The sequence below is a fragment of the Orcinus orca genome, chromosome 14 (assembly GCF_937001465.1).
Source record: "Orcinus orca chromosome 14, mOrcOrc1.1, whole genome shotgun sequence".
In the NCBI taxonomy this organism is placed as follows: domain Eukaryota; kingdom Metazoa; phylum Chordata; class Mammalia; order Artiodactyla; family Delphinidae; genus Orcinus; species Orcinus orca.
Window position 1 is genome coordinate 5,705,893 of NC_064572.1, and position 72,089 is coordinate 5,777,981.

The following is a 72,089-nucleotide window of genomic DNA, read 5'->3' on the forward strand; positions in this document are numbered from 1 at the left end:
CTCGTGTCTAGAGAAGCACTGAAATCCTTCATGGTGACGTCACTAGCCGGAGCCTGCATGAGACGAGCAGAAACCTTCTGCAAAAATTATATGTGCTCGATTGCGTGTACTCCCCCTTCACCAAAATTACATATATACTGGCCTTCCCCCTGCCTCTTTGGAACAGTTTCTTGGAGCCATCTGAGATTCTGTCTCCCAGGATATAGTCTTTATTTTGCCCCCAATAAAACTTAACTCACAACTTTCATGTTGTGCTATTTTCTTTACGTCACCAATATTTATTATTTATTTATTTTTACAAATAATTCTTTTTTAAATTTATTTAATTTATTTTATTTTTGACTGCATTGGGTCTTCGTTGTTGCATGGGCTTTCTCTAGTTGTGGCAAGCGGGGGCTACTCTGTTGTGGCGCACGGCTTCTCATTGCGGTGGCTTCTCTTGTTGCAGAGCACGGACTCTAGGTGCGTGGGCTTCAATAGTTGTGGCTTGCAGGCTCTAGAGCGCAGGCTCAGTAGTTGTGGCTCACAGGCATAGTTGTTCCCCTGTATGTGTGATCTACCCGGACCCGGGCTCAAACCCGTGTCCTCTGCATTGGGGGGTGGGTTCTTAACCACTGCACCACCAGGGAAGCCCCACAATGAGCAATATTTAAGATGTAGTTCTTAGCTTTTTTCTCATTTTCAAGTCAAAATATTGCTGTGTTTGAAATTTTCTCATAATACAGTGACAGTCTTAAATATTTATACACATAAGCTCATTGAAAAATCTTCTGCAATATTCCAATGTGACTAGTATTATTAAAAATCATAATATTCATGTCAATACCAAATTTTTATAAGAATGTAATTTAAAAAATCATGAATCACTTTTAGAAGTTCCAGGCACAGTGACGATTTTTAAAATACCAACCATTGCATACTTCATAAGACCATTTAAGATGAAATATATTAAAACTTAAAACTTCAACAGAATACTTAAAAGGTAAGACAGGGGCTGCTTTTTGTAAATTAAATACATTCATAGCAAATACATTTTCTGCTAATAGAGAATATGAAGGTTTTTAGCTTAATGTTGTATAGCTCCATTCAAAAGGTGAAATTAGGATATCTATAATCTCCTTATTATTTATTTTAAGCCTCTTTCCCATAAGAATTTATATTTCTATCTGTAGAATCTTCGTAGCTTATTCATTTACTTTTTATTTTGGTTTATTTTCTACAACAGAAAGAGTATTCCTATGTCTTGTTAAAGTTTTTATTCTCCTAACCTAGTTCAAGGTTACTTTCTGACATTGGTTGTAAACAAGGGGAGAGGCCTTATAATAAGCATGCGATTTTTCCTATAGTCAAGATGTTTTTCTTGGACGACTTTCTTTACAATTTCCACTTTGGTCACAATATTATCCCATTGTGAAAACTGCATAAAAATTTGTAATCTATTTATACCTAGATGCTTCTTATTTCACCACAGTGCATTTGTTAATATGATTTTACATTCAATATTAATATAACATAGTTGATTTTATTCATATATGCTAACATGTTTTATATAGGTACACACATATATGAATATTTGCTACATGCCATTCATTTGCATAGAATGATAGCTGATTGTATCTGATCTTTCTGACTGACAGTTGGATAGACTTATGTGTGTTTAAAGTACTACTTAGAACAGACATTAAAATATCACATCGTCTCGTTATACAGCATTTTAAAGGTCATATTTTAAATTGTGGGAGCAGAAATTTTGTCCATTAAGGTTAAGAAATGATCAGGTCACAATTTTGGCATCGTCACGCTCAGTGGAGGAACATGGCTTCTACGTCTTCGTACATGTGCCACAGTTACACCTGTATAATATCTGTGAGCATGAGCATTTTTATGTCAACATTATCTTTTCCCAATATACTCGTAATTAGCTGAGGTATATCATATCTAGTTTTTCCTTTTACTTCAGTACAATCAATAAAGCTTTCTTTTGCAGTGATGGCATTTTTTCTTTTTTAACATGAAGGTACATTGTCATCTGACATATTTGTACATGGTGGGCTACTGCTCTTGTACAAAGCAAAGTACTTTCATTTCATATTTTCATCTGTATTCCAGATCTAACCTGATTTCTTAGGAGCATTAGATACTTTTTTAAACTGTATTAAACACATAAGAACAGATCACTTTTTATCTTTACCTACCTCATGAGCTAAATGGATATAGACATTACAATAACATGTAAGTCTGACAAAATTGGGAAGCATTCCAGGGTTTGAGCTTCAAGTAATTTTATGTAATCTTCTAAGAGGTAATTTATTTCTGGCACATTATATGGCAACATCTATAATCACTTGCAAGTTTGTGTGCCATTTGGGCTTTCTGATATTGTCACTTTCAGCTATCCCCTAGGAACGGAGTTTGATTTTTTTTTTTTTCTTTTTGCGGTACGCGGGCCTCCCACTGCTGTGGCCTCTCCCGTTGCGGAGCACAGCCTCCGGAAGAGCATGCTCAGCGGCCATGGCTCTCGGGTCCAGCCGCATGTAGGATCCTCGCGGACCGGGGCACGAACACGTGTCCCCTGCACCGGCAGGCAGACTCCCAATCACTGCGCCACAAGGGAAGCCCTGAATATTTTAAAAAACACTTCTGATTAGAAAATATCAGGATGAAACATTGAATTTTTGTGGTCACAACTCAGTTCTCATTATTCTAATGTAATATTTGAGTTGGCACATAATTTGATTTTGTTCCATTAGTATGAAATGTAAGCATGGAAACAAAATTTTTTAAAAGCATTCTTGGAATAAATGAACCAGTCACAATGAATTATTAGTTATTTTATTTTTATTTTATAAATGGGCTGTTTGAATATGTTCAGCCATGAAGTGACATGTAGACTCACTTCTGAGTCCTGACAGACATCTCTGGTGAGTGACTTCTTGGAAAGTGACTCAGGATACAGCCATACCAGTAAAATGACTGCAGCCAAAAGAAAAAAAACAAAAACTCCCAAATAACATAATATATAATAAATGATTATACACATGTGCATTCTTAATTTAACATAAAATATGTAAAATTGGTGTTATTGGAAATTTTCTACTATCATGGGTAATTTACTTCTCTCTGTTATAAATTCTATTTAACAAGATGAAACAGTACAACTAGGTGACAGGGGAAATTAATAGTAATTACTGGTAGGACAGTTTAAAAATAATATGTGTTAGAAAAAAATAAAAATTTGTTTAATACATTTTCATTTTAAAATTGTTTCAGATTTATAGAAAATTTGCAAGAATAGTGCAGGATTTCACAACTAGCCCAGACTCAGTTTCCTCTCTTATTACAGTTTCATGTCATTAGGGTACATTTTTACAGTTAATGAACTAGTGTTGACACCTGATTATTAACTATAACCCACACTTTTTTCAAATTTTCGTAGACTTACCTTTTTCTCTTCTAGGATTGCATTCAGGATATCTCACCCTCATTCTATTTAGCTGCTATTTCTCTTTAGGACACTGTTAGTTGTTATAGTTTCTGAGACATTTCTTGTTTTTGATGACCTTGACAGTCTCGAATTGGGATTTACCTGTTGTTTCCCTCGTGATTAGCCTGGGGTTATGTGTTTCACTTCGTATCAAGGGCACATGCTCTGCAGATGACTTACTACTGTTGATGTTGCCCTTGATCACCTGGCTGAGGTGGAGTTTGTCAAGTTCCTCACTGTAACATCAAACTTTTCTCCCTTCCATTCAGTGTGTACCGTTTGGAAGGATGTCACTGCGTGCAGGACACATTTAGGGAGTTGGGAAGTTATGCTCCACCTTTCTGATAGTTAAACATCTATCTCTATTATTTGGGATTTTGCCTGAGCGATTCCTACACTCCCATATTTATGTATCTGTTTTTTCCAGAAATAATAGCCAGTAAGTTTATGAAATGATGCTCCATCTCAGAAGGATCAGAGAGATGCTGGGTCCAAACATCTGTGCCTTGAATACTGTCCAGCACATAGTCTTGCTCAGTAAATACCTGTGAATAAGACTTAAAAGATATGAGGGAGGGCATACATAGTGTGCATAGGTGGCAAAAGCAGATTCCAGGCAGAGGGGAGAGCAAGGTAAAATGCTGTAAAGAAGGAACATGGCTGGCTTGTTTGAAGAAAGTTGGGAATGCTGGGTGGTTGAAGTTAAGTGAGCAAGGGATAGAGCCCTTGGTGTTGTCAACAGATTGTCGGCCATTTAAAGGACATTGGCTTTTACTCTGTGTGAAATAAAGGACCAGTGAATGGTTGTAAGCAGAGGAGGGCTATCATCTGACTTCCTCTGGCTGCTGTCCTACCAACTGACTGAAGGGGCAAAAGCAGAATTGGGGCGCCAATTAGGAGACTGCTGTAGTAACCAAGGTGGGAGCTCAGGCACGTTGTTGGCCCTGGTGATGGAGACCAGTTGTCAGATATTCGTTGTGGTTTTGCAGGTAGACCTGGGGCCAGCCACATGGATATGACGCAAGGTTCTTCACTCAGAAACGCCCGTGCTTTGTTTCATGCTCTTGTGTCCATCTTGAAATTCTTATTTTTTTTTCTCCTCTAGACTTATTGAGACATAATTGATATACAGCACTGTGTAAGTTTAAGATGTACATTGTGGTGATTTGATACATATATATAATGTGAAATGATTACCGCAATAAGGATTCTTCCATAAACTCACATCATTAACTTTTTTGTGTGGTAAAATTTTTGAGATCTACTCCCTTAGCAACTTTCAAATATATAATACAGCGTTGTTAGCTATGGCCACCATAATGTATGTTAAAGTTCCCAGAACTTACTCACCTTAAAAGTGGAAGTTTATACTCTTTGATGCAACGTATGATTTGCAGATATTCTCTCCTAATCTGTATGTAGACTTTATATATATATATATATATATATATATATATATATATATATATATATATATAAAGCTTTTTAGTTTGATATAATCCCATCTGTTGGTTTTTACTTTTCTGGCTTATGCTTTTGGGATCATATGCCCAAACCAGTGTTAAGTAGATTCTTCTTTATGTTTTCTTTTGGAGTTTTATAGTATCTGGTCTTATGTTTCAGTCTTCAAATTAATATTTGTGAGTGGTATAAGATAGGTGTCCAGTTTCATTTTTCTGTATGTGGTTTTCCAGTTTTCCCAACAGAATTTGGTGAAGACACTATCCTTTCCCCATTCAAAATTGCATTAAAACGAATAAATATTTAGAAATAAACTTAACGAAGGAAATGAAAAATTTGTCCTTTGAAAACTACAAGACTTTGATCAAAAAAAATTGAAGAAGACAAAACAAGTGGGAAGATATACAGTACTGTGTTCTGTGATCAGAAGAATTATTGTTGTTAAAATGTCCATACTACCCAAAGACATCTATAGGTTCAATGCAATCTCTATCAGAATTCCAACAGCATCGTTTACAGATATAGAGAAATCAATTTTAAAATTTTGTACGTGACCACAGGAGACCGCAAATAACCAGAGCAATCCTGAGAAAGAAAAAATTGGGAGTCATCACACTTCCTGATTTAAAATTATATTACAGGGGCTTCCCTGGTGCTGCAGTGGTTAGGAATCCGCCTGCCAATACAGGGGACACAATTTCAAGCCCTGGTCTGGGAGGATCCCACATACCACGGAGCAACTAAGCCAGTGCACCACAATTACTGAGACTGTGCTCTAGACACTATGAACCACAACTACTTAACCCATGTGCCACAACTACTGAAGCCCGCGTGCCTAGACCCCATGCTCTGCAACAAGAGAAGTCACCACAATGAGAAGCCCATACACCACACTGAAGAGTAGTCCCCACTCGCTGAAACTAGAGAAAGCCCGCGCGCAACAGCAAAGACCCAGCACAACCAAAAATAAGTGAATAAATAAGTAAATTTATTTTAAACAAAAAGAAACAATATTAAAATCCTGTAGTTACACGACACTATGATATTGGCACTAAAATACACACATAGACTAAAGGAACAGAATAGAGAGCCCAGAAGTAAACCCCAGTGTATAAGTAACTAATATTTGAGATGGGAATAAAGCACACCCACTGGGCAGGATAGTCTCTACAACAAATGGTACTGGAACAACTGGATACTACTTATAATTTTGGGGGGAACCTCCATACTGTTTTTCATAGTGGCTGTATTAATTTACATCTCTACCAACAATGCACAAGGATTTTCTTTTCTCCATGTTCTTTCAAACACTTGTAATCTCTTGTGTTTTGGCTGTAGCCATTCTAAAAGGAGTGAGATGATCTCGTGATTTTGATTTTCATTTCCCTGATGATTAAAGACATTGAACACTTTTTCATATATCTGTTGGACATTTGTATGTCTTCTTTGGAAAATATATCTATTCAGATCCTTTCTCCATTTTTAACCAGTTGTTTTTTGTTTTGTTTTGCTTTTGTGTGTGGTTTTATTTTTTTCTGAACAGAAGGTTTTTTAGGTTTTCTTAGTCCCATTTTATTTTTGCTTTTGCTTTGTTGCCTGTCCTTTGGGGTCATAACCAGAAAATCACTATTCCCAAGACCAAGGTCAAGGAGATTTTCCCCCAGGAATTTTTTAGGTGTTTTATGGTTTCAAGTCATACATGTTTGTCTTTAATCTCTTTTGAGTTAATTTTTGTGAGTAGTGTGAGATAGGGGTCCAATTGAATTCTTTTACATTCATTAGACTGTACCAGTTTACATTTCCACCAAATATACACACAAGTTGCCTTTTCTTCACATTCTCACAAACATTTGTTTTTTCTTCTCATTTTTATAATAGTCATTCTAACAGGTGTGAGCTGATGTATCATTGTGGTTTTGATCATTATTGATGTTGAGCATATGTTCATGTACCTGTTGGCCATCTGTATGTCTTTTTTGGGGAAAAATATCTTTTCAAGTCCTTTAGCCCATTTTTTATTTAATTTTTGACTGCTATTATTTTATGTTACTTCTTATATATTTTGAATATTAGCCCCTTATCAAAAAAATGGTTTGCACATATGTTCTCCAGTTCTGTAGATGCTTTTTAGTTTGCTGATTGTTCATTTTGCTATGCAAAGTTTTTCGTTTGTTTGTTTGCTGTTTCACTTTTTTTTTTTTTTTTTTTTTTGCTTTTGTGGCTCCCACATTTGGTATTATATCCGAAAAATATTTGCCAAAACTATATTGAGGAACTTGTTCTTTATGCTTTCTTCAAGTAGTTTTACAGCTTTAGGTCTTATATTTAAGCCTTCAGTCCACTTTGAGTTAATTTTTGTGAGTGGTACAAGAAAGGGGTCCAATTGTATTCTTCTGTAGGTTGTTATCCAGTTTTTTTTCAGCACCATTTATCGAAGAGACTGTATTTCCCCTACTGCAGCTCCTTGGCTCCCTTGTCAAATATTTGTTAACAGTAAATGACTGGTTTTATTTCAGTGCTCTTGATTCTGTTTCATTGGATTAAGTCTCTATTTTTTGCCAGAATCTATTGTTTTGATTACTATAGCTTTGTAATAAAGTTTGAAGTTAGGAATTGTGATGCCATTAGATTTGTGCTTCTTTGACCATGTTGATTTGGCTATTAGTGGTGTTTTGTGGTTCCATACAAATTTTAGGGTTGTTTTCTCTTTCTGTGAAAAAATCATTGGAATATTGATAGAGATTGCACTGAATTTATAGACAGCTTTGGGTAGTATAGATATTTTTACAATATTCTTCTGTTTCATAACCATGGAAATGTTCTTCATTTATTTGTATCTTCAGTTTTTTCACCAGTGTTTTGTCATTTTCAGTGTATGGATATTTTACCTACTTGGTTTAATTTATTCCTAAATGTTTTATTTATTTCTGATGCCATTTTAAATATGATTGCTTTTTACATTTCTTTTTCAAATTGTTGTTAGTATATAGAAGTACAATTGCTCTTCACATGTTGATTTTGTATCTTGCAACTTGACTGAATTTGTCTATAATTAGTAATACATTTTTTTGGAATCTTTGGGATTTTCTCCATATAAGATTATATTAAATGCAAACAGAAATAGCTTTACTTCATCCTTTTCAATTTGTATTTCTTTTGTTTATTTTTCTTGCCTAACCGCTCTGGCTATGACTTCCAGTATTATGCTGAAAAGGAGTGGTGAGAGTGCACAAAACTTATTTTGTTTATATTTTTAGCAGAAAACCTTTCAAGCTTTCACCATTGATTTTAATGTCTGCTGTGAATTTGTTCAATATGACTTTTATTGTGTTGAGGTACATTCTACGTATAGCAATTTGTTAAGTATTTTTTATCATGGAAGGTTCTTTAATTATTTCACATTCTCTTTCTGTATCTATTGAGATAACCATATGATTTTCATATTTCATTCTCTTAATGTGGTGCATCACATGTTTGAATTACATAGGTTGAATTACCCTTGCATTCTAGGGATAAATTCCACTTGATCATGGTGTATGATCCTTTCAATATACTGTTGAATTTTGTTTGCTAGTATTTCACTGAGAATTTTTGCATCTATATTAGTAATACTTGACAGTTGTTTGTTTGTTTTTTTTTTCTTGTAATGTTCTTATCTAGCTTTGGTATCAGGATAATGCTGGACTCATCAAATGAGTTTGGGAATGTACCTCAAAGTTTTTTTAGAAAACTTTGACATGGAGTTGTTTTAATTCTATTTAAATATTTGGTTGAATTTCCCAATGGAAATTGGAAAATTTCCATCTGGTCCTAGCCTGTTGTTTTTTGTTTGTTTGTTTGTTTTTTGTAAATCTTTTATTACTGATACAATCTTTTCACTCATCATTGGTCTGTTTGGTTTGTCTATTTCCTCATGATTCAGTTTTGGTATTTTTTATGTTGCTAGGAATTCATTTCTTCTAGGGTATCAAACTTGATGGTATATATGTGTTGATGGTCACCTCTCATGAGCTGTTGTATTTTTGTTGCATCAGTTGTAATGTCTCCTTTTTCATTTCTGATTTTATTTGAGTATTCTCTTTTATTCTTCATTAGTATAGCTAAAAGGTTAATTTTGTTTTCATTTCAAAAACCACCTCTTGCATTGATGTTTTCTATTGTTTGCATGGTCTCTGTTTTATTTCTGTTCTCTTATCTCTTATTTCATTGCTCTGCTACTTGTGAGCTTAGTGGTTTTTCCTTTGTTTGCTAGTCCCGTGAGAAGTAAGATTGTTTACTTGTGATCTTTCTTTTTTCTTATTGTAGGCATTTGTTTCAATAAACTCTCTTATTACTGTTTTTCTTGCAGCCCATAAGTTTTAGCAAGTTGTGTTTCCATTTGCTTTTAATTCTTTTTTAAATTTAAAAGGCATTATTGTAAAGCTGTTGTAATTTTCCCCCCAGTTTTATTGAGATATAATTGAACACAGTACTATTTAAGTTGAAAATGCACATTATAATGATTTGACTTCCATATATTGTGAAATTGTTATTGCAGTAAGATTAGTTAACATACATCGTCTTATATAGATGCAAGAAAAGAAAAATAAGGAAAATATATTTTCCTGTGATGAGAACTCTTAAGATCTACTTGCTTAACAGCTTTCAAATATACCATATGGCAGTGTTAACTCTATTCATCATGTTGTATATAATATTCTCAATACTTATCTATCCTATAGCTGCAAGTTGGTACTTTTGGACTTCATCAAATTCTGCCTCTTCTCACCTCCCTCCTCTGGTAACCAAAAATCTGACCTTTTTCTATGAGTTGTGTTTGTGTGTGTGTGTGTGTGTTTTTCACATATAAGCTTGGTCTGACTTCTCTCACTTAGTATAACGCCCTCAAGGTCCATCCATATTGTCACCAATGGCAAGATTTCCTTCTTTCTTATGGCTGAATGTTACTCCATTTTCTAAATATACCACAAGGTTTATATCCACTCATCTGTTGATAGACACACGTTTTTTTCCATGTCTTGGCTATTGTAAACACTTTTGCTATGAACATGGAAGTGCAGATATCTCTTCAACATAGTGTTTTTAATTCTTTCAATATATTTCTATAGATGAAAATGCTGGACCATATGGTAGTCATATTAAATTTTGAGGGCCTTCTCTAGTGTTTTCCATAGAGGCTGAACCAATTCATAAGACAAGCAAAAGCACAAAAATCATCCCTTTTCTCCACATCTTTGCTAGCATTTGCTAGCAGATATCTTGTCTCTTTGATGAATTCCATTCTAACAATCCTGAGGTGATATCTCATTGTGGTTTAGATTTAATTTCCCTGATGTGTAATGACGTTGAACACATTTTCATGTATTTGTTGTACATTCACATATCTTCTTTGAAAAAATGTCCGTTGGAGTCTTTGCAACAGGTTTTAATTGACTTAATTTATTTTGTGTTACTGAGTTCTATGATGTATTTTGGATATCAACCCCTTATTTGGTGTAAGGTTTGCAAATATTATTTTTGATTACATAGGCTCTTTTCGTTATTTATTTATTTTATCTTGTTGTGTAGCAGATTTTTAGTTTGATATTGTTCCACGTGTTAGTTTTTTTAATTGTTGCTTGTGCTTAAGGTATCATCAAAAATAATATTAAAGACCTGTGTTAAAAAGATTTTTACTGTTTTCCTCCAGGAAGAAAAGCCTCCCGTCTTACAGTTGTCTTTACCTTATCTTATTTCTATTTAATTGTCATGAGTGGTGTTAGATAGGAGTCTAGTTTTATTCTTTTGCATATAACTATGCAGTTTTCCAAGCACTGTTTAATGAAGAGATTATCTCTCCACCGAGTGTTCCTGACTGTCTTATCAAATATTAGTTGACCTTATATGCATGGGTTTATATCTGGATTCTCAGTTCTATTCCATTGTTGTGTATGCCTTTCTACATGACAGTACCATACTACTTACATTACTATAGCTTTATAATACAGTTTGATATCATGGAATGTGATACCTCCAGGTTTGCTGTTCTTTCTCATAGTCACATTGCATATACAAGTTCTTTTGTGATTCCTCATACATTTCTCTGTTGTTTTTTTCTACTTTAAAAAATGCCATTGGATTTTGATAGGAATTGCATTATATCCATAGATGGCTTTGGGTGGTGTGGACATTTTAAAAATATTAATTCTTCCAATCATGAACAAGGGATAACTTTACGTTTATTTCTGTCTTTTCCAATTTTTTTCATCAGTGTATTGTAGCTTGTATTGTAGATATCTTTCATCTCCTTAGATAAATTTATTCCTTATTATTTTATTAGTTTGGATGCTCTTATAAATAGAATGGTTTTCTTTTTTCAGATCATTGTTAGTATATAGAAATATGACTGATTTTTGCATTTTAAGTTTTTATTCTGCAACTTTACTCATTATGTTGATTAGTTTTAACAGGTTTTTGGTGAAGTTTTTCAGAGTTTCTATATATAAAATCATGTTATCTTAAAATAGACACATTTTTACCTCTTAATTTCCAGTTCTGATGCCTTTTATTTCTCTTCTTTGACTGATTGCCCTGGCTAGGACTTCCATTTCTATGCTGAATGAGTGATGAGAGTGGACTCCCTTGTCTCGTTTCTGATATTAGAGGAAAAGTTTCACATTTTCACTCTTGAGTGTGCTTTGAACTGTGACCTTGTCATATTTGGCCTTTTAAAAAAATTATTTACTTTTGGCTGCATTGGGTCGTTGTTGCTGCATGCGGGCTTTCTCTAGTTGCAGTAGGTGGTGGCTACTCTTCGTTGTGGTGCGTGGGCTTCTCATTGCAGTGGCTTCTCTTGTTGCAGAGCATGCACTCTAGGCATGTGGGCTTCAGTAGTTGTGGCACACAGGCTCAGTAGTTGTGGCTCACGGGCTCTAGAGCGCAGGCTTAGTAGTTGTGGTGCACGGGCTTAGTTGCTCCTTGGCATGTGGAATCTCCCCGGACCAGGGCTTGAACCCATGTCCCCTGCATTTCCTGGCAGATTCCTAACCACTGCGCCACCAGGGAAGTCCCGATATTTAGCCTTTATTATGTTGAGTTACATTCATTTTATACCTAACTTATTAAATGCTTTTTCTGTGCCTATTGATATTATATTTTCCTTTTGTTCTATTAATATGATGCATCCCATTTATTTGATATGCTAGTATTTATTCAGAATTTTTAAACCTATATTCATCAGTGTTATTGGCCTGTAATTGGCAGTGTCCATTGCAGATTATTATATCAAAGTAATGCTGGCCTTGTAAAATGAGTTTGGGAGCTATTCCTCCTCATTCATTTTTTTCTCTTTCTCTTTTGAAGACTTTTAGGATTGGCATTAATGCATTAAATATTTGGTAAAATTTACCAATGAAGCCATTTGATCTTGAGTTTTTCTTCATTTGAAGAGTTTTGATTACTGAATTAGTTTCCATACTACTAATTGCTTCATTTAGATTTTCTCTTTCTTCCTAATTCACTTTTGGTAGGTTGTATGTTTCTAAGAATTTTTTCCATTTATCTAGGTTGCCCAGCTTGTTAGCATGTAGTTGTTCAAAGTAACATGTTATCCTTCTTATCGCTGCAGTAGAGCTGTAATGTTTTCTCTTTTATTTATAATTTTGTTGATTTGGGTCTTCTCTCCTTTTCCTTGGTTAGTCTAGCAAAAGGTTCGAAATTTTATCTTTTAATGAACCAACTCTTAGTATCACTAATCTTTTCTGTTGTTTTCCTCTATCTCTATGACATTGATTTCTGCTGTAATCTTTATAATTTTCTTGCTTCGCTAATTTTGGGCTCAGTTTGTTCTTTTTCCAGGTCCTTGAACAAAAGAGTTAGGTTTTTTATTCGAGATATTTCTTAACTCGTAAGGTAGGCATTTGTTGCAATAAACCTCTCTCTTAATGCTCCTTTTGCTGCATCCCATAACCTTTAGTATACTGTGTTTCCATTTCACTTTGTCTCAAAATACTGTCTTATTTCTTCTTAAATTTATTCTTTGATAAATTAGTTGGTCAGGAGAGTGTTGATCAATTTTTTGTATTCATTAGTGTTCCAGTTTTCATCGTGTTATTGATTTCTAGTTTAATAATATGCTCAGACAATATACTTGGTATAATTTAAGTCTTCCTGAGATCACTAAGATTTGATATGTGGTTTATCAAGTGGTCTTTTCTAGAAAATATTTTTTCTGCACTTGAGAAGACTGTGTATTCAGCATATGTTGGATAGAATGCTCTGTATATGACTCTTAGGATCATTTGGCCTTTAATGTTGTTCACATCAACTGATTTTTTTTAATTGAAATATAGTTGAGTTACAATGTTGTATTAATTTTTGCTGTATAGCAAAGTGTCTCAGTTATACACATATATACATCTGTTTTATATTCTTTTCCATTATGGTTTATCTCAGGATATTGAATATCCTGTTCCCTGTGCTATACAGTAGGACATTGTTTTTTATCCATTATATATGCAATAGTTTGCAGCTACTATCCCCAAACTCTCAGTCCATCGTTCCCCAACCCCCTCCCACTTGGTAACCCCAAGTCTGTTCTCTATGTCTGTGAGTCTGTTTTGTTTCGTAGATAGGTTCATTTGTGTCATATTTTAGATTTCACATATAAGTAATACCATATAGCATTTGTATTTATCTTTATGGCTTACTTCACTTAGTATGCTAATCTCTAGTTGCATCCATGTTGCTGCAAATGGCATTATTTCATTCTTTTTATGGCTGAGTAATATTCCATTGTATATATGTACCACATCTTCTGTATCCATTCATCTGTTGATGGACATTTAAGTTGCTTTTATGTCTTAGCTATTATAAATAGTGCTACTACAAACATTGGGGTGCATGTATCTATTTGAATTATCGTTCTCTCTGGATATATGCCCAGGAGTGGGATTGCAGGATCATATGGCAACTCTATTTTTAGTAACCTCCATACTGTTCTCCATAGTGGCTGTGTCAATTTATATTCCCACCAAGAGTGTAGCAGGGTTCCCTTTTCTCCACACCCCCTCCTGCATTTGTTATTTGCAGACTTTTGATGCTGGCCATTCTGACTGGTGTGAGGTTGTAGCTCATTGTAGTTTTAGTTTGCATTTCTCTAATAATTAGTGATGATGGGCAACCTTTCGTGTGCCTATTGGCCATCTGTATGTCTTCTTGGGAGAAATGTCTGTTTCAGTCTTCTGCCCATTTTTTGATTGGTTTGTTCGGTTTTTTGTTATTGAGTTGTATGAGCTGTTTGTATATTTTGGAAATTAAGCCCTTGTTGGTTGCATCATTTGGAAATATTTTCTCCTAGTCGGTATGTTGTCTTTTCATTTTGTTTATGGTTTCTTTTGCTGTGAGTAAAGTTATAAGTTTGAGTGGGTCCCGTTTGTTTATTTTTGCTTTTATTCCTATTGCCTTGGGAGACTGACCTAAGAAAACACTGGTACACTTTATATCAGAGAATGTTTTGCCTATGTTCCCTTTCACGTGTTTTATGGTGTTATGTGTTATATTTAAGCCTTTAAGCCATTTTGAGTTTTTTTTTTTTTGTATGGTGGGAGAGTGTTCTAACTTTATTGATTTGCATGAACCAACTTTTCCAACACCTCTTGCTGAAAAGACTGTCTTTTCCCCCATTGTCTATTCTTCATCAGAGATGAATTGACCATGGGTCTGTGGGTTTATTTCTGGGCTCTCTATTCTGTTCCATTGACCCATATGTCTGTTTTTGTTCCAATACCAGGCTGTTTTGATTAGCATTGTAGCATTGTCTGAAGACTGGGAGGGTTATGCCTCCTGCTTTGTTCTTTTTCCTCAGGATTGCTTTGGCAATTCTGGGTCTTTTATGGTTCCATATACATTTTAGGGTTATTTCTTCTACTTCTGTGAAAAAATGTCATGTGTAATTTGCTAGTGATCATATTAAACCTGTAGACTGCTTTGGGTAGTACGGACACTGTCATTTTAAACAGCTGCAGCCTGTTCTCACTGTCAGTGGAAGCAGCTCCCCTCTGGACGCAGGTGTCCATGCAGGGCTCTTAGAAATAAGACAGACAACATCACCCACGTGGACTCTTCATACACACCTCTGACCACTGCGCCTTTGCTTTCTAGAAGTAACCTCCTTATTCAAGTGGGTGGCATCTGGGGATGCGGCAGCCAACACCCTCCAGGAAGAGTCGGTGCCCCTCCTACCACTGGGGAATGAGTGGTCCTGTGCCTCATTCCCACCAAGGTTTCCAGTTTCAGGAGTTTGGGGAGCTTTTGTTTTGCTGCTTTAGTGGATGAGAAATGACACGTAACCCATTGTCTCCTTTTCACTTATCTTCTGATGAGTGAGGCTGGACTTTCATCACTTTCAGTTATTTCCAGAATGCAGCCACTTTTCCCAGTTCTGGGGGAGACCACTGAACATGCCTTCCTGGGTGTTCCCAGCCACAGACTGTGATCCACATGCAGCGAGGAAACTCCACTCTTTGTGCAAGTACTAAGTAGCTAGCGACTGGCTTCTGACCAACAGAATATAGCAAATCAGGGGAGGTCAGTGTTAAGATTCATTGACAGAACCTCTGTCACTTACATCTCACTTGCTGCATCCTGTGTTCTCTCTCTGTTTCTGTCTGTCTCTCTCTTTTATCCCTGGACCTGGGGAAGCCTGCATGGGTGTTACTAGGTGCCATATGGAGAGGCCCACATAGGAGAGAACACAGGGAAGTCCCAGGCCTCCAGGCAGAGGCACTAGGCTCTCAGCTCAGACTGCATCCTGCCAGTACCCATCTCAGTGAGTCTGGGAACAAATCCTCCCCTGTGGAGCGACAGCTGAGACCTCAGCCCCAGCTTCATAGAGACCTTGAGTCGAGGGCACCCAGCTAAGTGCTGTGGGAGCTCAGGAGTAGCTAGGTGTATGTATTTTGTATGTTGGGAAACCCTCCATAATGATCTGCAGTAAATCAGACAATCTTTAGCATAGAGCAGGTCTACTCAATGTTATGTAGAAACAACCACAAAGATAATGCATATTAATAAAGGTAATAAAATGGACTAAAAACAATAATAGTGAGAATTATGATGATATTACCATTACTACTGTTAAAGAGAAAAATAAACATAGAAAGATTGCAGATTTGCGTACAGACTCCTCTAAGTAAATTTCAGGGTACCTATATCAGATGTCCTCTGGGATATTGTAGAGTCAGAATGCTAGGTTTGCACAAAGAAATTTGTTCTGAGAGGAGAAAACAGGCAGGTGATCCTGGGTCAGCAGGGAGGATGATATGTTGGCACAAACAGTGCAGGGGCTCCCTGGGGGACTTAGAAAAAGAAATGATTACTTGAGCAGGCACGTCACCATCTCTATGTCTGCCAGTGCTGCACCAGCTTTTCCTGGACACCTGAGTGAATTTAGAACATGTCCCCAGGTTCAGGCATGCCAAGGATACTCCCCTTACTTCTCACTTGTCACAATGTTAGCTCCTGGTCTGACTTTTCTAATTCAGAGGACTGGGCTCCAGGAGCGACACCTTCTCCAGCCTTCCCAGGAGACATGATATTAGTTCCTGGCACAGAGTTGAGGTGGAAAATCCTGTGCTGAGTCTGGCAGGACAAGGGTGTCTTCCAGGGCTCTTGCACTGGCACCACTTTCTGGTCACTTAAGAGGACTTAAACATTGTTCTAGAGGCTCAAGAAAGTCAAGAGTGTCCTCCCTGGGGCTCACTTACCAGTAACAGCTGTCTCTTCCTCCACTGGGTAAGTCTGAGTATCTCAGGAGGCTCTCTGACCCACAAGTACCCATAAGTGCAGCAGGAACCAGGAAGCACCATGTGTATGTAAGTCTGTTGAAAACCCTCCACAATACTCTTCAGTAAATTAGATACATTCATGAGCAGAGAAACTTAATAAGAAATGCAATAACAACAATAGTGATAAATAATAATATCAATAGTGATTACAATCATAAAGATATTAATTGTACTACTACCAATCATAATACTAATAAACTTAAGGACTGAGGGATTATAGACTTCCCTAATTGAATGACAAGTTTCCTGGGGTATTTTGGAGTCAGAGTCTTAGGTTAGCAGCCACAGTTGTAGGTTTGCATAGTGAAGGTATAAATAGAGCAAAACTAAACAGCAGCAGGTAAAAGAAATCCATGGGAGGGCGTGGGCTGACTTAAGTCTCATATTCCAAGCCCAGAGGAGAGAACTATGTAGAAGAGAAATGTTGATCCTGGGCTTTCCTGACACATGGAGCCAGCAAATCTCATGAGTTCTGACGACTGGTGTCTGCAGCTCTAACCCGGGAAAGAAAAGCAGGACTCCAGGTACACGTTCAATACGTGAAAAAAACACGTAAAATTTACATGGAGCTTCAGCTCTATCTCTATCCCCACTGCCTGTCAATTGAAAAAGTGACAGATCAGGGCTATTGATTGCCTTTTGATGCACCTACAGACTTACCTGGAATTGGGAGGAGAATATTACTTATGAATTTGCATGTAAAATTTTTATAATAACCTATCTGGAAGTTGAATTACCACTTTCTTGGGAAATTGATAGGTTATTTTACACAACACCTCATATGCTTCCTTTAGTAACATTTTTTCACAATATATATATTTCTGAATATGTATGAAAGGCACATGCCATATCAGCCCAGAGAAGCCATTGATGGGGCTTTAGAGATCACTGACCTTTGAGAACGTGTTTGTAGAACTCATTCATAAAGAGTAGGAACTGCTGGACATATTGCAGAGAAAGATGTACACAGATGTGATGCTGGAGGACGCCCGTTGTCTCATCTTTTGAGTGCGTCTCTCAATATTTATTTACTTCCTTATGCATGTCTTATTGAGATGGGCTCTGCAGCTTCCACATATGCTGCTGCACTCTTGTCCCTGACTCATGCTTCTGTAGCACTTAGAGCAACCTGGAACGAATGTGTTCCTTTACTAATCACAGCACATGTGCCCCTTCATGGAGATACAGTCTCCATTACCACAATCGCATGTATTCCTTACTAGTCTGCCACCAACACGCAGAATAATGCTGGACACAGATATGGGCTATTTTATCTAACAGACAAGTGACTTTATGTTGCTAAGTAATTCTTCTGCTCGGGGGACTACCATGAGGTTTGAACACAGCAAAAAACACATAACAGCTTGTATCCCCCTTTCTACATGAACTCCAAGTAATAATCTCATGGGTCTTATGTTTATTGGATTCTGTTAGAAAACAGTGTTAACCACATTATGAAAACGTTGCTTCCTTCCTGGCTGAGATGTCTAAGCAGCCTGCAGCCTGTCTTTCTTCTTGGGCAAGAACAGCAGCAACCAGAGACTTTTACTGTCTTTGAGTGAAGTGTCGGGTGACAACCTTCAGTGTTTCCCCCCTTCAGGGTGCTCGAACTTGGGCTGCCATTGATACCCCCACACTTGAGCCTTGGCATGTTGTCCTGTGCTTGCATTGCATGCACTGTTCTCAGCACAGAACTTTAAATCCATCTAGCATTTCCCACACGTACCAGGGCATCCGCTCTGCAAAACAGATATAATTTCCCAGTTGGAGCAAGAAGAGTAGGTGTGGAGGGAAGAGGAGGGTTTCCCCAGGCTGGGGTCCAAGTCAGCTCCAGACACATGTGCTCTGTGTGGGGAGGGAGCAGGACACTTGGAATGTCAACTGGAGGTGGCTCGACTAAAGGATATTTTTAGAAATGTATGTGAAGCCATTGAGTCAAATTATCCAGATTCTGTCATTATGCATCACACATCAATTTCTCTTCACGTTTCCCTCTGTACTTTTCACCTCAGAGAAGCAAAATTCCTGTCCACGTGGGAGTTAAAATTTCATGTTTTTCTCTTTGCCACGGTCTCTTTAATAATGTTTCCTCTCATAGTCCCTGTAGCGTCTGAATTTATTTTACTTTTCTTTTACCTAAACACTGAACATCTTATTAACATTTTTCTAAACCATGTTTCTATTCACTAGTGTATTCCTCAAATTCATGTTGTTTCCCCATGTAATGTACTTTTCAACAATTTAATCCCCAAATGTCACATGTGTCGTTTCTTATTAATTTATTTAATTTAATTATTATTTTTGTCTTATTTCAAGCAAAAACTGTGACCATTAAAAGCAAGAAATGATATCCAGGCAAGTTATTTTCCTGGTGGAACAATGTAGCTGTAAGAAAATAAATTTCTTCAGGTGTGAACCCTGGTCATCCACATGTGAAACCTGGGAATGAGGTAAGTTAGGAATTCAGCAGACTCATAGAACTCAGTTACAGTGCAGTGTAAACACCAGACCAGCATAAAGTGTTCACTTTATGGACTAAATTAGACTGAATTTTGATGATAGCTAGTAGAAATGCTACAAAGGGGGGATGTCCATTGCAGAAGATACTATGTGTATGTAACTGACATGGAGATCATTTTAACTGGAGAATATCATTGAATAGACTTACATACACATGAGTTTTCACAGCATAGAAAACACTTTTACTATAATGAATGAAGGAGAGCCTTGAGGGATTTTTAATTCCTTAGTCAACATTGAATCCTCACACTGGATCTATCAATGCTAAAATCAAACTGAAAAGCTGGAGTTCATATCAAAATTCTCAGACATGGAAAAACGCTTATCAGGAAAGTTTTACCACACATTTCAGCTATGAATTCATAATTTTGGCTAATAACCTCTTATTTTATAAATAAGTAGAATAAAAATATAGATTTGTTAAGTAATCTTAGAATGATAAATACAAAATTTTGAAACAATAAGTACTTTTGTAAATAGGTTAGCATTAAGAAATATATATAAACAAAGTTATATGTGACAATTATTATGATCCACTTAATTGTGATTGTCAGTAAGATTATCTGTTGCTTTCTCATCAGAAATTTTGCAGGCCAGAAGAGAGTGAAATGATATGCTTAAAGTATGGCGGAAACTACCTGCCAACAATTCTATATCTTACAATATTATTCTTCAAAAATGAGGAAAATTAGAGACAGTGTCAGGCAAAAGCTGAAGGAGTTCAGTACCATAATATCTATCCTTCAAGAAATGCTAAAGGGAGTACTTCAAGTTCAAATGAAAGGACACCAGTAACTTGAGGCCATATGAAAATATATATGTCTCTGATAAAGATAAATAAATGGACAAATAGAGAAAACACTATAATTTTGACTTGTAACTATACTTTTTATTATTCTAGGATATTTTTTAAACCAAAATATTAAAATAATTATAAATTTATTGCTATTGCATGATTGTTTCCCCAAAAATTCATATGTTAAAAATACAACCTCCAAATGTGTTGGTATTAGGAGTTAGGGCCTTTGGGGGGTGCTTAGGTTATGAGGACAGAGCCACCATGAATATAACGTGTGTGCTTTTATTTATTTTAAAATATGTATTTATTTACTTATTTGGCTACATTCGCTCTTAGTTGCAGCACGTGGGATCTTTGTTGTGACGCACAGGCTTCATATCTAGCTGTGATATGGGGGCTTGGTAGTTGCAGCACACAGGCTCTCTAGTTGTGGCAGACAGGCTGTAGAGCCAGCATACAGGCTCAATAGTTGTGGTGCATGGGCTTAGTTGCCCTTTGGCATGTGTGATCTTAGTTCTCTGACCAAAGATTGAACTCATGTCCCCTGCATTGGAAGACAGATTCTTAACCACTGGCCTACCAGGGAAGTCTCTTGTGTGCTTTTAAAAGAGACCCCAGAGAGCTCTCTAGCCCCTTCCTCCAGGTGATGATATAATGAAAAGTCCATGACTCAGAAAAGACCTTTACCTAACCACCTTGATCTCACACTTCAGCCTCCAGAACCATGAGAAATAAACTTCTGTTTATAAGCTACCCAAGCTGTGGCATTTTGTTATAGCATCCCCAAATAACTAATTCATACATCTACATAAACAGAAAACAATGTATACATATGTGACTTGTGACATTACTAACATGTAATTAATGTGTAAATATGTGATTTGTGACATTAATAACATGTAATTAATGTGTAATGTAATTGGAGAAGTAATAGAGATTTTGCGTGTGATTAAAATTATGTTGATATCAGTTTAAGCTAGTTTGATAGGATTTTATATGTAACCTCCATGGTATCCACAAATTGATTATCTATAGAATATACGCAGAAGGAAATTAAAAGTAAGTCAAGTCAGTGGACTTCCCTGGTGGTCCAGTGGCGAAGACTCCACGCTCTCAATGCAGAGGGCCTGGGCTCAATCCCTGGTCAGGGAACTAGATCCCACATGCCACAACTAAGAGTTCGCATGCTGCAAAGAAGATCAAAGGTCCCCCATGCCACAACTAAGACCTGGCACAGCCAAAGAAATTAATTTTGAAAATGAGTACAAAAAGTAAGAACAAAGGATGTCAGTATGTGAGAAAATGTGGGACAGAAAAGCTATATGACATTACAGAAAACAAATTGGCAATTAAATGTCATTCCATATCAGTAATTTTTATATATATATATATATATATATATATATATATATATATATATATATATATATATATGGCTTAAACTCATCAGTTAAAAAACAAAGATGTCCCCAGCCTTTTTCCGGCATCTGGGCCTGGAGGGGCTGCTCTGAAGACGGGCGAGCAGCAGGGAGGCCCACGGCAAATCCCAGCCCGATGCGAGCTGTTCGTCATTTTCCCGGGTCAGCTCCAGGGTCTTGGTGTCCAGAGAGCTGCTGATGGAGGGCAGCGGCGGCCACGGAGGTATATGGGACAGGTTGCTCATCAACTCCAAGCGTAATTCCAGAAAGAATTCCACTCTTCAAACAGGATAGAGAGGAGTCCCCTATTGGACCAAGTACAGAGCTTTCTCCCACAGATGGCTCAGGCAAACGAAAAGCTAAGGAAAGAAATGGCAGCTGCACCACCTGGTCATTTCAATATTGAAAATATTGACACTCTCGGAAAAGTTATGCAAATGGATATGACCTTGTTTGAGATGAATCAGTCTGATTCAAAGAAGATGACAGTTCACAAGAGAATTCACAAGACAGTTCAGAGGACAGTTCAGAATTTGAGGATGAAGATGATAGCACCTCTTCTGAAGGTGAAGTCACCATTGATACAATTAAGCTTCCTCATTCAGAAGATGGAAAAGGCAAAATAGAGGTTCTGGGCCGTCCTGCCAGTGAAAAAAAAGAAAACAGGGACATAAACAATCCGAGAAACAGGTGATAGTTCCCGCTAATTCTGTGGAAAAGAATGTGGCTTGCTGGTTATTTTGCATTTCAGATACCTATGGTGTTTGAAAAAATGAATGTATTTTGCTTCTTGAAGAAACAGAAGCTACCTTTTAAAGAATTGGAAGAGATAGCATTTGGGGAATCTTCTAAGAGCAGACTGTTTTTGATCTCATGCTAAAGAGATTTAGTTTAGAAAGCTTAACTTTATGTATGGTGATGAGTGAATTTGTTGGCATCCTCTTTCATCAGCACAGACTTCAGAAATCTCAAACTTATTTTAAAGTAAAAATACAAGTTACCCGTTTGTTTTTGTTTTAAATTGGCCTCTTGGGGCTTCCCTGGTGGTGCAGTGGTTGAGAGTCCGCCTGCCAATGCAGGGGACACAGGTTCATGCTCCGGTCCAGGAGGATCCCATATGCACGGAGCGGCTGGGCCCGTGAGCCATGGCCACTGAGCCTGCGCATCCGGAGCCTGTGATCCGCAACGGGAGAGGCCACAGCAGTGAGAGGCCCGCGTACTGAAAAAACAAAAGAAACAAAAACTTAAGTTGGGTTTTTTTTTAGGTTATTATGAAGTCATATTTATTTATTACCATCAAAATGGGTTCATTGAGGGAGAACTTTTTTTTTTTAACATCTTTATTGGAGTATAGTTTCTTCACAATGTTATGTTGGTTTCTGGTCTGTAACAGAGTGAATCAGCTATATGTACACATGTGTGCCCATGTCCCCTCCCTCTTGCGTCTCCCTTCCACCCTCCCTATCCCACCCCGAGGGAGAAATTTTTTACAAAGAAAAGAATTACTTATATTTAGATGCCCTCAGACATATCTACTTTAATTAAAAGAAACCAAATCCTTTCCAGTTTGAGCTGGAAAACTGGTGCTCTGTGGTTTAATCACTGTCAGTGACTATGTAGCCTCTCAATGCATGTAAAATTTGCTTGTTGGAAAATTTTGTGGTTTTTTTGGTTTTCTTTTTTCTTTTTCTCATAAAGGAATTTTTTGTTTCAGTTATTAAAATTATCCCTTCCAGTTGCCCACAGTTTTGAAACCTATTAATTGTAGAGAATAGGGACACCCCAGGAAAATAGGTCACAGTACATAAAGAGGTAGTAACAGGTTTTCCCTTTCAAAAGGCAAAATGATCCTGCATTGGAGTTGCCTTTCTGCCACATTCTTGATCTTATTTAACTTGTTTGGGACCTCACCTGTCATGGGCCTGGCTTTGCTCAGGATATAGACCTGAGAATTTAAAGGACTGTCTCCAAGTGCATTGAGCTCATGAGACTTTGTTGCCTAATATTTTAGGGGTTTGTTTTAATTATTTTTTCCTACTCCTCTCATTAGCTTATAACATCTTGTAAATACTCTGAAGATAATTCTCCAAGTTCCTTCTGGTATTTTTCATTGGGAATTGGAAATCGGCTGTGCACTCAAAGTATGCAGAAGTGAACAGATCTGGAAACGAGACTTCTCAGCTGCAAAGGGTATACTTTGTAGCACCAAACACAGCTGTGATGGATTATTGGTGTGAATATTTAAGGATTGTCTTCTACCAGATAATATTCATGCCACATTGTGGGAAGAGTTGTATTTGTCTGGTTCACTCCTTAGCTTGGTGCATGGTACACAGTAGGCACCAAATGATGTCGATAAATGAATTCACAGGTATATTGAGGATGTACAGGGCATTTTAAGCCATGCTATCCATGCGGATATGAAAGTGTAACTTCACTGGAAATACAAAGCCAAGTAGAAATAGTCTGATGGTCAGTGAAAGAGACTATTCAGTCTAGAATACATACTAGTGTGTAGAATTATATTTCTCTCCTGCCATGGCCTTCTCATATAATACGACTAGGTATTCTATACAGTTAAAGAAGTCAACTAAATTCAGTTCCTGTGGACATTCTTATGACATAGGAGGAAAAGAAAAAAAAATTTAATATGTGATAGGGATGTCGTTTTAAGTTAAGTGTAAAATGGTTGAATTATTTAATATACAGAGTCAGGGGTGGCTGCTTTTAAACCAATTTGGATACTAAGATAAATTATGTAGGTCTTATAGATTTAAATATAAAGAAATAAAATTATGTTTCATACTAAAATATAGGTGAGTATTTAATAACATTAAAAAAACAAAAATGGACAAGATAGACATAAAGAGGGTCCAAATATATGTTGTCTACAAGAGACTCACTTCGAAGTAAGGACACTCATATGCTGAAAGTGAAAATATTGGAAGAGATATTGCATGAGAACACTAAGCACAGAGAAGAGGAGTGGCTTTTCTGCTTCTGCAGCTGAGCCTGTGGCCCCTACATTTCAGGGAGTAACCAGAGGCAGGGGGCAGGGGTAGGGGCTGGGGCACCCCTCCCACCCTCAGCCAGGGAAGTCAGAGGGACTTGGTCCCCCTCCCGAGTTCCATTCTTCCTCCAATGAGAATGGTGCTAATCAATAAGGACCAGGCTATAGAGCTGATTCACTTTGTTATAAAGCAGAAATTAACACACCAGTGTAAAGCAATTATATTCCAATAAAGTTAAAGAAAAATAAAGACCTGGGGAAAAGAGATGGTCCCCGTGGAGAATGCCTATGTCCTAAGTTTATCTGCTGTCGGATTGGCTTGAGAGAGGGCAGGAGCTACATGATGTGTTCTCTCCCTTCAAATCCATTAACTTTTTCTTGATGCACACACGCACAGCCACACACACAAAAGGAGTATAAAGCCCATACATATAGAATGCTAAAGGGTTGGTCTATGAGCTTGAAACGAGGGAAATAGAACACTTGAGGCCGCCTGCAGCAATGTGTTTGTGTCTGTGCATGTGCATTACTAGGTGGAGGGTCCACAGTGTCCATCAGATACTTAAGGGAGAACATATCTCCCAAGTGTTCCGGATTTTGTAAATTATCATAGGACGAGTCTTCAAGAAAAATCAGGTAGCTCTCTCCCACACCACTCACTAAAGTAACAAATATTGTTTGAGAGTCTCAAGGGATCCAGCATGTGGAATTTTCAGGAGACTAAGAGGTGAAACGTATAACATAACCACCTTCACCAAGTTTATAGCTCAGTGGAGGCAATAAGAATTAATATCTCACAGTTTTTCTATTTAAATATGACTCAGGGTTTAAGGTAATTTTTCTGCATCATGTCCACAGTGTCCCAGGACTGACGCCCTCCTCAAGCTCAGCACCTAGAACACAGATCTGATTGAGCTAAACTGGTGATGCACCTGCTTCCCAGCAAGGCTGTGGCCTCTAATGGCTGTCTCCTGTTCCTGTGTCCGTGGCCTGATCAGGATATGGGAGACACTTAGGTTGACTCCTCAGTGCGTTGTGTACCTTCCAAGGCCGAGAACTTGCTGAGCAAAACATAACTTCTTCACTTTTGTGAACACCTGGCCTCCAAAAGGCAGAAATATTTAGTGACAATGTACTGAGGACATAATTCCTTAGTCATTCCCTGACCTCCACTCTGTCACAGAGACATGCAAAACCACGGAATCAGGCTTATGGGTCATGACTTGGCTGTGTCAAGAAGTTCTAGGCCATGTGGGAAGACTCCTCTCTCCTCTGAGATTTCTGCTTCAACCAACAGGGAGCTGCTTCCCTTCAGGTCTGAACTGAAACCCTATAAGTTCACATATTGAAGTCCAGACCCTTGTACCTCAGAAAGTGACTGTATTTGGGAATAGGGCCTTAGGAGAGATGAAGTTAAAATGGGTCATATGGGTGAGCCCTAATCCAGAGCTGTGCCCCTATGAGAAGATTAGGACACAGCCATGCACACTCAGCTCATAGAGTTAAGTCCATCTGAGGATGCAGTAAGAATGCAGCCACCTGCGAGCAAGGAAGAGAGGCCTCAGAAGAAACTGAACCTGTAGACACCTTGATCTTGAACTCAAAGCCTCCAGAGCTGTGAGAAAATTAAGCCTCCCAGTCTGCACTTTTTCTGGCAACCCTAGCAAAACCCTAATACAGCTTTATTTCTCCTCTATCCTCTTTCTTGCAAATAAAACATGAAAATAGCACCAAAAAACAAAGTGTATAAACTATTTGAAAGAAAAATGCAGGGGAGCCACTGCAGGGGCTGATGAACTACACATCCATTGATTCCCCTGGTTTTCTTTGCTACCAAAGTAAGGGAAAATAGTCAAAATCACCATGGAAGGCTTGAGTAGACATTTTAGAGAAGGCATAGCTCCATGGTAAAACAAACTTGACATGTACTCGGTAGAAATAGTAAATGCATTTTAATCCTTGGAGGTTTAAAAAATTCAATTTCTTGGATTTCTAGAGAGGTTGTAATCCATGTACATGGTTGAAGGTCCCGAAAATTGCATTACATTGTGCCCCGCACCGCCTCCCCCTCTTTGCCCAGGAGTCCCTGCCCTCCACAGGTAGCCATGTATCTGGTTTCCCACAGCAAACTTCCAGAGTGTCTTTATGTGCATACAGGCAAATATGAATATACATTTCTCCTTGGCACCCTAATTAAAAACACAAATAGAACACTAGGCACAGTGCTGTTATAGCTTGCTTTTATTCATTTGACAGTATTTTGCAAATTATCCTCTATCAAGACATCGTTTCCTGCACGACAGTGCACTGAATGGATGATGTACTATAATGCACTTTGCCAATCCACGTTGGGATGAACACTGATATTCAATAATCTGTTTATATTACAAACAATGCAGCAATGCATAATTCTGCTGCTAGCAAATGTGTAGGGTATGTTTCTAAAGGATTTATAACCTGGAGTTTTTTTTTTTTTTTTTTTGCAGTATGCAGGCCTCTCACTGTTGTGGCCTCTCCCGTTGCAGAGCACAGGCTCCGGACGCGCAGGCTCAGCGGCCATGGCTCACAGGGCCAGCCGCTCCGCAGCATGTGGGATCTTCCTGGACCAGGGCACGAACCCGCATCCCCTGCATCGGCAGGCGGACTCTCAACCACTGTGCCACCAGGGAAGCCCCCTGGAGTGTTTTTAACAGCATTTGATAAGATACTCTGCTGCTGAATCCTTCTGTGGAGACTAGCAATGAGCCTTTCTCTTTCTGTAAACTGCAACTTATCATATCTATCCCCCCCACATATCTTTAAGAATGCTTTCCAGCCTCTTGTACCATTCAGAACCCCTCCATAATCTCAGCACCTCTCTTTATTCTCACACACGTCACAGCCTTACCTGGCACATACCTGTTGTCTCCACCTTGCCCTCTGCCCATTTAGCAGCATTTAGAAATACTGAAAACCCCTCTTTGATCATCTCCAATTAATCAGCTACTGTGTGACTCAACTTTACTGTTTTATCACTAATTACAAACAATGGTAATTACAATGCTGTTGAGTAACGACAATAGTAATTTTCAGTTCTGTAGATCTCAGAATTTCTCACTTCACCAGTGTCTACACTAATGGATCTCCAAACAAATTCTCGTCACTGAATTTTCTTGCCAGGACAACGCTGTATGGTCTAGTCTTCCTTGCAGCAGCGGACGCCAGGTAACAACCAAATGGAGGAAAAACCACCGGTATAGATCTGGATGGCACGGAAGACAAGGTGCGCCTCCACTCCTCCGAACTCATCCCCTCTGGCCCACCATAGGTCCCATTTCTCTCTCCGGGTTGTCTCCTCATCCACACGCGCGTTCAGAGTCCATTCCAGTACGAGATTCTCACGGGGAGCTTCTGACAACCGCGCCCACCCAGGACTGCGCATCGCCTCATGCCTCCACACGACCATCACCAGACGCCCCAGGCAGCTCCCCATTTCCCATTTGTTAGGCTTCTCCGACCACCAAGCCACAGGCGGAACTGTGGCTGCGCCTGGGGCGCCCTACCTCTCGCCCGCGACTTTCCTTGCTCTCACCTGTGGTGAGAGGACCTGGTCCACTCAAGCGCTTCGCCGACGTGGCCAACAGAAGTGGGACGCCGGTCACTCCCCCGTAGACGCAGCTCGGCCTGCAGGGAAATACCGTCTGTGCAGCCCCATGACCGCTTCTCGCGGATTTCGGAGAAAGTAGACGCAGGGGAGGAGCTCCACCACGGCGACAGGACCGGGACGCACCGTTTTCCCAAGGCGGCCAAGAAGCAGCACCGGGCGTCCTATTGGACGGGGCGTGGCGGTCCCGTGGGAAGGAGAACGTGGAGGACGTGGTACCACTTCCAGTGCCCCCTCGTTATGCCATTCGGGCCCTACCCACTGCGGAGAAAAACATATTTGGGAATAAGGGCAAACGGGATCAAGAGAGAAGGCCGGCGGAAACTTGTCGGCGTCCACGTCCGTAGGAGACTTTGAACCACTCTCAGGCGACACTTGGAAAGCGGAAGTACGACCACCGGGCCACACGGACGACTCCGGGGATGGATACCCTCTCTTGACCACGTGCTTCAAAGTGGGCGTTTCACGCGCAAAGGACACAAGGGAGTGGTGGTCGAACCGAGCAGACCCACCACTCAACGACTTCTAGGGAGCGCAGCGCCGGCCTCACATTATGCATGTCTGCCCGTCCAAATCCCGCGAGAGCAGCAAGCGCCCATGCCCCGGAGACAGGGACCCAAGCGCGCCAGTCAACAAGCACATCGGGCCCTCCAACGGCCTCAACGCCCGTGCCTGGTGCGTTCCCCACGTCCGGAGTGGGACGCTGGTGGACGGAAGTGGTAGAAAATGAACGCACCTAAAGTGACTCAGAAGGACGGACCATCAAGCCTCAAGCGCTCCGGAGGGCTCGCAAGAACCCCTCCCTACACAACGCGGCGGGCGGCCCAGGTAGGGTCGAGTCCGCTCAGTTCCCGTGGCTGGAGGGGCACGGGCGGTTGCTGGTCGACCAAGCCAGGCAACCCTCACAACTCACTAAGGAGCGCGGCAACGATCACAGCCTCGTAAGCCTACACACCCAATCTCCAGCGACCGCAGGAGGAGCCCATGCCCCGCGACCACCGGGACAATCGCCACACGGATAGCCGGCGTCCCGGAACGCTGCCTCCCGCCCGGCGTCCGAATGTCAGCCCTCGCGAAGATCGCCGAAGCTCCGGAGACAAGGGACGATATAAAAGCGGCCGCCAGGTGGCGCCCGACCACCGGCTCGAACGTCCCCGGGCCGGATCCCGATCGCCGAACGGCGAGGGTGCAGTGCCGGCCGCCCAAACGCCCGAGCTCGTCTCGGGGAGTCCGCCTCGGAGCTAGCGCCCGGCTCGGCACGACACGGCGCGACCCCGGCAGCAGACGGGAGACGAGGAGCTGGGAGGATGGTGCCGGAGGCTGCCGCGAAGGAGACGCGCTCTTCACGCTATTCCTGGGCCGCCGGCCGCTGTAAACAAGGAAAATTCTGCAGGGGGATGGACTGCGTGAACTGTAAACTGAAACCATGAACGTACCAATAGAAAACACGGACGACATTTTATTCTGTAATTGCAGAGTGGAGATGTTACTAAAACATAAAAACCAGAGCCCAGAAGCCATAGAGGAAACGATTGATAACTTGACCACCTAATTGATCTTTACATATTCCACAAGAAAAGTCAAATGACAGGAAGTGGGTAGGTGGGAATATTTGTGCAAATACATGTGTACTAAGAATATTGATATCAGTATTACTTAAGAACAGAACATTTAGAAAACAGCCATTGAGAGGGACCAGGTAAGTAAATTTCAAGTACATTCAGACAATACAGTATTATCACTTTGTGGTTTGGTTTATTGATATATTTTTTTAATGAGCTAGATGTATAGCTATTGAGTTGGAAAAAATGTTGATGACAAGCTGTTTAATGAAAATAGCAAGTTTATATATATCTTTTGAAAAGAGTAAATGGAAAAGTAGAGGATTGGAATAGGTAAAGCAACTTTGCAAAACAAGAGTAAATTCCTCCTTACAGCCTGGAGTCAAGAACCAGAACGATGAGTGTGTCAGAAACAAACATGAGCCACACTTCCTGCTTTTCTGCCCCCTCCTTCCGCAGTCCTGGGACAGGCGGCTGGCATCTCAGCCCCTCAATGTCTCTCCTCCACCCACACCCAGAGCTACCTACAGGCAAGAAGAACTTTCACTCTGCAGGCCTGGCCTTCCTATGTCCTCAGCCTGTTTCCTCATATCAGGAACCCTTAGCAATTCACTTGGTTTGCCCAGTCGTCCATGCCAAGTGTTGCTGCTCCCAACCTACACCTGTGCAGCCTTTCTCTCCAAAACCTTTGAGCTGATTTCCCAAGGGAAGAATATTCCCCTGGCATAGCAGGTATGAGCCAAGAGGAAAACTGGAAGTTCGCGCCTGGATCCATCATACAAATTTTGTGTGCACTCAACTCCCAAAGACACAAGAGCGACGGAGGGTCCACTGTATTGTTAGCGCAACATGGCCATTCCTTTCTTAAAACACGCAGGCTCAATCAGCAAGTCCAGCTGTGGCACGAAGAAAAAAGAAACGCACACGCACACACACATATCGGCAGGTAATCCGTACTCCTGCCAGGTCTGAGAGTGGTGGGAGCAGAAAAGAGATCATTGTTGCCACTTCTTGGGTCCCCTGTGCTGACAAACCCTGGTTTTTGTATTGATGTCACTGGCGGGGAGTGAGGGCTTCGAGCTCCCTAATGTGTCATTTCCTGTCCAGTGCCCTACATTTCATTCTGTCTATCATACACTTTCTCCTCAATACACAGTTACAATTAAGAAAATAATAATCTGCATATGTTACATTCAATTTTCAAGTTTGAACAAAGGTGAAGAACACATAGGGAGGGACCTCCCTGGTGGCGCAGTGGTTGAGAGTCCACCTGCCAATGCAGGAAACATGGGTTTGATCTCTGGTCTGGGAGGATCCCACGTGCCGCGGAACGGCCAAGCCCGTGAGCCACAACTACTGAGCATGCGCGCCTGGAGCCCGTGATCAGCAATAAGAGGAGACACGGCAATGAGGAATCCGTGCCCCTCAACGAAGAGTAGCCCCCACTCGCAGCAAGTAGAGAAAGCCCGTGCTCAGCAAAAAAGACCCAACACAGCCAAAAATAAATAAATAAATAGGAAACTCTTTAAAAAGAAAAGTACACATAGGATAATTGAGTTATTGTGAAGGAAGGAAATTTTATTTGTCTTCTTTTGTAGACTTAAAAATGTTCAAATATAGTCTATAAAAAGTTCAATATTTTAAAAATTAGAAATAGTAAACAATTCCTCATTACTCTTTATTGTCCAGCATCCACCTCCACCCCAGCACCTTTCACATCTGCTCCACCCCCCACCCCCCCACCCCCACCTGGGTCTGCAAACTTGTTTCTCTCATTACTATCACCTGTGTTCACCACACACCTAAGGCTGTTGTAGTCATTCACATGGTAATTAGGGAATTTTTCTTTACTGAGGCTAAGGGCTGTATTTATTGTTTTTAGTGAAAATCTCTCCCATGTGTTCTGTGAAGTCACAGCATTAATGGAGCCTGGAACAAGTGGGTGTGAATGACGGAAGGAGATTATTTCCACATCAGTCTCCCTAACAGGGTGGTGAACATAACTGGCATTAGTATTTCATGGGTGTACTTAGAAGATCCAAGCCAAAACGAGAAACCTGACCATTTGGCAAAAGACGGACCAATTCAAGAATAAAAATAAGTCTCTTCTCACCTGTTGTTTCATTGTAAGGAACTCAGCCAACACTTGTCCGCCTCTGCATACTTATGCAGGGTCAGATGAAAAACTGAGCAGGTAAAGATGAGGAAAGGGAAAGCAACCAAGAGAATCCTGGCATTTAAAGCATTGTTAGGCATTCCAGGCATGAATCCCCAGCCACTCACCTGGGAATGAGCTCTACCACCTAACCCCCAGGCATGTGTAGATATGGTGAACCTCCCTCTCTCCAGGGTCAACAATAAGGCAGTGTAGGCTACTGCACATAATCAAGACAGTAATATTTTCATTTACACATAAAACATGAAAATTCTTGGGTGTTGTACTTTTATTAGAGCTACTTTTTCAGAGTTATTTCATTAATGTTCAGTTCCTAGGAGTTACACCAAACTGCAGGAAACCCGCACAATGATCAGTTGGGGAATGTTGACTCCACAGAAAGAACACCACTCTCAAATGTTTCATGAAATAATTCTTGATCAAACGCACCAGGATTTTTTCTCCAACACCCGCCCCAGTGCTTCAGAGGCCCCACCCTCCCTGCTGTGCCCTCTCCCCACACCCCGGATGCCCTTGCCCTCAGTCACCTTGGTTCCTCCCCATGTGGGAATCAAGCAACATGAGGGCCTCAACCCTATTGCTGCCCTCCATGGCCTTGGACCATGTGGCCAGGCCACTTTGGATCTACTTCATGGTGGGGAAAACAATCCAGGGACTCATGTCTTGTTGGAAGGTCTTGTCACACAAATCAGGGCTAAAAACCCCTTGCACAGGAAAGCAGCAGGAGTACGCACATCATAAGCCCACTGTTGGGTACCACAATCCACACAGAGCAGACACGCTCATCAAATATAGAGTGAAGTTTAATTTGGGGTGAAATTTAGTCGACACCTTCAGATACATTAGCGAAAGAGTAGGTGGAGTTCTGTCCTACTAAATGTCATGGGGAGAAACATTCTTCACTTCATAATATTTCTATAGGAAAGTATGTGTCAACTGTCAAGTGCTACCCAAGTCAATGTTAATCATTAACTACTGCATAGACAAATACTGATAATGTGTCATGAAGAGGGGTGGATCACAGCCCTTTGATCCTGAGATTCTGAAAAGAGAAAACATTCCTTTTGAGACCCTGTGATTGAGATTTACCTACGTTTGCTTATTTATCTTTAGTACAACCCTGTTACTTACAGATTAGTTACCTTTTAACAAGTAACATAAGCTAGGTTCTGAAATTTTGCTTATGTGAGAAGATCATGCAGCTAGAAAATGACAGAGCTAGAATTCAAACGTAGCTCAGGCTGTTTCTGAATCTCAAATTCCTAAATATACTGGTGTTGAGGTGTGGATCCCAGATTCAAATTTCACCTGGATATGTCGCCTATCAAATCAGTGGCTGGAATCCTCCCTGTTATCATAACACTTCCCCTCCAGTCTGTTCACACAATGACTACCGTGCTTAGGTTCTCCCAACACAGGAATCCTCCAGTGCATTGACCAAGCCTCCCGATCATTCCCATGTCTCCTGAGTTTTATGGAACAATTCTCAGGTCCCTCTGACCTCTCAGCACAGCTGATGATCAAGACCCCAATGAGAGATGACAAAAAACTCCTCTTCCTATGGCTGCATCTATCATACGTATCTCCCAATGAGTTTTATAAATATCTGCATCCTACCAGGACATGATCATAAACCATTCTCCCATGCTTTGCACACACTTTGAATGTTCCCCTTGTTTCTTTGAATCCCTGAAATTCTCACCTTCCCTCACTTTCAACAGTGTGTTCACCTCCTACAATGCAGATGAAGTAGAATATTCGAAGAAATGTGTCAGCTCACTGTCATGAAGTCAACACCTATTCCTGAATCTTCACCCATTGGCGATGCCGCTCCTGTTTAAACTGAAAGTCATTTCTACGCCTGGATAAGCCCATTTTTCTCAAATGAATCCCCTTCCCTCCTGTTCTCTGGAGGTTGTTTTATTATTAATTGTAAACTGAAGCTCTTCTACCAGCGAACACCCCTCTCTTCCCAGTCCATTCCCTTTCATCTTTTTCAGTTTCTTCATTCTTGAAACAAAATCTCTGAACCAATTTTTCTCTAGTTCCTGCCCAATGAATTTCCTCTTTCCAAAGTAAACTGAAAGAGCAGTGCAGGATTAGTGACAATCTCTGGGCGCCCCTCCCACAGTTCGATTTACTAGGGTTGATCTCCCTGTTACTGTTGACTTGCGTATACATAAACCTTTATAACATTATAGTTATCTCTCCGTGATTAAATCCAATGAATGTTTCTCAGTATTTTACTTGAACCCAAGCAGAATTGGACTATGACCTCCGTCAGGAAATTTATATTTCCAAGGTCCTCTGACATCACAAACTCCCCACTGCCTTTAAACTAGTCAGTTCCTGCCAGTGTACTGTGCGCAGTTCTCCTCAAACAATACTATTTCAACATCTCAAGACTCCATTGTAGCCCTCTTCTCTCTTTTTACTATATACACCATCTTCGAAAACTGTTATAATTATTCAGTCTATGGCTGTTACCACTATGATAATAATGCGTAAAAACGAATGCTAGATTTCATTTCTGACGTCTCATCCATAATTGCATGGGAAGCAGACACCTACAATGAAATGTATATCAGACAGAAGCCAGGAACTTCCTCCCCAAGTAAAAACTACTACTCCTCTCGTCTGCAGTTTCAGATAGCGGCTCCACTAATTATTTGGGGCTCAGTCATTGACATAACGTCCCAGAACCACACAAATAGAACCAAGCATCGATTTTATCTCTACAATGAGCGCTCTCGTCTCTGTTCATCTCCTCCCTGATATACACATACATAGTTCCAGCTACATTTATACTGCTTCACTTTCAGGTTAAATGTCAGTGCCTCAGAGATTCCTTCTTTAAATTACTAGCTAAGTAACTCTCCTCTCTCTGTTGTCTTGAATAGAACCTACAGGCAACACACGTAATATTTCGCGATATCTCTACTCATGTATTTTTTCTTTTCTTTTTTTTCCTGTTTTCCTCTCTGCACCAATTGCAAAATAGTAAACCATAGAGTCATAAAGTAAGTTTCTCTTGACTATTACATAAGGATTGTAAATGCACAGAAATTCCATGTACACAGTAACCTAATCTACTCTCAGATGGCCTGTGACCAATGTTCTTTAATCAAATTAAATAACTATCTTTAAATTAATAATTCTTTGAATAATAAATGACTTTGATTCCTCCTGGGGAAAATTTTATTTAGTAATCACCAGAAACAAAATGTGTGGAAAAACTGTGTTTGTGTCTTTACTTAAGTATGCAACTACCACACTTCTGAGTTCAAAGTTCAAAGTTTTAGTCTCTTTCTATAGAATCAGGCATAGAATTGTCTGTGGGCTCCTGTTAATAGATCTGATAACCTCATATATTGTATAATCATAAAGAAAGAACGCCTTTAATCAGGATAAATCTAATCAAGGAACAACTTCCCTAACACAAACTTTTCCTTCTCAACACGTTAACCACTTAGATACATGTAAGGAAAGTATAAGAGATTCCTCTAATTTGCTAATATTCTAAAAACCTCCAAAACCAGTCTTGATGCCTTGGCCGGAGGTCTCACTGTTTTGTGAATTGTGGCCAGTTCTGGGAAGAGAATTGCAGCTGGAGGATTAGTCTTTATATAAATATGTTTAACCTACAAACAGCCCATCAGGCTGTTGGTTTTGTGTGGCTTTATATAAGGACTGGTGTTGTTTGATGATATCAAACATTCAAGGAAGATATTTTTAGGGTTTTATAGCATTTGTATTTTAATACCAATGTAAATAATAATTAAATTATAATCAATTACATGAAGTTTCCAGGGAGGCAGGAGAGAAAAGAATACAATTGGAGAAATTGGGCTTGGTCAAGGAAGAGATGATTCCTCATTTCTTACTATGGGCTTGGGAATAAACCGTGAGGAATATTTGTAGATTTTGTGACAGTGAGCTGAAGAATTTCCTCAAATTATCTGATTAATCTGTCTAGTAGAAGGTGGTCCCTTTTGTGGAAAGTGGCGAAAGTACTGAGAATGATTAAAAATCAAAAGATATAGAGAATGTCTGAAATATTTGTGAGGCATAGAATAAGACTGAATCATCTAGATATAGTACAATGGCCAGCGATATTTGAAAGATGTTGGGAGATTTGTGAACCCTACCAGATTTAATATCCTAGTTAGATTCAGTCATGGAAGAAGCAGGTACTTGGAGCCCTCCAAGATTGGAATCTTGACCAGCAAATGTGATGAATTTGGAAGGAATATGGAAAGAGGAATATGGAAATTGTTGGTCTTCATAACTATATGTTGAAATTACTTGATTTGATTAATTTGGAATAAAAATGAAGACGATTGGCACACATGTTAGGAGAGTGGGGTCAGTGCACTGGAGGTTCTCCTAGCATTTGGGGCAAGGGAGGAAAGTGACTAATAACTTGGAATATCATGGGTTAATTACCTTTAAAAACTCTTTGATTTTTATTTCCTAATAAATAAATTTGGGATACTAATATTTCCCTTATGAGAAGGAGTAGCCAAAGCCTTCTTAGTTTGACCGTGGGAAACAAGATTACTCCTCTTTTCTCATAGGCCAGTTCACATTTGCAGGTGGGGTGGTTGTTCACTCCCAGGTAAAGATTTATGGGTTCATGACTCTTAGGTCTGGAAACTCTAGATAGGGTTCAAGTCTCATGGCTTTCTTCTCTTTCCTTGGATTTTCCTGCTTAGAGTAAACAGTGTCTCTGAGAGAGAATACTAGCAGCTGAGTTCTTGGCAATGTGTCCCCAGGTGAGTGGGGACTTGCTCTTTCTCCTGAAGTGGTAACTCTCTTTCCGGTGGATAGAAGGGGTCACCACTTGGACTGAGTGCTCTAAGTGTATCCTGGTGCAAGTCAAGGCTCTGAGCACTAGTCCTGTCATCTGGCATCTCTGTGAGTATCGTGGAGTAGGGCAAGGGCTAATACAGCAACCATCTCCTTTCCAACATTTACACCGACGTGCTCCAGACTCCATGAAGGCTGTGATGGTAAAGTGAGCACATGAGAGGTTGTATTTCTCTCTGCTCAGCCATGGGTTTGACGGGGGTGTGACTCACTCCATAAGCGAGTCTGCGATGCAGTGAGCTCTGTCATGTGATGGACACAAGTGGAAGGATGAGCAAGAACAGAAGTTCAAGGTCTGGAAGGGGAGGAGGTGTGTGGACAGGTGAGATCTATACGTCCAGGGTCAGAGATGGTAGCTAGAGGGCTGTTCTGGGCTGAGGGGGCCGGAGAAAGAGAAGAAGCCCTTCAGCAGGACTGGCCCAGAGAGGACAGTGGAGCCAAATTTGCTTTTTTTTTTCTTTGTTTTTCCAATTTTTAATCTGTTTTCTGAGAATGCAATTGACTATTTTGAAAACTCTAAAAAGTCACAACAAAATATGCCCTTTCATTCTTGTTCCAAACCAGCCATTTTCCCCCTGTTTAGGAACCTTTGTTCAGAAACTGGAAGCACTTTACAGAAATCATTTTTTCCTTAATTGGTGCATTGAGTAGGATATAATAGGTAGAGGAACACTTAGAAAACTGTGGCCATATGTGAAGCCCTGGAGAGGCCTGAACCATCGAGAGTCTCTGATTAGTCTCTGAGCAGGGAAGACAGGAGGAAGCTACAGGAGAGACCATGATAGTCAAAGTGGTGAGGTCCCAGGAAACGAGGAGGGAAAGAGGGACCTCAACCCACAGGAAAGGTCAGTTGGGGATCATCTTAGAGTTTGGCAACCCCGGGACCACTGGCTTGTAAAGTTGAGCCCGTCTGTCCTCATATCTGGTGATGAATGAATGGTCTCTGTCGAGGTTAGGTAGGCAGCAACTGCGGACCCCAAGTTGTATATACAGTCTGTTCACTCACACAAAATGGTGGACATTGTATCAAGGCTCTCTGACATTTTAATGACTAATTCACCTGTAACTTTTATTTATTGGGTTTTGTTATGTTCAAACATGTCATGTCAGCTCATTTAATCACTCAGCTCTCTTGAGAGGTTATTAAAGTATTTCCCACATGAGAACAGTGAGGTTTGTATTGGGGAATACTTTGCTGTAGTCACTGCTGAAAAGTGGCGGAACATGTATATTGCCTGTCTTGTGCTAAGTCTGTAGATTTAACTGAAAGTAGTGGGGAGCAGGGATATTTATGAATCCCCAAGTACACGTTTTTTAATTGCCAGTCAGCTCACAGTTAACATTCTGTTGTGGACTGTGCAGGTTATTTCACACCACCCCTCATGTGATGGTCCTTTACCATGAAAGTCACTCTGTATTCAGAGTGTGCCCATCTCTGTGATGCACGTGAAAGACATATGCCAAGTCAGCCCAGAAGAACATTGGATTTGATGTCAAACAGGTTTGAGCTTTTGATACACACAGCTGCCTTTTCTCAGTACTGTCACCCTCGACCATCACCTCTGAACATTTGGGGAAAGTGGGCAGCCTGAACCAGAATGTCCTGCATGATTTTAGGAATCAGTGACTTTCAAGACATGTGACTGTGAATTTCATCTAGAACTGGGGTAATGTCAATTGCAGGTTTCTTTGAGTGAAATGTCTCTGGAATCTTGTTGAAGTCAATGTGGAAAAATCCCTCCGATGGTGTCACAATTCTGTGAACGTATCAATCTTATTAATCTAACCTTCTGCATATTCCTTGGCCTTAGAGGAAAGGATGGCTCTGTGGCTACTGGTGTTAAACGTCAACGCAGCACCCATTGTTTCAGTCTCTCCCTTTTGGTGCTTTTCCTCATCTTTATCTCGCCAACATCCCACCCATTTTATTTTTCGTTTGTTTTACCCTTAAAGATATATGCTAATTGTCAATATCCTATAATATGTTTCCAATTTCTTATATATTGCTCCATTTCATACTTTTTCTCTCTGTTAAAGATCAACATTTTAAAAATGTTCACAGACAGTAGCTTCAGGAAGAAGCCATTTAACTGAAGGTCAATAGTAAGTTTATGGGGATAAACCCCGCTGTCCACATTAGAGACATGATCTTAGGGTAAGAGGAATTCAGCCCAACCATCTGACTGAAAGTTGACTTAAACCCTGGCCTGGCAGAGGCTTTTGAATAGTTTGCATTTGGAACCATTTTCCCCCCCCAAAAAAAACTGTACCTTGAGTTTCAAAAGGGCAGTTGCTTAAATGTAGCTCGTGTATATAGTGTTTGAAAAATAAAGAAGACCGAAAACTTAATCAGAAAACGATGGCAGTGAGAGGCTACAAAATAGAAAAATCTATGTGAATTCAGCAAAGTGAGACTCTATGTGAATATAAGTAACATGGTGGGGTTGGTAGTTAGTGGAGACCATCACTGAGGGAGCAGCGTAGAATTCATGTGTAGAGAACTAAAGAAATGAATTTTATGTGAGCAAACTTTTAACAGTCTTTCCTTTCCTTATCAATAGCAGAGACTTCACACTGGAGAAGAGCCCACTGAATGTAACAAATATGAGGAGATTTCACATAGAATTCAACTATCACGCCACATGAGTGACCTCTCACAGGACAGAAACCCTATGCTTGCAATCAATTTGGAAGAGCCTTCAGCCTTTATTCATCATTGAATTAACATAAGATAATTTATACTGGAGTGAAACCATGCAGGTCTCATCAATGTGAGAAGGCTTGTAGACAATGCTGTAACCTTAGATGTCATGAGAAAACTCACCCTGAAGTGAGCCCCTATATATGTTATAAATGTGGAAGGTAGTTTAGCTGGAGCCTCATATTTAAATACACCAGAAACTCACACTGGAGAGAACACTTAATGAGATAAATGTGGGACACACTTCAGCAGAGCCTTAACTTTTATTCACACTGATGAACTCACAAGGTGAGAAGGCCTCTCTCTCAAAACACTGTAAAACCTGGTGCCTCAATTATTCTATTCCATTTATATTTTCTATTAATGTGCCTCTCGTGACTTAAAATTGAATTAGAAGTACATTTAATTTTTCACAAGAGTCCTAGTCCTAGAGAATTTGTGGACCCGACCATGAAAATTCCAAGAATTCAGTCAGGCAGGGATTTATTCCTGCAACAGAATTTTTTATCCAAAATGTTTTCCCCCCACCTAAAACAGATAGATATGTCAGAATGAAGAAGGTGGAAGATCATTCCAGAAACACAATATTGTAAAGCAACTATACCCCCAATAAATAAAATAAGGTAAGATAAAATAAAATAAATCATTGGAGACATGGAGAGTTCCATTTTCAGATTTGGAGAGTGTAGGGGCTTCCTGATAAGGTCGGGCTCCTCTTCAGGTACATTTCTTTTACTTTGTTGACCTAAAAACATTCATTATAACCCTAAAGTCCACGGATGTCTAATGGGTGAAAGCATGGTATTGTAGGGGTCTATAAAGCATGGGATGTTACCTGCAACATTTGTGTGTCTGTGCTCCTGTCTGTGTACATGCACACGCACACACACAAACGTGCAAGCAAGGCAGAGAGCATATAGCATCCATCTGAACCTAAAAAGAAAATGTGAGTCTGGAATCAATGGTATAAATGTGTCATCAGGAGAGAGAGCATCTAAGTTACCTCAGTCATTAATTTATCAAATTTTCAATTATTAATGAATATTTACTGAAAGCTTCCAGGATTTCAGAACTTGGCTTGTTATGAGGACTAAAATGTAAATAATACAATGTTCCTACCTTCGTAGAACTCTACATTCTAACGCAGTCAATTCAAATACACTGCAATATAAAATTTCTGATATTGAAAATCAAACATACATAAGGGTTTACAAATTGTGTAACTAAAAAATGTTTGCTACTATTTACAAAGAAAAGTTGCCACTTTAAAAAATAAAATTGAGATTTATAACAGTGTCATTATAGATCTTTGGAAAGTCAAAAATTTTCAAAAAGACTGGGCTTTTAAAAAATATTTTACAAAATTCTGAACCTTTGAAAAGCTATTCTGCAAGATTTGGGAAGAATAAACATAGATTTCCCTTTCTAACAGCCAAGATAATTGTTCAAAATATTATGAAATAAGTATTTTAAATTAACTGTTCAATTACAAAATACACTTTTGAAAATCAATAATGTTTTTTATTAGAATACAAAAACTGCTGCACATGCCCACTAAAATTCCATTTAGCATCCATTTTAATCGAGATTCAATGGGGCACCATTTTATTTATTCATTTATCTTCTTCCAGTTTTACTGAGATATTACTGACATAGAGCACAGAGTAACTTTACAGTGTATAATGATTTGTCTTACATATGCTATGAAATGATTATCACACTAAATTTAGTGAACATTCATCATCTCATATAGATACAAAATTAGCGAAATAGAACAATGTGTTTTTCTTGTGATGGGAACCCTTATAATTTATTCTCTTAACCAGTTTTATGTGTAGGAGACAGAAGTATTTATTACCTTTAACATGTGCTATATTGCATCCCTGGTACTTCATCTCTCGGCTGGACGCTTGCAGTTTGGGCCACCTTCATCCAGTCCCACCCCTTCCCACGCCTGCCTCTGTGGACCACAAATTGGACTGTTACTGGATGAGTTTGTTTGCTTGTTGGTTGGCTGTTGAAATATAACTGATCTACAACACTATGTTACTTCTTGTTACACAACAGAGTAATTTGGAATTACTATACATTTCAAAATGAGCACCGGGTCTTCTGCTTGGGGAAGGGCCAGGGCACCGTCGCGTCTGAGGCCCTGGGCCCCGCCGCCAAGCTCAGGGACAGGCCACTGTCTGCGGAGGACGAGGCAGCCTCCGGGTGCCAGAGGATATGCTGGCATCACGCCCCTTCTCTCTGTCCTCTGACCCCAAGTTCCCTCGGCGACGGCAGAGACAGCGGGCTGAGATGTACGCCTAGGGAGGGAAGCGGGTGCTGTTCCGGCCCCGCGGGGCAGAGCCCGGCCGGTGGGAAGCCCTCTGCCGGGCCGAGGACCCGCTCTACTGTCCGTGATGCTCCTATGACTGCCGCTTCCCCTGAGCGCAGAGAAGCGGGACAGTCTCCTGGGCCTGCAGGCCGCCACGCTCCTCTCCTCGCAGCCTCCAAGTCTCCCGCCACGCATCCAGCACCTGCGACGTCAGCGAGGGGGGCGGGAGCTCGTGCGGGGATGGACCCAGCCGCAATCGCCGCCCCAGCCCGGAGCCCTGTCATGTGCTCCGCCCGACACACGGTCGCTCCTTCCCGGACCTGCCGACCGAGCTGCAGGAGGAGCCGTGGAGACACTGACGCCAGAGGGGCCGTCGGGTTTTCTGGGCCGGTTCTGGGACACCGGGCCGCTTCAACTTCTGGCTCCACGTGCTTCCCTGTCTGTAGCTTAATAGCCGAAGGACGCAGCGCCGGGACGCTTCGCTGGCTGCACGTTGCGCGCAGGGTCGGCACTGGAATAACAGCGCGGTGGTCAACTACACAGTGCACCCCGCGTGCTACTTCTTTGATCTTTGTCTCTGGTGTGAAAGGGCCCAGATTTCCCATCCTGGGCAACAGAAATGTTCTTTATAAATGTTTTGTAGAAGATGTTCTGTCCCCTACCAAAATAAGATATTTGGTGACTTGAACTGTCAGAGTCATCCGCTGATGTTGGCCGTGAGGTTGAAGAGCAGGTCACTGCCGCAAACCACATTTGGGTGCACAGAACCCACAACAGCTGTCAGACTCTGTCCATTAGCCCTCAGAGAAGGTGGACCCGTAGCGGCTGGACTCCAAGCCAGGGGTGGGGCTGGAAAGGTGGCTTCTGTCCCTCTGGGAGCCACAGAAGTTAGCGGTGAATTGATGGATGAGGATCTGTGCCCAGCAAATAACTATTGCTCGGAACTCTTTGGTCCCATGCATGCGGCCGGACAGGGAGCACAGGGTCAGGACAGTCTCACTCACTGCTGGTGGCTGGGGACGCCAAAAGGAGGGGACCATACATGAGCAGGGGGTGCACCCTGGGGGAGGAGTAAGTCCTCTCCCATCTTGGGCAGATTTTGGTAACTTGTTTTTTGTTTTGATTGTAGTTTTCATATTTTCTGGCGGAGGGCTAGTACAATCAATTCGTTTTGAAATGCTGGTCTCCAAGGAGGGATGTTTGCACTGTAATTCGAGAGAACAAGCCATTGCATCCTACATCCCATCGGCCAAATTCCACACCCAGCTTGTGCTGGTAGGAACTGCAAGCTAAGAGTGGTTTTTATATATATAAATGGCTGAAAATAATTCATAAAAACATTATTTGCAACCCACAAAAATTATATAGCATTCAAATTTCCTTGTCAATAAATAATGTTTTATTGAAGCACAGTTATACTCCTTTATTTACGTTTTACTGTAGCTGCTTTTTGGCTACAATGACTGAGATGAGTAGAAATAACAGACATCCTATGACGAATCTAAAATATTTACTCTCTGGTCCTTTACACAAGTTTGCCAACCCCTGCTCTGGAAAAGCGGGAAAAAAGTTTTTTTGACACTCATATGCTGGGATTTATACTTTTAAAACAGTTAAACTTTTAGCGAATTTTCTCCCTGGAAACAAACTTTAGGTAGATGTAAATATGTTAAATTACTCTCAGTAATCTCAGTTTAGAATAAACACTAATTCACAATTATTCCTGCACTGAGGAAGGGAATCCACCTGCAGATAATTTTATTTTCATCTCAGAAATAATCACAAATTAGTGTAACTAAAACCTAGCACCCACACAAATTAGCATCAACTGCATAAACTGCTAGATATTTCTGAGCCTCAAAATAGAACATTGTAAGCCATAAAAGTATTTACTTTAAATTTTGGTTTGGCGACATCATCTCTTGCCTGTGGCAGTGTTTACCAAAGTTAATTGATCACAGAGAATTTCATCAAGAATCATTTTCTAATAGAAAACTATCAAGAGTTAATGCACTATAATTCACACTGGAGTAAAATAAACCAGAAAACAATCATATTGATGAAACAATGAATATGTAATTTACATAAGAATATAAAAATGTATAACAACAAAAAATCACTTATTACCTTATTTTCTGTTATTAAATATAAAAACATATTATGCAACTTCCAGGTATTCTTGCATCTGGTAAGCCATTTCTTTCTTAAAAGGGCATTATTGCATAATGAAACATATAGGTAAATGCATTTTTAGATTTTTATTTTGTATTTAGGAATACATTTAACTTCAAATTTACCAATAGTGTATATAATCGCATTGGGACTCTATACACTACAGAACACACTGGGAAATTCTAGATTTTATGATAATAATGTGTTATTTTGGATTGCTTTGGGTTATCAAAAAAAAATAGAAAGAAATTAAGAGCCCAATATAAAGAGGAAGATAGCAATCCTCTTGTCTGTTATCCTTTAAAATGGTATCCGGTTGAATTTTGAATAAAATGGATAATGAAAGGAATTTTAACAGGCACGTACAGGGAATTTTTATCCTTATAAAAATCGGTACTGATTTTCAAACATATAGTTTTGAATTCTGACAATTTAAAAAATACTTGTTTTGGAATATAGAGAAGAGCAAACCTGGTTATTAAGACAGGAAACCTAGCTTTGCTCTCCCCAATTCATGTAGAGAAGATTTTCCAAAATTGAGAATTTTGTAAAATATTTTTACTGACCAGTATTTCTAAAAATATATAACTTTTCAAAGTTCCAGAATTGAGACTGTTTTAAATGTCAATTTTATTTTATGAAGTGCCAACTTTTTATTGTAGACCAGTAGTGATATTTTGTGACTATACAATGTATGAACATGTCTTTTTTTTAATGTCAGAAATTTTGTTTTGCAATTTATTCTTATTGCCTGCGTTAGAATATAGAGTTCTATGAAGAGAAAGGTGTTCTGCTATTTATGTTTAATCATCATAACAATCCAGGTTCTGAAATATTGGAAGTTCTCATTAAATATTTAATAATTAAAAGTTTATAAATGAATGAACAGGGTGATTTATCTTATTTTTCTCCTGCATGAATCCTTTATGCTAATAATTCCTGAATCGCATTTTCCCTTTATGATCAGATAGTTGTTACACTGTCCCTCCCTTGAATGGGTGTCTGTGTGTGCGTTCAGATGCATGTACACACAGTAATGTTGCAGGTAACATCATGGGTTTTTAAAAAAATTTTTTTAAGATTTTTTTATTGATGTGGACCATTTTAAAAGTTTTTATTGACTTTGTTACAATATTGTTACTGTTTTATGTTTTGGCTTTTTGGCTGCGAGGCATGTGAGATCTTAGCTCCCCGACCAAGGATCGAACCCGCACTCCCTGCATTGGAAGTTGAAGTCTTAACCTCTGGAATGCTAGGAAAGTCCCCATGATGGGCTTTATAGGCCCTAGAATACCATTTCTCAACCCATTAGACTTTAATGGACCTCAGGGCTATAACGAATGTTTTGGCCAACAAAGAAAAAGAAATTGAACTGAAAAAGGTCCAGAACTCATCAGGCAGCCTGTACACTCTCCCTAGCTAGCCTTCTTGAAGGTTTAATTGACAAAATAGACGTTGTCTCTATGGTGATCTTTCTCCCGGAACATTTTTTAGTACAATTTTTCTACATCAAAGAGTAAAGCTTTAAAGGTAGACTTACCAATGGCTCTGTGAGGGATCTCCTTTGTGTTTACATGATTTACTATATGCACCCCTCAATGTTCTAATACATTCTTAAAGTAGAACTCTTTTTATGTCTTCAAAGATCTTTCACCTTCTCAGTCCTGAAGATATCTATCTGTTCTTTTTGGACAAAACAAACAAAGAAACCCTTGGCTACAAAATGCTATGTAGGGATTAAACCACCATCTGACTCTGAATTCTTGAGTTCTTCCTGTCCATGTACCCACAATTATTCACCTTTCTTTAAATATAATTAATGTATACATTTTTTAAGTCATACGAGAAATAGTAAATGAACGTTAAGTAATAGAATTAATTGAAGCAGCAGAGGTTAATCACAAAGTATGTGTGTATTTATTCTTGAAGCCATTCATCCGGAATGCGTATAAGGATATTTGGACCCTAATGTACGAGATAACACACATCATACTATGTTTTATATTTTCAGTTAACATTCATCGTTGTTTCCTGATTGATCCCAGTCTTTGTAATTATGATTATAATTTTATAAAGTCAGAAAGTGTCTAACTGATCAACAGTGACAGAGTATTAACAGAAAATGGATTCATTCTTACTTATCACAATATTTCATGGTTTTGAATGACACATACCCACTCAGTAGCGCTTATGTATTTGCAAATCCTGATCTACTGAAGCAGGTTTGCTTCGTTTCTTCTTACTTGATACTGAATATTGCTTGCAGCACTTCTCAAAACCCTTCACCATCTACATCTTTATACTGTATATTTAATAATAAGACAATTGCTGAAGGACTGAATTATTGACTCAATTGCATGCTAACACATTCTTTATAGACTATTTTCCCAGTATGAGTTTTCTGATGAATAGCAAGTGAAAGATTTTCCACATTGTCTTTAGAATTGGCATCTCCTCAGTGTGAGCACATTCTTGTTCAGTCAGAAATGAGGAATCACTGAATAATGTCCTTCCTTCATTACACTGAGACTATTTTTTCAGTGTGAACCCTCTCACGTCTAATGACTCCATGACTAATGGAACTGTAGCATTCATTTCATTGGATTTCTTCTACAGCAGTGATTAGATGCCTTACACCAAGAAGGCTCTCCTCGTAGTAAACCTTGGGATGTCTTCTCTACTGTGTCAGGGATGCAGTCCACTCTGAGTTCTCTGTGTATTCTGAGGCTGGAGCTCCAACTGAAGGCTCTTCCACCATGATTACAGGGTCAGGGTTTCTCTCCACATGACTTTCCTGGTGGTTTAAAAGGGATAATTTCTGGCTGAAGGCTCAATATCCTTGATTACAGACACAGGGTTTCTACTCAGTATGAATTCGCTGGTGTTTATAAAAGTGGGAGCTCTGGGTAAAGGCTGCACCACATGGATTCCAGACATAGGGTGGCTCTCCTGTAAGTTTTCTAGTGCGTATAAGCGTGAGAGCTGCGTTTAAAGGCTTTTCCACATTCATTGCATTTGTAGGCTTTCTCATTAGTGTGAATTATCCCCCATGACTAAGGTTATGGCTTTGACTAAGTGTTTTCTCACATAAATGATATTCCTTGTGGTTTCTCTCCTGTGTGAATGTGCTCATGTTATTGAAACGTTGGAGGGTCACTGAAAGCTCTTCCACAGTCATTCCAAACATAGGGCTTCTCTCCCGTGTGAGTTTATTGGTGTGAATAAAAGTCAGCTCTCTCGCTGCATTACCTTTATAAGGTTCGTATTCTCCAGTGTGAGCTGTTGGTGTATAAATGCGAGGCTTCAGCTGAATTATTTCCCACGTTCAGGACATTTGCAAGAGTCACTCCAGAGTGCACTCTTTCATGTTGTCTAAGGTTGGAGGGTGACTAAAAACCTTCCACATTCTGAGATCTGCATGGTTTCCCTCTAGTATAATTAGCTTATGTTAATTCAGTGGTGAATAACGGCTGAAGTCTCCCATTCAGGCTGAAAGTGTAACACACGTGGAGTTAAGGTTGTTGTATGTGACATGTCCTCATATTCATTGCATTCAGTGGGCTCTTCTCCAGCATGAAATCCCCGCTATTGACAAGGAAAGAGAGGCTGTTAAAAATTGCTCACATAATAATCATTCAGTCATCTCTCTACATGTGACTTCTAGGCAGCTTCCTCAGTGATGGTCTTCATTGAAAGTCTCCCCATGTTAGTTACATTCACAGGTAATGTTACTTTGCGGAATTCACACAGATTTTCTATCTGGTAAACCCTCACTGGTCATAGCTTTCTGATTAAGATTTAGGTCTTCTTTATGTTTCAAACACTATATCCATGAGCTATGTTTAATCAATTACCTTTTCATTGAAGCCCAGGTTAGTGTTTGACATGTAATGTCAAAAAACATGGGTCCTCAGATTGTTCCATCCTCCATTAAATTGATAGAAAATCTCCTGGCCACATGGCCAAGGACATGGAGGGCAGAGCTAGGGTTGAGTCTCTGTTGTTACTGATTCCCACATGGGGAGGAACCAAGGTGACTAAGGGCAAGGGCATCCGGGGTGGTGGTGGGTGCACCAGGGGTGCTAAAGGCCTGTAATTGGTGTTGGAGAACAAATGATGGTGTCTTTCACCAAGAATTATTAAATAAGAATTTTGTGAGAGGTGTCCTTGCTGTGGAGACAGGACTCTCCAGGAGACCATGATAAGGGTTACCTGGGAATTAGTGTTAATCCTAGGAACTGAATATTAATAAACTAATAACTCTGAACAGTAAGTCCAATCAAAGTATAACACCCCATAACTTGCATTGTTTTCTGCAAAATGAGGATATTATATTCTCCCTACATGCCGAGTAGCCAATGCAGCCTTGTTCTTGACCATGGGAGGAAAAAGCGTTCCTTCTGTCTGCGCATGCCTGTGGGTAAGGTGGCAGGGGTCACTCCCAGCTGAGTGGTTGGGGATTGATGCTTGATATATCTAACAATACTCTGAAAGGCTGGGTTCTCATGGCTGTTTTCTCTTTCTTCAGATTTATCTGCTTGATTTCCGGATTGTCCCTGCATAAGGATGCAGAGGAGCACAGATGGTGGCAGAGTTCCTGATAATGAAACAACAGGTGAGAAAAAAATTATTTTGATTCCTGAATTGATCCATCTTTTGCCAAGTGATCAGGTTTCTACTTTGGGTCCAGATCTTCTAAGTGCACCCAGGAAATATTAAGGCCAGTTATGTTCACCACCCTTTTAGGGATATGGCAGGTCAGGGACCAATGTAGAAACACTCTCTTTCCCAACATTTACTTTCACTTGCTCCAGCCTCCATTAAGGCTGTGACCTCACAGAAGACGGGAGAGGTTTTTACTTTCTCTTTTTTTAAAGGTCATCCCTTGGGCTCAGTGGCCTCCTTCATCATGTTACTGGCTGCAGTGGACTTAGGAATGCGGTGAACACAGGGGATAGAGAATGACTCAGAACAGAAATCTCTACGTCAGTGGGGAGCAGGCGTTTCATCAGGTGAGTCCTGTGTTATAGGTGCTGGGGTGAATGGACGCTTGGTAAGAGATAGCAATAAAGAATCAATTATTTTTCCTAATTTTAAAATGTTTAACTTTCTACAGACTACTCATAAACATTTTGATAGTTTTATAAAGATAAATGTAAGTTCCTTAGCAAAGTTATTCACATAACTCTGTTCCTTTGTGTTGTTAACCTTCATTCAAATTAGAAAGTTGAATGCAATGTCTGCAGATTCTTATTTTCTTAATTGTGACTGTGTATGGAGGAGAAGGGGCATAGTACATAGAACAAAGTGTAGAGCACTGGACAGCAAATGACAGTCTGGGGAGCTCCAAGACCTCACTCCCACACAGATACATCAGTAAAACAACCAGGATCTGCCTGAATGAGCTGGGATTCTAGCCCAGGGAACCCCAGAGGTGGGAACAATGGGCTTTCTGCTCCCACCATTGCCAGCCCTGGTAAGTGTTCCTATTAGACCCGGGGATGTGTGTGTGTGTGTGTGTGTGTGTGTGTGTGTGCGTGTGTCTGTTTGTTTCTTCTTCCTGACACCCCTGGACTTGCCGAGTGTGCATCACTGTTTCATGAAAACTATGCTCATGTGGTGCTAAAGGGATAAGACCCTCTCAGTCTTGTATATTCCTGTGTTGGATACATAAAATTTATGTAATAGGTCCAGCTGCAAAAGTTCAGTTTTCTCCTTGGCTCCTACCTGCAATGGCATGGGGATGTCTTCTTTGGGAAAGCAGCTCTAGACTCATGGAGAGAAGAGCTGCACAGGTGTAGGGTGGGCAGAGATAATTGGAGCAACCAAGTGAATTGCTAAGGTCTCCTGATAAGGAGGTAACAGGCTGGGCACTAAGGGAACCCAAGTCTTCTGAGTCAGGGTTCTGACTGCAGAATTCTCCACATTAGCGTGAGGAGCGCCTCTCCTTCGCGGCAGCCTCCTGCCCAAATCTTCCCAGCCCCGCCCGCTGCTGGGGTCGCGTCATGCCAGGCCGAGCCTAACCAACAGGGAGCTCCTAGGCGGACGGCCCCGAGACGATCTCGAGCGTTTGGGCGGTCGGAGCTGATCCCTCGCCGGCCAGCGATCAGAATCCATCACGCTGACGTACGAGCCCATTGTCGGGAGCCACCTGGCGGACGCTTTTATATTGTCCCTTCCCTCCTGAGCTTTGGCGACCTTCGCGAGGGATGTGACTCGCCCGCCAGGCGCAGGCCAGAGTTCCGGGAGGCCGGCGACGCAGGCAGCGACCATCCCGGTGGTGCGGAGTGGTGGGCGCGTCCTGTCTTACAGGAGATTGAATGTGGAGAGAAGTGTGCTGTGGGGCCGACACTGAGCTCCCTCGAAATTTTGGGGGGAGGTCTGCGCCGGTCGACCAGCACTCCCTGATGCCCCTTGGCCCGCCGATACCTCCTACCCTTCTACGCGCAACCAGGAGAGGATGTCCGTGCCCGACGTCGTACTCCGTGTGGAACGATCCGTCGCTGCGTCCTCGCCGCCTTGGGGGCCCGGCTACAGCCCTGTGCTGTCGAGGCGGTGGGGCTGCTCAACGGGTCCACTTCATTTTCTCCGGCATCCAGGAGAGGCGGTCACGGGGGCGGTTCTTGCCCCGAGGAAGGGGCACGGGATGCGGCTCAACAGACGGGAGCCACCCGCCAGATTGAAACGACGTCTACGCAGGGACCTCCCGTCCCCACTCCTTGGTTGCCTCGTCAGCGTGGCGCTTGCGTTTCCTACCTGTTCAGGTCCCCTCACCGCCGACTGTCGAGGGCAAGCGTGTAGGGCGCTCATGGAGGGGCGGCAGTTCCTCCTAGGCTTCGGTGGTCCTAAGTCGTAGTCATTTCTATTTGGGAAACAGGGACTGGCCGGGGCATCCGTGATGGTCGGGAGGAGACACGAGCCTGGCCGCGGTCCCGGGTGGGCATTGTTGTCGGGAGCTTGTCTGAAGAAGCTCTGCAGACAGTGAACGGCCTACAGACGCGCGGGCAGAGGGGAGGACCCTCCAGGGCAAGAAATGGGACCGATGGTGTCCTGGGTCAAGAACGGCTGTCATCGGTGTGGCGGTGCGCCTTCGCCCGTGTGCGATCTGGATACTTCCTGTTGAGGTTCACACAAGTTGCACGTCACTTGGCGTCTGCAGCGGCAAGGTCGACCAGATGGCCAGATTTCGGTATTGAGGCAAGAAAAAAATTGAATGAATTGACACTCTTTTTGTTGTGAGATTCATTACAATGTGAACATTAGTGAAATAAAAAATCCTAAGATTTACAGTAAATTCACATTACTGTAATAATTACTATCGTTTGCAGTTTTTTTCACAAAATGTTTATGAACTTTAAAATATATTTAGTACAATTTTTTTGTGATACAAGTCTGCTAATGAGAAAAATGGAATTCTTTTGCAAGGGGGGTGCCATTTAGCTTATTACATGTTCCTATCATCAAAATTTCAGCTGTTAATGCTCACTTATAAGGAGATTTTGCCTGGTTTGCATATTTCATATTTGAAAATTCTTTTCACACAAATATGTACTACCAAATACTGAAGTTCAGGAGTGTGTGATTTTAATTGAGCATATTCATTTCTTGGAAGGAATTTATAAAATTCTGTTTGATTCTTCTATTGATATTTGCCTTTTAGTATGTCATTATATTGTACATTAGTCATTTATAATTCTGTTTGCAGTTAATTTTAAAAACATTGATTCAAGTTTCTCTATCCACAGAGTATCTGATTGCTTGAAGATGATGAAGGAGGGTTTTGGGATGCAGAATTTTCTAAATCCACCTGGAAGCCTGGGAAACTCTCCCTCCAGCCACAAGGCCCTGCCCCACACATGCAGCAACCAATCTGGAAAACCAGACTCCAACCTCTGCAGCAATAGGACCTAAGGGTCAGGACTTGGTCAGTGACTCACAGCTTCGAAATTTTCAGTCCTTTCCATGTAGAACCAAATGTGGGGAAGGCCAAATATGTTCCCCTAAGTAATCACGTAAGACGCCCCTCTTCCTATCAGCTTCTCTCAAGCCTCCCTGCATCACAAGCTCTCGGGAGGACATGGCTTCCTTTTTTTGCCACCACAAAGTGTCCCCACTCTTATGTGTGCCCTGAGTCTCAGCCTGATGTGAGTGGTGGTGGCTGACTCCCATGCTCTATAGACAAGTTCTGAGTAAATAGTGCTTGTTCTCATTTGGGTGTGTGTGTGTGTGTGTGTCTTTTTTCATATCTACAGAGCTTAGGATGGCAGGAAGCAAATAAAACTCATGATAATGTTTCCCATGTTATTTTAAAAATCACATTTATTAATCACCATTTTTTAAGTTGAGACATAATTCACATACCATAAAATTCACCCTTTGAAAAGTGTAGAATTAAGTGATTTATAATCTAGTCACAAAATTGTGCAACCATCGGCACTAATACCAGAACATTTAATCACCTCAAAAAGAAACCCCATCCCCATTAGTCTCTTCTATTCCACCTATGCTCAGGACGTGGCCACCACAAATGTGCTTTCTGTCTCTACGGATATGCCTATTCTCAATATTTCATGTGACTGGAATCATACAATATGTGCCCTTTATGTCTGGCTTCTTATACTGAATATCATGCTTTTGAGGCTCATGTTTTGGAATGTATCAGTAATGTACTCCTTCATTTGGCCTAAGAATTTTTCTTTTTAAGCCATAAGATTTCACGTACATTCACATGGCACCAGGGTTTTTGGAGGTTGTTTTTTTTTTTTTGGAAAATATATATTTTCAATTTTAACCATTTAAAGTCTACAGTTGACTAACATTAAGTACTGCTTCCCTGCCTGGCCCCAACATACCCCCACTCACCTGGAGCTTCCAGTAGGCCCAGAGGACACAAGCCCAGCCATGCTGCCCTTCCTTGGAAAACCCAACGTCATCCATCATGACCATGATCCCACTATTAGTGCCCCTCATTGTAGCAAAAAGAACCCCGGACATGGATAGACTCTAGTGAAGAGGGCAGCTGCCCCCAGGCAAATTGTTGTGCTTGGGACAAGGAAGCAGTGCCCTGGGACCTGCAGTCACCCTGGGGTCACATGAGGTACAGTGCTGGTCTCCTGAGGGCATATTCTGCTGAGGTCAAGGACAGGCCCCTATGGAGGAGAACCAGTGAACACTTAGGGACATCTCTTGTCATTCTTTTCTTCCTTCCTTCCTTTCTTTCTCTTTTTCTCTTTCCACCCGGAAGAGGTAAAGCTTGACAAGAAAAAAGTAAATGACTTTCTAGACCATCCATATTTCAGGGCTGCCTGATGGACCTGTCCTTATTTTCTCAATAAAAACCCTCCAAGGAACTAAGATGTTCTATGTGTTCCATGCACGCTCACCTGTGTGCCTGCCCCGCACAGTCCCCCATCTTCCCTTCCCTCTTCCAACACTTCACTCCCCTGTGGAGGCTTATTCAATGGCAAAGATTGCTGTGAGTTCCAGCATGGTGTCTGCCTCACCCCCTTCATGACTGTCTTGCTGACTCAATAGCCTTTGTTCTGGCTGTTCGGGAACCCTCGTCTGTCCTCTGCTCAGGGACACTGTTCATCATTAGCAACACCCACCTGTATTCCTCACTGTTCAGGCCCTGGGAAATCGGCTGTCCTGACCTGGGACAGCTTTAAATATAAGAAATTGCTACCTTCCACCGCTGGGGTCAGAAGGCTGGGTGTGTGGTCCAAGGCTCTCAGAGGTGTTTTGCATCCTCCCAGAATCTCCTCTCACCTCCCTAAGAAACTCTACTACCAGGACACCTCCAACCAACACCCTCCATTAGGTGCTGAGCTGTCAATATTTCCAGCCCAGAAAGACCACAGCCTGTGCTTTGCAACAGGGAAAACCCTCCCCTCTACCTCCAGTCCATCCAAGTGCCCCCACCGTTCCTCAGCTCGCACAGCCCACAGACGGTTTCTGAGTCTGTACAGCAGGGGAAGTCCCATAGGTGTCAGGTCCTGAGTCTCTTAGACCAGCTACCATGTTCCATTCAAACCTACATGACGAGTCCATGGTCCTCTGGTAGTGCAGGGGCCCCTCCCATGTGCCTCTCCTGGCACTGTTGCTGGATCTCCTTCCTCCTTAAGTCAGGGGAAAGAGCTTGGTTTCTCTGGGCCTGTGAGTGGGGAAGGGTAGGAGGAGACGAGCGGCCTAGAGTCCAGTCTATTCTGCATCCTGTGGGCCCATGACTCTGGTGGGTGGAAGCAGAGGGGGTAATGGGACAGCGAGGCTCTTGGCCTGCTTAGTGGCTTGGGATTTAGGGCACATTCAATTGGAGGCTGAACCTAGAGGAGCATGTTGTTCAGCAAGCAATTTCTGCATGTGTAGGAACTGAACCAGTTCACCAAGCTCTCTCAAAACTAATAAACACTCTTACTTCTGGCAACAGGGGAAGGGCAGATGATGTTCCAGGAAACTCCTCTTTAACCTCCTGGGAACATTCTGACAGGGTCTTTGAATATACAACAAATGTCTGCTTTGGTTAAGAAGACATTGGGTGATTTGAAGGTACATTCTGGTAATGTAGAAAACTACAGTACTTCAAAATTAAAATCCTATTTTATGATTTAGAATCTACTGTACTTAGATGACTCATAAATTGTTTAATGAAGGCATTGGTAAAAATAAAAGCTGAGAGCTACAGAGTTTTTTTGTTTTTGTTTTTGTTTTTGCATTACCTGGGCCTCTCACTTTTGGGACCTCTCCGGTTGCGGAGCGCAGGCTCCGGAGGCGCAGGCTCAGCGGCCATGGCTCACGGGCCCAGCCGCTCTGCGGCATGTGGGATCTTCCCGGACCGGAGCACAAACCCGTATATCCTGCATCGGCAGGCAGACTCGCAACCACTTCGTCCCCAGGGAAGCAGGAGAGCTAAAGAGTTTTAACATTACTTTCTATTTTCATAAATTTTACATTATAGTCTAAAACTGTGGCATGCTTACCTATTTGTCCATCTATCTCTCCTTCTCCCTCTCTCCGTAGTGTCAAGATGTTCGTCACTATTTGGTAGGTGCCAATTCTTCTGCAACACGCACACTTCATTGTGTAGGAGAAGTGATAACGTTTGTTCACAGGAGTGTAAGTGAGGAGGTGATGCGCGGGCGGGCTGGGCCACTGCAATGTGGTGAAAGAAGGACAGGCATTGTCCACGGGGGCTGGCCCCTGGACCCTAAGCTCCTGCTTTTATCCAGACATCTGGGGCACCCTGATTCACTCTTGACCCAGTAAACAAGGAGCCTAGAATATCTCTGTGAGCAGTCCTGGCCAGGAGCCCTTCACATACTTCTCTCCATTTACATCGTGGGCATGGAGTTCTCTCAAAGATCTTCAAAGTTCTCAGTTCTTCTGATTTCTATAGTCTTCGCTTTTCTTCATGCCAAGGATGTCACTAAATAAATTAGCCTATGTATGATTAATATGAACATATAGTGTTGATATATTAATAAATATTATTATATTAAAATAATATTAGTATATCATATTTAACATTTTATTTACATTATATGTACATTTATTTATATAGTATTATTTTATTATAATAAATTAAATTAATAAATATAAATAAGCTATTAATATGAATATATATTACACCTGTGAGTCAGGATTTGCCTCCTGGGTGCTCAGCTCTTCCCACTGAGCCAGACTGTTTGCCTGAAAAAATGAAGACTTCAGGGCAAAGTGAAATGTGAGGGGGAGGTGGGCAGAGAAGACCCAACCTGCAGTCACAGTGAAGAATGAGGTGTGTTCTCAAGACCAGCTTGAAGCGCACATTCTTAGTGAGGAGAGTGGATGCAAACACTGTCGCCCGCCCCGTGCACCCCATCTGGAGTGGAGAGGGGAGGAAGCCTCCTCCAGGTATTTCTTCACCGGCTCCTCCCACCGGACCCCCTCTCCTCCCCAGTCTCTGCTGTGACACTTGTTTTTGACATCTGGAGGTGAATTTAACCCTCCCCCACTGTTCTCCTCCCTCCTGTCTCTCTTTTCTTTCCCTTCATTGAGGCTCTCAGGCCTGCTATCAGGTTGGCAGGGGGCCACAGCCAGTCGTAAGCACCTTCCCTGAAGCCAGTGAGCTGGCCTTGCCCCATCTTCCTCCTTTTAGAGCTGTGATAACTGGGTACCTGCTGTCACTGGAGACTTTCCCTGCTGTTATTCTCCCCTCGCCAGGTGGTCGGATGTGCAGGACAACTAAAGGCGACTCTGACTTTCCTCGGGTGTGCATGGTAGCACCTATTGTAGTTTGCTAAGGCTAGCCACCTAAGCACAGGCTGTGCATTGTTTTAAGATATAGCCCAAAAATACAATAAGAAAAAAGCTCCCCTGATAAAGTTGGCATGACTAAATATATTCAGAACTTCATTGAGCCTGTTCTCATACACTCAATTTACTACAGCTTTAGAGGTTTCTAATTTCTACTCAGATTTGCAAAGATTGGTCACTGGGAAATTTATTAGCTGTCATTGTATTCCAGATGGCGGAGTAAACAGGGACTAAAGGTAGAAACACCTGCAAAATACCTAATATGGTCAAAATTGTCCGACTACTTTTAAAATGTTATTGATTAACCATCCAGACAAATGAGAAATGCCAGAGAAAAGTCAAATAGAGACATGTATTCATTCAGCCAAAAAGATGAACGAAGTGAGAGGTGAGGTGAGGAAGCTGGCCCAGTGTGGGCGGTGGGACCAGGCAGCTGTGGCGGCAGCTCTACCACGTCCTTCACAGGGCTGCTCTCTCAGCCCCCCAGACGGGCAGCTTTTCTTGGTAAACTCAGTGTAAGGATATCAGCCATTCATCAGGCACTTCTTTGGCTTCACACGTGAGCAGGACCCTTGTAGCTGCAAGGTTTACAAATTAGATCCTCTGCAGTGGCTAGTCTGTGTTCTGTGCTCTCCTCAACTGAGGCTGCTTCTGGTGTCTATCACAGAACCTATAACACGTCCTGAGTGTCCAGGCTTACAGCGGTGCTGCTTGAGACTGGGCTGTGACATTTCCGTGTCTGGCATGTAGCAGGCATTGAATGAATATTTATTGGGGACAAGGAGGTTAAACTGCACAAGCATCTACTCCTAAGCTGCTTCACACAGCTTGTGACTGCAGCTGAGCTCCAGAGACCTCACTGCCTGTGGTGGGGGCTAAAGCTCTCACAGCTTGTTTCATCTGCATGTTGCTTTCCCCCTGATAATATGATCCTTTTAGCTTCTCCTCCTAGAGTTTTGCATTGACCAAGTGAGAAAGACCAAAGTTGTTCCAGTCTTGTGTCAGGCTTTTAAAGCTCAACTACACTGAAAGCTCATGAGAGGTACAGTATCACGTGGGGGTGACTTTCAGCAAGAGTTGTCACAGTGACACTAACCTCAACAAGTCTATTCACTTTTTGTATAGAGGTTTTAGTCCAATACTCTGCTCAAAAAGTTCAGAAGGCACACTTTGTGATATTTAAGCCCTTTGCTCTTGCTCTAGGGCAAGATTTCTCAACCTGGGGATTAACGACATTCTGAGCTGGATAACTTCTCGCTGTGGGAGCTGTCCCGTGAATTCTGTGATGTTGAGCAGCAGCCCTGGCCTCTACCCACTAGCATCTCCTCAGGCGTGACAACCCAGAATGTCTCCGGTTACATCCACTAGTCCTCTGGAGATAGGGGATTGAGGAAAAATTCCTCAGCTGAAAATTTTTTCTCAAGTGGCACCAGTAGATTGCAAGGAGAACCAAAACGACAACAACAAAAGACTCACCAAGACTTGCCCAGTGATGGAATTATGACAAACTAAAGAATAGGCTTTCCTTGTGTAGTATCTTCAGGCTATTTTTGGATACTTCTGTGCAGAGCTGACTCGAAGTCCTCCATCCCTTAGTGGTATTTGGCCCAAGGCCCCAAGATGTCTTTACCTAAAGTGTGTTTAATGTCACGTTTGTTTAATATATTCCCCCAGATGTGCCCCTCTGTGTGCCTGCATCAACAGCGTGTATCTACTTAGATTATACAATGTGAGAAAATAGAATCCTCATTATTTCAATAGCCTCCAGGGTAACAACTCACAATGAACCTAAACTAATTTTACTGATAATAGTGAGATTTTGTTACAAGAATATGTAGTAAATATTAGGAAACAATCTATTTTACAATAATAATTCAAAATGAAGTTAAAGAAATTTAATCATCATGACTGTTTACCACCAGAATCAGCTAGTGTAGCATGTTAGGTGGTGCAGCAGGGTGAAGATGACAAGACAAATATCTCTAACGTGTTCCCCACTTACTCATCTCTAATATATAGGGCACCACACAGGGTGCACACAGATGTGCCACCCACACCTCTGGCCCAGAAAACACTCACTGCCCAGCTGCTGGAGTGCCATCAACAGGCAACTTCCAGCCAAGATCCCCTCAGGCAGCCTCACCCATGCATGGGTCCCTCTCAGGGCTACCACACCCAATGGTCAAGTGCAGAGGGGCACTTACAACACCTGTGATGGCCACATATGCTTCAGAGCCCCCATGGGCTGAGCCAAGGCTTCCTCGGGACCGGACACCTGCTCAACTATGTCATCTGGCCAATCCGGCTCCCTCTCTGCCCTGTCACAGAGGTTGACACTTAAGTTGCACTCTGCTTGCCAAAATCCATGTAAACATTCCCTTCCAGAGAAACTGACATGTGACGGTGGGGAAGCAGTGATGAGAGGGAATTGGGAGCTAGACTGCTCCACAGTTGGAAGTAGCAAGGACCCCTCCACGGGCTAGGTGGGGCACCCATAGTGTCTGGAATAGGCGATAGTCCAGGTGTGCAAACTCTCACAGGTGACAGGGTAGTAATTGCTAGTCACCATCGAAACAAGAAGAGGAGCTTCCGGGTAGAAAGAAAACAGAAAAAGCTGAACCCCCCACCCAGACCCAGGATTTTGACAAAGATATTTTCACATATTGAGGTATGGGGACGTCGTCTGGCTTATACAGGAGTTAACTTGAGTGTTATGCATACTAGAATAGCCTGCGTGTGGCCTATCAAACATACATTGTGCTTCTGCTTTAATTATTAAAGAAAAGAGTGCATTGACCAGAAGTAAAGAATGTACATGTTAAAAATAAAGATGAAATGCCTCCCTTCCTGGGACGCCAATGCTGAAGCTCCTTCAATAATAAGCCTCATTTCCCAGGTGCCAAGGCCATGCTGGCTTTCTGTGTATGAGCTGATCTGTTTTTTGTTTGTTTGTTTTGTTTTTGTTTTTTCCCTGAAACCTTAAAGGAAAGTATCCCTGACTTGTTTAATGTTCTTTGTTCTGACAATATATAAAACTTTGCTGAAAACCATGCTTACCTGAGACAGGTCATCAGAGCTATCTTAGCGGTTGTCTTCCAGGCTGTAGTCCACAGTTTGGCTCAAATCAGATGCTTTTCTATTCCTATTATAGATTGTTTATTGATTATTTTCATCAACAATTTATTAGTTAAAGTAGCCAGGCTCCAAGTCCCAGACGAGGTTAGTCAGCCACTCACCAGAGGTCTGCTAGCCCGTGGGACGTTAGCGCCGTGAGAGGGACCCTAACTTGGTACTGGAATTCAGGAGGATGCCCCTGAGTGTTGAAGCCCACACTCTTCTGATCCCTGTGAGCCTGCAGAAATGGCCAACCGTCCCTGTGTAGACCAGGTGCCGCCCGTCCATCCTGTTCTTGCAATGAGAATGAGTGCTTGGTCCCTTCTTATTGCTCAACTTCCACCCTTTCAGCTACCAGCCCTAGGGAGAAAGTGGTAACCCCAAAGAACACCCCAAATTGCCTCAGTGCTCATATGAATAGTCGGAGGAAGTAGTTGAAGGAGCAGAAGGAGTGAGATTTCACCAGAGCTGGAAAATTGCATCCAGATGCGTCACCTGTGAGTAACGACACCAGCTGCCACCATCCCTTTTGCCTTCCAGGTGTAGGGGGTCTGCGGGATCCTTGCTAAGTCTATTTTTCACCATTCCCGGCCCTTCCCTATCATCACCCCTTCACCTTGAAACATGTTCAAGAAATTTGATTAAAAAGAAAATGTGTTCAGCTACAGCCAGTGGAAAACCTGCTATTATGGGTATTAAGAACAAGTAAAACCATTCCCAGGCATTGAACTATGGCTTCATCCAATCGTGCCTAAGAAGGAACCAGTTAAAAGAGTGGTATGCTATGAACAGAAAGAAATCTTTACAGTGACTGGAGAGTTATTCTATTTAGAAAAAGAGAGGGTCTTTTTATCCAACCCCAAGGTTATTCCACACAGAAAGAGATAAAAAAAAAAGACCCTTTTTCCACACCAACAGGTGGATAAAGGAGCCATCAAATTTGTACTCAAAGGAGTTGATATCACGTGTCTACACTTAGCTTCTCGAGGAGCTAAGCTTTGCTCCGCTGCAGCAGATAGGATTGTTGCAATGGAGGCAGAAGGAAAACAGCTTGCTCTGGGTGCTGCAGTCGTGAAGATGTCTGCAGATGATGCTGAGAAAGTCAACACAGCAACTGGCATTGAAACATGTATTATATAAAAGGTGGGCTGTGGCACATAAAAGCATATAAGTAAGTCTCAGATGGAATGCACTTGGGCTCCACATGGATGTGGTGCAATATCTGTGTTTGTGTGTGTGTGTGACAGCATGACTACAACGTCCCTGTGATTATGCTGAATAAATTCTACACATGCAGAAAAGAGAACCCAACAAACAAACAACTGTTGCCGCCTTGCTCGGAAAGACTGCAGACCAGCTGCCACTGTGTCCTCTCCTGGCCATCAGGCTATAACTCTCCCAAAAGAGCTTCATGACCCAGCCAGTGTGCTGGTGGGACTGCGAGAAGACAAATGGGACTGAATTCTCAGTGTGTCACCTGAGATGCCCTCATGTGAGTGTCTGGACAGGACCGAGCATGGAAGAGTCAAGTGTAGGGGCACTGAACTGGCTGGAGGGTTTTCCTCTCGACATCCCTGCGGAGTCAGAGCCCTCTCAGCCCTTCATGGTGGAGAAGGGAGATGATGAGACGCCTCAGCCCCTACACATGGACAGGCAGCTCCCGGCTCTTGCGGACTTCCAAAGCCTCATGCTAAGAACTGACTTGTAATAACTTTGTTTTTGTCATTAATGTACTAGATATTTTTAGTAGCATTAATCTGAAAACGGGTTATTACCACCGATGTCAGTAATGGAATTAGCTGCGCTAGAGATAACCTACAGTTTAACCTAAAGTTTACAACGAAGTTTTCGCCTCAAAGTTTTAAGGAATTCAAGACGAGACTAGAATAAGACAAGACACCACAGAAACTGCTTGGTGACTGGGCTTTATATTCACTTTAAAGAAAATTATCTCTAAAAACTTAGAAACGTTTAATTATGCATATTGTTATTAGCATGAAGGTGAGAGATAGAAATGAAATATGAACCTAGATATGCTTATAGCAGTGTTATGTGGTTCTGTGGAAAGCTTTCTGCAGTGTTCTCAAATAGCAGTGGAAAACCCCAAAGCAGGAAATGGTGACACCTCAAAGTCATGCTGTTACCCGACAAAAGCAAGCTGCAAGGCAACACACAGTATTTAAGACAAGTAAAAATGAAACTTTATTATCTGTGAGTAAATAAAAGTATATTTGAAAAATTTTTTTTTAAGTTGTCAGAATATATACAAATGAACCATGGATACCTTGATACGTGTGAATGAGAAATTGTACTTTTACTCTGAAGTATTCAGGGGTTTTTTTGTGTGTACTTGGAACTCAGGATGAACTTGAACAAGAGTGTACACTGTTTGTATTTTAAAACATGCGCACACAGGCACAATTTTACATGTGATAACAGAAATGTTTTGTCATACAGCCTAGAGTCAAGTCAAATAGTAAGTTATGTGGAAGAGAATGGGTTTTTATTTAAGGATTAGAGACAGAACACACTCGAAGCACAAATAATAAAACCCTCACTGCACAGTAGTCACTAGAACATTCCTTGAGCACTCGCTGGGTTTAAGCCAGCCTGGAAATCAGTTATTTGTCTAAACTAAGTGAGAATTTATGCCCAGTTCCTAGAAAGCATATGTTTTAATTAACTTGGCTGCCAGTGTCTCTCCAGGGAAGAAAATATACATTTTATTTTCAAAACTCGTCTGGGCCTGTTCTATCATGGATTGGTCCATTAAAAACAAAACACCCAAATCAATATTCTAAAATACTATTTTTGCTTACCTGAAACCTTCCTCCTTTTTAGAGCTTTTTATTTTCTGTCATCTGTTCAACACAGTGTAAAGTAAATACAGTCGAGTCCACAGCAGGGGCCGCTACTCAGGGGGCTCGGGGCTTCGGACATCACTAGGAGTTGAAATGGCAAAGAGCATGTTTGATGCAGAGCCCTAAAGGCATTTTGGTACTGGATAATCTGCATCTACAGAAAGCACATGATAGCCTGATACTGTTTCCTACATCTGCCACAATTTAAAATAATTTTCTAATGTTTTATTTTCTGTAACCTGAGATTGGGAATGTTGGGGAGAGGGTATAAATATAACTATTTATGTAACTCATTCTAAATAGAGTATAATTAGAAAGTATAATTAGACTTGAGTCTAATTCCCCTTCATATCCTAGTTTCTGTGGCTCTCAGTAGATAAGGCTCAGGTTCCAGTCCCAGCTCATTTCTACAGAGAGGACAGTAGGTGGCACCATCAACCAGTTTAAAACACAGTTCACTGGTTTGGTTTGTTGTTAACCAGTTTACCACATCCCAGCAGGAACCTAAATAGTTTTGTGCATAAGTGCATTAAGTCCTGGCCATTGTCACGGGAGAATAATCCTAGAAGAGCACAAAGCCATTTAAATAGATCTGTATGAAGTATTTACAAATAACCACAGGAAGAGACTTTGCCTCTCTGTAGATCGAGATTATCCAATAATTAAATGCGTTTAGGGTTTGTGTCATAAATACTCTTTGCCACTTTAATTTCTGGTAATGAGAAAAGTCTGCCTGTGACCATCCCTAAACTAGTTTGTCCTTTGACCCTGGCCAGACACATAGACTTTATATATTTAGGTTTTCTTGTCTGGGGGAACAAAAAAACTTGACCTAGCTGCTCACAAGTGGAAAACAAAGTATTAGACCTTAAAATGTTCCAGTAGAGTGCAGATCAAACCCTCCCGATTCTAGACACTTCATAGAATGTTTTTAAACCTTTTCAGCCACCACTCGCTCTTGACTCAGAAAGCTTAATTTACTAGGTACTGTTCACAATGGAAATGTGTTGAAATCACTGCAGCTATGTTCTACTCCAGTGCACAAGGATCTCTACAGACTAGGAACAGTGTTAAATATTCTGAAAGGGTAAATCCAGGGCATTTAATTTTATTTGAATAAAAACCTGTGCACAAACACATTTTATACATGACTTCAGGGAGGCCACAGGCTCCCTGGGCTCCCTAAGCCCCTCAGATTAAGATCTCCTGACCTGGGAGTGAAAGAAAACAAATGCACCCCTACCACCTTCCCCATTCAGACCTCTGGTCCCACCCCAGCCACACCCGTGGGAAGGCAGGTCGACACTCAGCACACATACTGTCCCAGCTGCAAGGCGGTCAGACGTGTTATATGAAGCAGATCTGCCACAGAGCACCTCTGCTTCCTACATCCTCCTGGCCCAGAAAGAGATTTAGAAAAAGCACAGAGGAGAACATCAACTCAGCAGAGCAGTCTCGAAGCACAAGGGAGCGCAGAAACAGGAAGCACAAATAAGCCCAGGGAATGACTGACTTCTGACGTTTTTGTTGATAACAGATCTGAGTGAAGTTTCCCTGCTCCCTGCTGATGGCATCTCTGTATCTGCAGGCACTTTCTCTTTGCCTCGCAGTGAAATGCAACTGCTTGTCAGAAGGCCGATCTCTTCTGTCATCCATAGGTCGCCTTCTCGGGGCTGTCATCCCTGTAACCCTGGACTGTATGCTGATTGTTCCATTGGTTGTTAACACTTCTATAAACGGAGATCTAACTGCCAAGAGTTCAAAATCCCAGTGGTCTGTCAGGTCCCACCACCAATTCACTCCCCAGAGTCATCTCTGAAGTGGGTAAAAATGCCACAAACTCAGGACTGAAGATACTACTGTGGGAACATGAAATACATTTAGAACCTTAGAAAGTCTAAATGTAAAGGTATTTGTTTTCCTTTAAAGTCTGTTAAGAAAATGACCCTCTTGCTTATCTTGTCTAAAGAATAAAGATGGACAGGTACTTATCTGAAGATAAGCTACAAAATTTGAGACTGAAGAATGGAATTAAAAGAGAATTGTCTCATGCAGAATAACTACTCGGGTTTGAGAATTTGAGAGCAAAAAGAAAAGGATTCAAGAAAAGATCTTATTATTAGAGCTGAGACCATATGCGATTTAGTCAAATTTCTTTTTCTGAAGGCCAGATCGCCTTGTACAGACTTGTACAGACACAAGGCTGCAACTTTCTTCTCTACTGATCTACAGAGGGGTCCACAGCCACCACTCCAGACCACCGCATTGTGCAGCACTCGAGATGCTCAGGACTCTCTCCTATGTATCCCTGGGGAGTGACTCCCAAATGATCCATCCACTGGGCCTAGCTCTACATGCTTTTAAACACTCTTTAAACCTCTGAAGAGAGCTCTCCTCTCTTCCACATGAAATATCCCCTCACATCTCCTCACTGTTAACATGGCTGCTGGTTTTACAATCAGGCTTAAGATATGGTCTCCTGACTAATGTTTCTTATTATAATAAAGTCAACGGTTTTATACAATATCTTACTGGCATTATTAATATGTCAGATGCAGAGAAAGAATTCAAGTATTAAGGCAAATAATTGTCCTCCTAGCCTTATGAATTATCTAAATATTGTCTCAACTGATAATGAATGTACAGAGCCTTTTCATAGGGAAAAATGGGGAAAAAGGTAAGAAAATTAGATCAAGCTTAATTCATAAAATTAGCAGTGGTAGATGTTCTTTGAAAGGAAGAACACAAAGGATTATGAATCAGAAAACTGCTTCCAAAGTGAAAGAAAAGAAGCAAAAGCCACCAGAAAATTCTCATGAGTAGACATTTTAGGGAAGCCGGATAATCTTTCTGGAAAAACAAATTGGACTTTCATTCAGTTGGTAGAAATCGTGCTATAATTTTTAATTTTTAGAGATTTAAAAAGAATTTAATGTCCACATTTATGAGAAGTTGATAATATGTGTAGAAGGTTCAAGAACCTATAAATATTAAATACTTTATGTTGTATTCTGCCACCCGCCCTTGCCCAGGACCCCTGTCTTCAAAGTCAGCCACTGTGGTTGATTTTCCAGGTATCATTCCAGAGTGTCATTTTATGGGTATACAAGAAAATGTGAATATATATTTTCCTTCACTCCACATTTTAATACATAAGTAGTTGTATAATGTTTCATTACATCTTCCTTATATTCAGTTGAAAAATATCTGGGGAAAAAAACTTCTATCAGGACGTTGTTTCCTACAAAGCAGTCCACTGAGTGGATGATGTACTATAATGCATGTTGCCAGTCCATATTGGGATAAACACTAATAGTCAACCATCTTTTGACATTACAAACAATGCTGCAATGCATAACTTTGGTCTATGTTATTCTCCTGCTAAAATCTGTATAGGATAGTTTCTAAAGGATTTGTAGCCTAAAGTATTTCTAACTGAAATAACATTTGATAAGATGTTACCAGTAAGATAGCAGGTACTGAGTTTTTCTGAGGAACCTAGAAGTGGTCATTTCTCTTTATTTTATTATAAATTCAACCTCTCCTCTACCAGATTTCTCCCCGATCTGTATTTGAAAACATTTTCCAACCTCTTCTACCCTTGTGACTTCTCTATAATCTGTTCCTCTTCTTAGCAGTGTCATTCATTCTCATGCCCACCACAGCCTGACATGGTCTCTAACTGCTGTCTGCTCATCTCTCTTTGTCCATCATTGCTCAACCCACTCCACTGGAGAAACACTCAACATGGCCAGACATCTTGTTGAGTATGAAAAAATGGATCATGGATGATTCTGACTCACTGAGCCTGGATGAGAGGAGACATCCAGAGGGGAGTTTAAAGTAGCTGGGGAAGGAGAAGAGGATTTAGGTTTCATCCATGGTCATCATTCAGGGGAAGATGCTACTGAGACTTTACATAGGAGCAGGAGAAGACAGAGTTAGATGCAAATACTTTCAGTGGCCCAGAAATTACAGGTGAACTGAGAGGAAGGGACTCCAAAAGAAGAGCAAGGGAGAGAACACAGTGAGTTGGGAGGCCCAGGGGGTGATAATTTGTGTGGCAGGGCAACCAAAAGGAAGGAGCTACCCAGAGAGAGACCTCCACCACTGCCTGATTATCCCTCTGAGTCTCTGTCGAGTACTAATCTGAGCACACACAGGTGAAATTTCACAAGGCTGGGAAGGAACAATTTCTGCAGAAAGAACAATTACTGGAGAACTGTACATTAAATAATTTCCAAAGTTCATGTATGGCTGAGAATCCTCACCAGCCAGAGTGAAGAAACCTCCTTGAATACATGGGGCATTCAATTAAGACACCAGAAATTGTGCATATTAGAAGTGGAACTAATCACAAGCCCTAGAATAAAGGATACTCTAGGATACTCTAGAACTGCACTAACAAACCTTAAAAATGAGACTTTAAAGGGCCTAAGTGATATGCAAGTAATCGTTTCCTACCAGAAAAAAGAATTTAAATTAACACTTTAAAAAACATAGAAAAAAGCCCCACTTCTATCACCCAGGAAACTTCAAGGGATTTAGGGACATTGTGTGAGACCCCAGGTCAGATACACACACACACACACACACACACACACACACACATATATATATATACTGCAACTACATTAGAATATTTAAGAAATTGACTACTTTCTGGAAAAATATGAATTCTCAAGAGCAATATTTAAAACAACTAAAATGAAAGAAAAATAAGCTAGAAAGCACATAAAGTTTTTCAACAATTACTTCTGAAAATCGTGTATGGGTTATACAAGTAAAAAAAACAAAAAACAGCTGACTACAAAAGTAACAACTAGTTTCAGAGAATCAAGAATAGAAGAATAGAGGAAATCTGTATTTTGTGAAAATAATTTAACCCTGATATCAGACATAAATGGTGCAAAACAAAACCACACACCAATTTTATGTGTTGGTGGGAATGTACATTGATACAGGCACTATGAAAAACAATATGGCCATTCCTTAAAAATCTAAAAATAGAACTATCATATGACCCAGAAATCCCACTACTGGGCGTACACCCTGAGAAAACCATAATTCAAAAAGACACATGCACCCCAATGTTCATTGCAGCACTATTTACTATAGAAAGGGCATGGAAGCAACCTAAGTCTCCATCAACAGATGAATGGATAAAGAAGATGTAGTACATATATAAATGGAATATTATTCAGCCAGTAAAAGGAATGAAATTGGGTCATTTGTAGAGACATGGATGTGCCTAGAGACTGTCAAACAGAGTGAAGTACGTTAGGAAGAGAAAAACAAATATCGTATATTAACGGATATATGTGGAATCTATAAAAATGGTACAGATGAACCTATTTCCAAAGCAGAAGTAGAGACACAGACATAGAGAACAGATGTATGGACACCAAGGGGGGAAAAGGGAGGTGGGATGAATTGGGAGATTGGGATTGACATATATACACTACTATGTATAAAATAGATAACTAATGAGAACCTGCTGTATAGCACAGGGAACTCTATTCAATGCACTGTGGAGACCTAAATGAAAAGGAAATCCAAAAAAGAGGGGATATATGCATACATATAGCTGATTCACTTTGCAATACAGCAGAAACTAACACAACATTGTAAAGCAACTATACCCCAATTTTTAAAATCCTATCTTATTAAAATACTAATTAATAATATATGAATTGTTGAATGCTAAAGGACATTTTCAGAAATTATGAGATTTCCCAATAGTTAATGAAACGGCACTGAAAATCCTTAAAAATGTAACAGTTCAATGGACAAGAATCATAAAGAGTGCACAAAACAGCTGACTTTCTACTTTTAAGGTATAGAAAACATATGTATAAATCTCTTTCATAAAAAAGCAACTAAAATTTAAAATAAACGTATTTTAAAGGAATATAGAGAATGAATAAGTAGAAAAAAATCAAATTTACAAAATACCATTTAAAAAGACCAAAAAAAAAAAAAAAGAGAGAAAATACCATGATTCTGTAGAGCACCAAATATTATAGAGAGATCTACCTTTCTCGATTTTAATTCTAATAAGCTTCCAATCAAAATCCTAGTATGTTGTTAAGAAAGTGATTAAGGTTTAGTTGAAAGTCAAGCTAGAATTTTTTTTTAAGAGAATGAGTGAAATGTGCCTTACTAATTATATATATAAAGCTAAATTAAGAGAGTGGTTCTAATACAGAAAATGGTAAACTACTGTCGACTTTAAAAAAAATGCACAACGTGAGAGTGGCAAGTTCAGATTTATTTGGGGCAAAATGAGGAGTATAGCCCAGGAGACTGCATTTCAGAGAGCTCTGAGAATCTACTCCAAAGAGGCAGGGGGGAAGATCAGTATATATGTGATTTTGGTGAATGGGGAGTATATGCAATCGAGAACATATATTTTTTGCAGAATGTTTCTGTTAGTCTCGCGAAGGTTGCTGCTAGTCTTGAGAGCAGACCTCACCATGAAAGATCTTAGTGTTTTTCTAGATATGAGGGGATACAAGAATTGGGCTCATAAAATCTTCTCCTGAAAGTATCTAACTCTCTGAAGAGTTGTCCTGCCAGTTTCCCCCGAGCACAGAGTGCCTCATTTCTGCTCTCCACCCGGAACTCCTTTCAGGGAGTGTTGAAGGTCAGCGGCTGCAGCAGCTGCACCAGCACATGATTTAATCCTTGTCGAGGTAGATGACAAGTGCCAATTCGTAGCTGAGACTAGCGTTACCCTAAATGTAGATTCTAGGATGAGAGCCTATATGATAAATGTATTACAGTCAATAGAAGCCATTATGGAGCATACAATAAGTGGTGATGAAAAACTGGGTAGTTAGTTTTCTTTAAAAAGTATTTACATCTTCACTCAAAACATAAAAAATAAATTTGATATACATTCAAACAGGGTTTTATTTTTAAAAAATATATAGATGTATATGGTTTCTAGATGGGAAAATCTCAAACATATAAAGGATAGAAGAAAAATTACATAAAAATGGGAAACTTCAAGATGTTAATATTTGTATAAGTTAATATTTTTAAACTATTTTTTAAAATAAACTATTAGTTTTAAAATATTAAAACATTAATGCAAATTGATTTAAACTGAAAGAATAAAGCAGATCTAAAACACACACACGAATGATGTGCACAGAAAATTCCTTTGATTAAATAAAAATACCAACATAAAACGTTGATCTCACAAGTGAAAAATAATACAATCTTTTCTACCTTTAGGAAAACTTTCAAAACATGACACAATTAAATCAAAAGTGGTGAACAGCAACATACATAAATTGGTACATTTCTAGAAAGCAGTTTTTAAAGAGGTGATAATAAACCTCTTGTAATTCCATCCTTAGAATTCTACTACTAACGGGGGAAAAATGATATGGCAACGTGTTTGTACATAGAAAAGGTATTCAAATAGTTTACTTTTAAGATGGAAAAATTGTGAAGAGCCCTAAATCTAGACTCTAACTAGCAAGGAAATGGTTAAACTATATTGCCCAAGTTCCTGACATAACATTATTCAGGCATTATCATAATGTCTATGAAGATACTTAAATACAGGTCAATAAATGTATCACAGCAGCTACTATTTACATTATGTGTTACATATGTTGAACCCATAACTTTGGGAATCTAATTTAAATCCTTAGAGCAGGCCTGGAAGATGGGTTGTGTCATCTGCAAATCAGATGCCCAATCTTGCATTCTTTCAATGCATTGCTCCAAATATTATATATTACATTACATTATACATAAATGGAGAGAGGGGGAAATCAACAATATTTACATGTGAGTTTATGAGGAGTGTAAATATATAAAACTCTTACTAGCTCTTTCTTTGCGATAGAGATGTGCATAATTCTTATTTTCTTGGTACTTTATAAATTTTGACCACACATTACTCACATAATCAGGGTAAAAAGCAATTTAAAAATGCTGAAGCATCCAAAATATAGATGAAAATTTCTGGGATATTATTTTTAATTAGGTAAAGATTTATTGATATTTCTTGAAGTGCATTTAGTTTAGAGTTGTTTAATCAATGTAAGTTGAAGATGTTGTTAAGACAGTGTGGGGCCCCACCACAAGAAAAGTTGAAAAACTGGCTTTAACCATCTCAGATACTCAGGGTCATTATTTTTCTAAATCTAAAGTTAGACAGCACAGACTATGGTGCCTATGGAAATACTAACCCTGCTTTATGGATTTTCATATTTCAAAATGTTGTTCTCCACACCTATTGAAGCTCATACTACATTAGCATTATATTATAATATTCTATATTTAACTATACAAAAGCCTAAAGATTTTTGGTTGCATAATCTGAGAACTGAATTCATTAAGAGAAAATGACTCAATGGAACATGGAAGCCAAGGTAAGCTTTAAACCTTAGTACTCCTTTTTTCCATAATGTGTTACATTAATTATTTAAAAATAATTGTTTAAATCCCGTTTCTTCAATTCCTTCAAGCTGCAGTTCGTGATCCTTAGGGAGCCCCAGATTAAAGGTCATATATGCTGTTTCATAGCCATCTTGGAGAAAGATATTAATACATTGTCAGAGGTGCAATAAGTGTTGCTCTAACATGCCTGACATACAGGGAACAATTTGAACATATTCTGAATCTCACTTGTGTTCACATGTAATTTTGTCCAGAGAAACAGTTGGTGAATGAATGCACAGCTGCACCCAGAGGAACATAGCCAGGTGGAAAAACACAAAACACACACTTGCACACACCTCAAACAGCTACCCCACTCACATCAGACGTTACAGCTTTTTATGGGATTTCAAATCACCCTTCTCTCACTGCTTCACAATCACCCACAAGCTGCAACCCTTCTACCACCCGGATTAACCAGCAAACTGCAGGCCCTTTTCAAGTTAAAGTGCCATATTTGTTGTGGGTGAATATTTAACCATTTAGCACATATAATTACACTACCATTTTTAATAGGGTTTGTCTTAGTTTGGGCTGCTGTAACAAATATACCACAGACTGTGTGGTTTTGACACAAAGATTTGTTTCTCACAGTTCTGGAGGCTGGGGAGTCCAAGATCAAGATGGCAGCACTTGTCTGGTGAGAGCTGTTTCCTGGAGAGGTATTCTCTGGGTGAAAAGCAGAGAAAGCAAGCTCTCGGGTGTCTTTTTATAAGGGCACTAATCCCATTGATGACAGCTCCACTCTCCTGACTCAATTACTTCCTGAACTAACATCACACAACTTCCAAATAACATCACATTGGGAATTGGTCTTCAAAATAGTAATTTTCAGGGGACAGAAATATTCAGTCCCTAGCAGGCCCTTATTTTTTAATGTACCAATGACAGTTTTTGAGTATTGGACCCTAAACCTATTTCCCCACAAACCCTGTGGTTTTGCGTTTTTTTGTTGTTGTTTTTCATTTTACAATAGATTTTTTTTCAGCTTTATTGTGGTATAATCAAGAAACCATCATACTCTTCTCCAGAGTGGCTGCACCAATTTACATCCCACCTACAAGTGCACAAGGATTTCTTTTCACCACATCTTAGCTAACACTCATTCTTTTGTGCTTTTTTTTTTTTTTCAGTACGCAGCCCTCTCACTTTTGTGGCGTCTCCTGTTGCGGAGCACAGGCTCTGGACGCGCAGGCTCAGCGGCCATGGCTCACGGGCCCAGCTGCTCCGCGGCATGTGGGATCTTCCCGGACCGGGACACGAACCCGCCTCCCCTGCATCGGCAGGCGGACTCTCAACCACTGCGCCACTAGGGAAGCCCTCTTTTGTGCTTTTGAGGGCAGCCATCCTAACGGGTGTGAGGTGATATCTCACTGTGGCTTTGATTTTTATTTCCCTGATGA

General features: G+C 40.7%; 2 long non-coding RNA genes and 1 pseudogene across 2 annotated transcripts in view; all 3 read left to right on the top strand.

Annotated features, from left to right (window-relative positions):
* LOC125961034 (uncharacterized) overlaps positions 1–245 on the top strand; it is a 1,602-nt gene extending 1,357 nt beyond the window's left edge. Inside the window, exon 2 of the long non-coding RNA XR_007471329.1 lies at positions 1–245. This exon is cut by the window's left edge and continues 241 nt beyond it. This is a non-coding gene — a long non-coding RNA (uncharacterized LOC125961034).
* An 18,970-nt stretch (positions 246–19,215) lies between these two features.
* On the top strand, positions 19,216–22,201 carry LOC125961090 (NOP protein chaperone 1-like; annotated as a pseudogene).
* A 20,364-nt stretch (positions 22,202–42,565) lies between these two features.
* On the top strand, positions 42,566–52,637 carry LOC125961040 (uncharacterized). Its single transcript, XR_007471338.1, has 4 exons — positions 42,566–43,063; positions 48,489–48,575; positions 48,838–48,972; positions 51,706–52,637. It is a non-coding gene; the product is annotated as an uncharacterized LOC125961040 (long non-coding RNA).
* The last annotated feature ends 19,452 nt before the right edge of the window (positions 52,638–72,089 follow it).